Here is a 72,089-nt window from a genome sequence, read left to right as displayed (position 1 = left end):
AATGGCACTGGTGTACCCATCTTTAGTTCACATTATTTCCTTCAGAAAATCTGGTTTGAGATGGGTTCTTTGAGGCTTTCATTGTCTAAATGAAGTAGAAGAGACTGTATTGATTTTCTCTGCTATAGCTCGCTCTAATCATTAGTTCCTGGAGTAGCACTGACATCAACTTCAGAAAGGAGTGGGATGATAGATCCTAACCTCGGAGGAGAATCTATTGGCAAGATTGCAGTAGACACTGGCTGGTCCTGGTTCTACTGCAGTTTTAAGATAATATTACACTAATTGGATAGATTCTTAAGGAGCAGCAGTGTCTCTTTAGAATGACTTCAAGAAATAATCAGACTGTGTAAACTCTATTTGCTCAGAATTTTGTTGCACTAATCTAATATAGCCCTGGTCTACACTAGGACTTTAGGTCGAATTTAGCAGCATTAAATCGATGTAAACCTGCACCCGTCCACACGATGAAGCCCTTTATTTCGACTTAAAGGGCTCTTAAAATCGATTTCCTTACTCCACCCCTGACAAGTGGATTAGCGCTTAAATCAGCCTTGCCGGGTCGAATTTGGGGTACTGTGGACACAATTCGACGGTATTGGCCTCCGGGAGCTATCCCAGAGTGCTCCATTTTGACCGCTCTGGACAGCACTCTCAACTCAGATGCACTGGCCAGGTAGACAGGAAAAGAACCGCGAACTTTTGAATCTCATTTCCTGTTTGGCCAGCGTGGCAAGCTGCAGGTGACCATGCAGAGCTCATCAACAGAGGTGACCATGATGGAGTCTCAGAATCGCAAAAGAGCTCCAGCATGGACCGAACGGGAGGTACGGGATCTGATCGCTGTATGGGGAGAGGAATCCGTGCTATCAGAACTCCGTTCCAGTTTTCGAAATGCCAAAACCTTTGTCAAGATCTCCCAGGGCATGAAGGACAGAGGCCATAACAGGGACCCGAAGCAGTGCCGCGTGAAACTGAAGGAGCTGAGGCAAGCCTACCAGAGAGGCGAACGGCCGCTCCGGGTCAGAGCCCCAAACATGCCACTTCTATGATGAGCTGCATGCCATTTTAGGGGGTTCAGCCACCACTACCCCAGCCGTGTTGTTTGACTCCTTCAATGGAGATGGAGGCAATATGGAAGCAGGTTTTGGGGACGAAGATGATGATGAGGAGGAGGAGGTTGTAGATAGCTCACAGCAAGCAAGCGGAGAAACCGGTTTTCCTGACAGCCAGGAACTGTTTCTCACCCTGGACCTGGAGCCAGTACCCCCTGAACCCACCCAAGGCTGCCTCCTGGACCCAGCAGGCGGAGAAGGGACCTCCGGTGAGTGTACCTTTAAAAATACTATACATGGTTTAAAAGCAAGCATGTGAAAGGATTACTTTGCCCTGGCATTCGCGGCTCTCCTGGATATATTCCCAAAGCCTTTGCAAAAGGTTTCTGGGGAGGGCAGACTTATTGCGTCCTTCATGGTAGGACACTATACCACTCCAGGCCAGTAACACGTACTCGGGAATCATTGTACAACAAAGCATTGCAGTGTATGTTTGCTGGCGTTCAAGCAACATCCGTTCGTGTGTTATCCTCAGGAGGGTGAGATATAATCCATGGTCACCTGGTTGAAATAGGGTGCTTTTCTTCAGGGGACACTCAGAGGAGCCCATTCCTGCTGGGCTGTTTGCCTGCGGCTGAACAGAAATGTTCCCCGCTGTTAGCCACAGGGAGGGGGGAGGGTTGAGGGGGTAGCCACGCGGTGGGGGGAGGCAAAATGCGACCTTGTAACGAAAGCACATGTGCTATGTATGTAATGTTAACAGCAAGGTTTACCCTGAAAGAGTGTAGCCAGTGTTTTATAAAATGTGTCTTTTTAAATACCGCTGTCCCTTTTCTTTTCTCCACCAGCTGCATGTGTTTCAATGATCACAGGATCTTCTCCTTCCCAGAGGCTAGTGAAGATTAGAAAGAAAAAAAAACGCACTCGAGATGAAATGTTCTCCGAGCTCATGCTGTCCTCCCACACTGACAGAGCACAGACGAATGCGTGGAGGCAAATAATGTCAGACTGCAGGAAAGCACAAAATGACCAGGAGGAGAGGTGGCGGGCTGAAGAGAGGGCTGAAGCTCGAATGTGGCGACAGCGTGATGAGAGGAGGCAGGATTCAATGCTGAGGCTGCTGGAGGACCAAACCAGTATGCTCCAGTGTATGGTTGAGCTGCAGCAAAGGCAGCTGGAGCACAGACTTCCACTACAGCCCCTGTGTAACCAACCGCCCTCCTCCCCAAGTTCCATAGCCTCCACACCCAGACGCCCAAGAACGCGGTGGGGTGGCCACCGGCCAACCAGCCACTCCACCACAGAGGATTGCCCCAAAAAAAGAAGGCTGTCATTCAATAAATTTTAAAGTTGTAAACTTTTAAAGTGCTCTGTGGCATTTTCCTTCCCTCCTCCACCACCCCTCCTGGGCTACCTTGGTAGTCATCCCCCTATTTGTGTGATGAATGAATAAAGAATGCATGAATGTGAAGCAACAATGACTTTATTGCCTCTGCAAGAGGTGATCAAAGGGAGGAGGGGAGGGTGGTTAGCTTACAAGGAAGTAGAGTGAACCAAGGGGCAGGGGGTTTCATCAAGGAGAAACAAACAGAACTTTCACACCATAGCCTGGCCAGTCATGAAACTGGTTTTCAAAGCCTCTCTGATGCGTACCGCACCCTCCTGTGCTCTTCTAACCGCCCTGGTGTCTGGCTGCGCATAACCAGCAGCCAGGCGATTTGCCTCAACCTCCCACCCCGCCATAAACGTCTCCCCCTTACTCTCACAGATATTGTGGAGCACACAGCAAGCAGTAATAACAGTGGGAATATTGGTTTCGCTGAGGTCTAACCGAGTCAGTAAACTGCGCCAGCGCGCCTTTAAACGTCCAAATGCACATTCTACCACCATTCTGCACTTGCTCAGCCTGTAGTTGAACAGCTCCTGACTGCTGTCCAGGCTGCCTGTGTATGGCTTCATGAGCCATGGCATTAAGGGGTAGGCTGGGTCCCCAAGGATACATATAGGCATTTCAACATCCCCAACAGTTATTTTCTGGTCTGGGAATAAAGTCCCTTCCTGCAGCTTTTGAAACAGACCAGAGTTCCTGAAGATGCGAGCGTCATGTACCTTTCCCGGCCATCCCATGTTGATGTTGGTGAAACGTCCCTTGTGATCCACCAGAGCTTGCAGCACTATTGAAAAGTACCCCTTGCGGTTTATGTACTCGCCGGCTTGGTGCTCCGGTGCCAAGATAGGGATATGGGTTCCGTCTATGGCCCCACCACAGTTAGGGAATCCCATTGCAGCAAAGCCATCCACTCTGACCTGCACATTTCCCAAGGTCACTACCCTTGATATCAGCAGATCTTTGATTGCGTGGGCTACTTGCATCACAGCAGCCCCCACAGTAGATTTGCCCACTCCAAATTGATTCCCAACTGACCGGTAGCTGTCTGGCGTTGCAAGCTTCCACAGGGCTATCGCCACTCGCTTCTCAACTGTGAGGGCTGCTCTCATCTTGGTATTCATGCGCTTCAGGGCAGGGGAAAGCAAGTCACAAAGTTCCATGAAAGTGCCCTTACGCATGCGAAAGTTTCACAGCCACTGGGAATCGTCCCAGACCTGCAACACTATGCGGTCCCACCAGTCTGTGCTTGTTTCCCGAGCCCAGAATCGGCGTTCCACAGCATGAACCTGCCCCATTAGCACCATTATGCATGCATTGGCAGGGCCCATGCTTTCAGAGAAATCTGTGTCCATGTCCTGATCACTCACGTGACCGCGCTGACGTCGCCTCCTCGCCCGGTAGCGCTTTGCCAGGTTCTGGTGCTGCATATACTGCTGGATAATGCGTGTGGTGTTTAATGTGCTCCTAATTGCCAAAGTGAGCTGAGCGGACTCCATGCTTGCCTTGGTATGGCGTCCGCACAGAAAAAAGGCGCGGAATGATTGTCTGCCGTTGCTCTGACGGAGGGAGGGGCGACTGACGACACGGCTTACAGGGTTGGCTTCAGGAGGCTAAAATCCACAAAGGGGGTGGCTTTACATCAAGGAGTAGTTCAGGCAGGACTTCACGGAGGGTTCCAATAAGAAATGGTGCACCTAAATTATTGTTCTTATTGGAACAAGGAGGTTAGCCTGGCCTCTGATTGATACATGGCTAGATCTACCTCGCAGCACCTTCTCTGTGAGTGACTGCAGTGTGACCTAGAGGAATGAGTCCCCTAGACAGGGGAGGAGGCAAATCAGTACAAAACAAATCTGGTCTATTTCTTGTTTTGATCCACTCCATCTATCTTTTACATCTTTGGCTGGCAGCAGACGGTGCAGAAGGACTGCAAGCCATCCACATCTCATGGCTGCTCGGCAGAAGATGGCACAGTACGACTGCTAGCCATCCTCATCTCTTGCCTGCCTGGCAGAAGATGGCACAGTACGATTGCTAGCCATCGTCATCTCTTGCCTGCCCGGCAGAAGATGGTACAATACGATTGCTAGCCATCGTCATCTCTTGCCTGCCCAGCAGAAGATGGTACAATACGACTGCTAGCAATCCGTATTGCCTGCCTGCTCACCATTAGACGGTTCAATATGACTGACTGCAGGACTAAAGAGAATGACCTGGTCAAGTCACCAAAAATTTAGTCCCTGCGCCCATGTCTGCCCAGGCGCTCCCAGCCGACGTGGCCAGGAGCACCTCGGACATGATGAGGACGGCTACCAGTCATACTGCACCGTCTGCTGCCAGAAGGCAATGGGTTGCTGCTACTGTGTAGCAATGCCGTACCGCGTCTGCCAGCACCCAGGAGACATACGGTGACGGTTACCTGAGCGGGCTCCATGCTTGCGGCGGTATGGCGTCTGCACAGGTAACTCAGGAAAAAAGGCGCGAAACAATTGTCTGCCCTTGCCTTCACGGAGGGAGGGAGGGAACGGGGGCCGGACAATATGTACCCAGAACCACCCGCGACAATGTTTTAGCCCAATCAGAGTGCTCCATTGTGACTGCTCTGGACAGCACTCTCAACTCAGATGCACGATTGTTTGCCGTTGCTCTGACGCAGGGAGGGGCGACTGAGGACACGGCTTACAGGGTTGACTTCACGGAGGGTTCCAATAAGAAATGGTGCACCTAAGTTATTGTTCTTATTGGAACAAGGAGGTTAGCCTGGCCTCTGATTGATACATGGCTAGATCTACCTCGCTGCACCTTCTCTGTGAGTGACTGCAGTGTGACCTAGAGGAATGATTCCCCTAGACAGGGGAGGAGGCAAATGAGTACAAAACAAATCTGGTCTATTTCTTGTTTTGATCCACTCCATCTATCTTTTACATCTTTGGCTGGCAGCAGACGGTGCAGAAGGACATATTGCCTGCCTGCTCACCATAAGACGGTTCAATAGGACTGACTGCCGGACTAAAGAGAATGACCTGGTCAAGTCACTAAAAATTTAGTCCCTGCGCCCATGTCTGCCCAGGCGCTCCTGATCGACCTCACACAGGCGACCAGGAGTACCTCGGACATGACGAGGACGGCTACCAGTCGTATTGTACCGTCTGCTGCCACAAGGCAATGGGTTGCTGCTACTGTGTAGCAATGCCGTGCCGCGTCTGCCAGCACCCAGGAGACATACGGTGACGGTTACCTGAGCGGGCTCCATGCTTGCGGTGGTATGGCGTCCGCACAGGTAACTCAGGAAAAAAGGCGCGAAACAATTGTCTGCCCTTGCTTTCACGGAGGGAGGGAGGGAAGGGGGGGACTGACGATATGTACCCAGAACCACCCGCGACAATGTTTCAGCCCCATCAGGCATTGGGATCTCAACCCAGAATTCCAATGGGCAGCGGAGACTGCGGGAACTGTGGGATAGCTACCCACAGTGCAACGCTCCGGAAGTCGACTCTAGCCTCGGTACTGTGGAAGCACTCCGCCGAGTTAATGCACTTAATGCACTTCTGTGGGGACACACACACTCGAATATATAAAACCGATTTCTAAAAAACCGACTTCTATAAATTCGACCTTATTCCGTAGTGTAGACATACCCTTAGCCTGCCTCCCTACATGAGGAGCACCACAACAAACTATACATTGCTGTACCAGTGCATTGTTACATTGATGTAGAATTCTACAGGGAAATTGTAGGTAAGCAGAATGTAGATACTCCATTGGAAGTTAGAAGATTATCCTTGTGTCCTGTCTTACTCTTACAAAAAGTATTTTTCATTAGTAGTAGTGATCAGGACCTTGGATGCCTCCAGAAACAGTGTGTCCACAAAAATCAGGTATTGGCTCAGTATGGAAAAAGAAGGAAGAATGATAACTACTGAATCACCAACACCATTGAAGTTTCCCTTGGAAGTGTCCTATCCAAATTCCGAGCAGCCTTGAGCCTACTTAGCTTTCTTCTTTAGGTTCTTATGCCATGGTGATCACCAAAGTATCTGAGCATCTTCCAGTAGTGCATTAAGTGACATGACTAACCGCCATCACATGTTGTTTATTCCATCATCCTCTCCATTGGTGAGAAGCGAGTACAGTGTGTCTTATTTTGGTAGGGTTTATATTTATAAATGCACAAGCTGCTACATATGTGTTAGAGAAGGCAAGGTCAAAGAAAATGCACCTTGCACTTGGTGTGGAAGGTGGCGAGGTTTGTGATGGTCCATAGGTCCTGGGGGAATTCATTGGACCAGCCCCAGAGAAATTTCTGTCTCCCACACAGACAAGTTTTACCCATATGATTAAAAACTTTGACATGTAACAAATTGAGAGCCAAGGTGGCGTGGCTACTAAGTATCACTTATATTTTGTCCAACATGTAAAAAGATTCCTTGACTTTTTAATATAAACAGAAATACTTCAGTTATCAGACTCACTGAAGTGGATCTTTCATTAACAGTTGAGCATTTTCCATAAAACAGTAAAATCCTTTGCTAAATCAGAGTAAGGGGATTTTTCTATTTTATTGAAAATGCTCAACTGTTTGTGAAGCATCCATTTCAGTGAGTCTGTATATCTGTTGCATCAGAAACCAGTTGCTGAAAAACATCCCGGGTTTCCTGGGACACAAGTCTCCATGTAAAATGGATATAAACTTCATGAGAATATAAATCAAGGTAATGCTGTTCAATCTGCTTTTCCAAGCAAGTGGACAAACTATTTAACATGTCAAAACGCTGAAAAAGAAAACCTAGACTGACCATTTACTGATCAGAGTTGACATATCAGAGGGACCTGCTAGGGAATTAAATATTCTCTCATCCCTCGATTATCACTAAGAGCATAGTGAAAACAGTGAAGACTTTTGAGAGGTACTGGATCAAGAATGAAATGCCATGTCAGCACAGATAACATAACCAGACAATCAATATAAATTGACATAAGTAAGCAGACACTTTCAGTCTCACCAACATCTTTAAGACATTTGCAGAAAAGGAGTAAAGCCCAAGTTTTATCCATATATTAGGTATTTTAAATGTATCTACTCGTTGCCAGGTCTATAATAGTTGTTGACTCACATAACCCAAGCATTATGGCAGATTCCTTTACAAAATGTTGAGCTGTCAGTTGACATCTGTGTCAAAAGTTGGCCATTTTTAAAATTCACATTGAAGTTATCTATACGGTTTCAGTATTTGCCTGTCTCATTTTTGGATTTCCTCTGTCTTGTGGGGTCCTCTGATACTGCTTAAGTGTGTTTGACTGACAATTAAATGATGTTACCTAGTTGATGGCTGGTCTGTGTTTATAGAGTGCGCAGTCAATGCTTTCAGGGCGACATTTGATGTAGGGCCATTTTTAATTTGGCTGGTGTGTTTGTTCCAAACTCTCTGCTAGCAGATTCCTGTAATTCAATTGCCTCTCTCAATTATCCAAGCTTTCAAAAGCAGTCAGTGGTCCTGTAAGCTTGTGAATTGATTAAAAACCTGAGTTAGGCTATAGCAGTAGATTCATGCCTCTCTTGCGGCCATTACAAACCCTTGTTTTGACAGGTAACCCAAAAAGTCCTCTATTTAGCATCACAAACTTTGGAAGACACAGCTTGGATTAAAAGGCTGACAGTTAATTTGGGGTATGATTTCATAGTAGGTCATATAGCATCCTTTAATATATGGGAGCCCTGCATATATAGGTCCCTCTATAAATACACACTGTGTAGTGCACACATGTATATAATTTAAAAAGAAATCTATCAAACTAACACTAAGTGTTGGACATAAAATCACAAATGCCAGACAAGGTTAAGGCCACCTCATTAATGTTAAAGTGTATATCACAGCTCAGATTTTTATTCTAATTTCTATAGCACTGTAGATATACACACATTGCTTTACAGTAAATGAAATACACATATCTCCTTTCTCTCTGTCCACACTGCTAAAACTCTCATCCCGGCCTTCACCATCTTCCATCTTGATCACTCCCTTTTCTGTCCCACCCCCTTCACTCCACACATATGCAGCTGGTAAGATCCTCTTTCTTGCCTGTCATTCTAATACCTCACTTCACTCTTCAAATCTCTCCCCTGATTCCCCCTTCTCCTCAGCATTAAGTTCCAAGTCCTGCATACCTCTGCCACTTTCTACTCATCCACTTGTTATATCCCCTCTGCTCTGCCAACAATGCTGACATTGATGCCCCATTTGTCACACAACCCTCTTTGCCCATTTTTTGTACCATGCCCATTTGGGGCAGATCTATGGCCCCTTCGCCCTGCCAGAGAAGCATTACTGAGGTATAGTATTTGGCCCATAATTTCTAAGGTGCATATTCTGTGGTCCTTATTTGAGCAAGCCTCCCATTAACTTTGATGGGAGTCTTGCTCCAGTGAAGGTTGCTGAATTTAGCCTTAAAATTCTACAACCATACTAATCTGTAGTTTTATCTGTGTGCTGCAAGACAAAAATAACCCAGTGCACGTGGCCATTTATGTAACTGTAAAACAAAATACAATACCGCTGGCTTTCCCTTTGAATGGAGAAATTTGGCTTGATTCTGAACCCAATCCCACTGGTGTAACTGCAATGACTTCAATGGAGTTACTCCCGATTTATATGGTGTAACTGAGAACAGAATCAAGCACACAGAATGCATTTTAGTACTTCATTGGGCCCTTATATTTTATTCAAACTTAGTTAATTTCAAATGAGTGGTGTATATTTATTAAGTGAATAAATTCTTCAACAATCATATCTGTTGACTTCAACCTGATGTCCCCAGATTTTTTAATTATAACAATTTTTGTTTCTATCTTGAATCCAAACTTTCCTTTGGGAGGTCTGGTTTTTTTAAAGCTAGAGACTGCCATCTTGTGGATGAAGAGCAGTGATGTCATATATTCTATAGTACATTCCTAGAAGTCAGAGAAAAAAGTTACTAAGACTGAACTTATTAGAAGAATGTATTCACTGGTAAATCAGGAATAACTTCATTGAAGAGAATAAAGTTTACACCAGTACAAAACAAACAGTTAAGGGGTGACTTGATCACAGTTTGTAAGTACCTACATGGGGAACAAAAACTTAATAGTGGCCTCTTCAGTGTAGCAGACAAATGTATAATGGAATCCAATGGCTGGAAGTTGAAACTAGACTATTTCAGACTGAATAGAAGGCACCGTTTTTTTTTAAAAGGGTCCTGGTGGCAATCACTGGCAATTTTTAACTCACATTTGGATGTTTTTCTAAAACATATGCTCCAGTTCAAACAGAAATGCATTCAAGGAAGTCCTATGGCCTGTGCTATACAGGAGATCAGACTAGACGACCATAATGATCTCTTCTGACCTTAGAATCTATGAAAATTGGTGTAAATAAAGAAAAGCTGAGGCCAGATATCTGTAAAGTCTGCATCAACATTCTACATGTACCAGTAAAAAAAGGAACGGACATTCCATAACTAGTCATTAGCCCACCCCGGGCTTTGATAGCTGATGCACTTACAGTAAGGAAGGGGAAAAAACAAAGCAGTTGATCAATTGAACATTCTGCTATTATACAGGAAGGAAAATAATTTCCCATCTCCAGTTAGAAATTAGCTCCTTCTCTGAAGCACAAGGACTGCTGTCAGATGTCATTTTTAACGTACAGCTTCTTTACCTAAGTATTTGATAACGAACAGAAAATGCTAAAGGTTTCTGTTTGTTAAAATAAAAAAAAGCAAATACTACTGATGTGACCCTTTACTAAAGCCATACCTGACATGGCTATAACCTATATGAACAAGACTCACCATCCCAGAGCAGCCCCTTTGCAGCGAGATCCAGCCTTGTGGTACTTCTACCTCATCAGTTTCCCCCAAACTGGTTCTGCGTACTCCTCCCATAGAGGTGATGTGATATTCAATCCCTTCCAGAGAAACAGAGTGCCTTGGTCTATGTCCGAAATCAACATTAAAACAAAAGAGAGTCTTCAGCCCCGCTGGGCTCACCCTTCAGACCCCTTCCTTACCGGCAGGCTCCCAATGGCAACAGTCTGTTTCGCTGTCTAACCACCAGCTCCGGGTTCCAATCATCCATCTGGGTCAGAGCTACCCTCCTACAAGGCCTCTGGCAGGTGATAACCCTCAGCTAGTTCCTAGCTTGAGTCCAGCTTCTTGTCTCACATCAGAGCAGCCTACCCATTGTCATCCCCAGCATGCCCGCAACCACTAAATTTTCCGCCTTTAAGTCCTACCTCCTGCACAGGTGTAGCAGGGTGGGGCTAATTGAACTGGGTTGACCAGCCCTTAAAGGGGCAGGCCACCCTGTTACACTATATTTTAAATGACAAATCCCAAATGACAAGCTCTGGCGGGTGAGAGGGTTCTCAAAAATGTGCTCAGTTGTATCTCTGCCAGGGAGCCCAAGGAGATCTCAGGTTGTATTTAGGCAGGGAAATACATCCACGGAAAGCTGTGTGATCCGCTTTGAGCTTCGCAGCAGATGCAGAAGCAATAGGTGAAGAGATGCCTATATTCCTTCTATCTGCATCCTTTTAAAATAGAATAGCGGCTCCTGCCTTTCTATACAACTTGTGCTGGGTTTTAGGAAAACCGGATCTTCATAGTCTTAGATCCTATGGCTCCTCAAAAACTCCTTGCAGAGACCTCTCCGGGTATCATGTGGATTATAATGTAAGACATCTAGATTCTTAGATGTGCTGAAATCCATGGTGCTCTGCCCGTTTGCTTCGTTGAAATGGAAGAAAGACTCCTCTCTTAGCTACCTACAATTGGCCATTTATGTGACAGTAGCTGGCTCTACAATATACAATAGAAAACTTTTTTTTTTTTTAAGAGGACATCTACAGATTTGAGGCCCATTTACTCATGTTGAGGCATCCCATTGACTCCAGTGAGGCACCTCATGATTAAGGCTTGCAAGACTGAGCACTTAACAAGCTTAGGAAGTTATATTCTGTTCCGTAGTAAGGCAGATGATTCAAATTAAATAATTTTAATTGCAGTCAAGTTCCACAAGCAAGATCCCTCAACACTGCTGTCATCTTGTTAAAAGCAATAAAACATGCTGCTCTTATCCTTCAGACCACACCACTCTCTCACCCTAAATTCTGACATTCACACTTGGGCATCCTAGGAAATATTCACTGTTGCCATTCTTGACCAAGATGATTTGATATCAAGCAGGGTGAGAAGTAGCTTTGATGCCTAAATGCCATTCACTCATGTCTACCCTAAGCATGAATCTTTCTTTGAAATCAGATGCTTCTGACTCATTTTTAACCCGCCACTGCACAAAAACAAACACAGCATGCCTGTGCCACCAGAGCTGTTACAGAACTCAGGTGCTGCCTTTCAAAAAACCTGCCGATGACTGATCACATTTTGTGTGCTTTTCAATTGGCTTCAGGGTAATGCACAAGATATCCAGAGTGTGCTGTGCACCGCATAAGCACACTCTCGCTTCATAAGAATGAATTAATGTAGGGGACTGAAATGCTATGTGAGTACGAGTCTGCAGTGCCAGGGCAGCAGCAGGAAGCAGTGATGCAAAGAAGAAGATGGGCCTTTACAGCAGAATTGAATTTCAGATGAAGAAGTATATTTTCTCTTCCTGGAATATGAGTGTGATTATAGACTCTCTCTACTTCCAATTGCTATAATTATATTTATTCTGAATGACAACTTGGAACAGAAAACTGACTTGTGCTGTGGCTGTGAGAAATTGACAAGAGGCAAAGTAATGAGCGGAGAAGCAATGCCTCCTGCAATCTTCCTGATTCTGGAGAGATCATAATTAGACACTTGGGCTGAAGTTCTTCAAGTTTGCAGGTTGCGATACCCAGCTGTGAAGTGAGGTGCATTAACTCCCGGATTGTTGCATCACTAGGTTAATACTTTGAGTCTGGAAACTCATTATAAATCTGGGGGAAATTACCTTTCTAATGACCTATGGCAAGACCTTCAACTTCTCATAATCTAGGAAGATTTCAAGGCTGACTGCTTGGTTCAGATATTCACAGTTCCCAGACTATATTAAAGGATGTAGCAGCATCATATCTTCTGAGCAGCAGATTTTTCAGGTTCCTAGAAACATAAATGAATAGTGAATCAAACCTATCTTATCTGGGGTGAAATTTTCAAAAGCACCCCAGTGGCTTAGGAACCTAAATTCCATTTTCAAATGGGACTTAGGCACTTGGGAACCCAAGTCTCATTGAAAGTCAGTGGGATTTAGGAGATCAAGTGCTTAAGGGCCAGATTTTTAAAGGTATTAAGTCCATCAAGATGCAGCTAGGTGCCCAATAAGATTTTCAAAAGCACCTAGGCTCTATTTTAATGGTGTTGATCCCATTAAATACAAAAGCGGTCATGATTATCTAGTGAATGTTATCACTCTACAATGCTTTATTACCACACTTCATTGCATACTTATATTTATCACATTCCAAGACCTGTATGAGTTTTCAAAACCAGGAACTTAAGCACTTAATACAGAAAATGTCTTCTAATACAAAAAAGTTTGTGGGTGGGTTTTTTAGTTAGTTCATTCCTAGGCTGAATTCTGCCCTGACATGTCCATGTCCAATTCCACTGAAGAAAATGTGGTTGCACATGAGTCAACAAAAGTGAAATCTGGCCCACTGTTGTCAAGACAGGGCCATTAGCCTGTGGCACTGAAGTCCCATATACATTATGTACAATACAGAATATCAAGGAACATTAGGTGTTGTCTGACAAAACCAAAATGATATTTCTCTAGCTGCCTGGTAGGTTGTCACATGGCATTTTTCACAGGTACCCATGTTGCATTCTTATAATACTGATCAGGTGCCAGGTTTATTCTCCGAACATTAAGCTCTGTTGCAAAGGTTCTTGCTCTCTGATAGAAGAAAAGAGACATCTCCCGATCCATAAGGAAATTGTGGTAGATTATTGCGAGCCTTGTGTAAATCTTCAGCTGAGCCTTTTTGTTGCCCAAGTCCATGGCAGCTGCAAGTGCCAAATGATAATATCCTGCTGCATCAAAAGGATCCTGAAATAAAAAGGAATATATGTTATATTAAGAAGTATACAAACCTGGTTTATAAGATATCAAAGCAAGAGATAATTTGGGTCCCAATTCTAAATGCTGTACTCAGGCAAAATTCAGGATTAGACACTTACGGCCAGATTTTGGGGGGGTATTTAGACCCCCTAAAGATGCAGATAGGTGCCTAGTGAGGTTTTTAAAACATCTAAGCTTGTTAGGCCCTGAACTCCCACTCTATCCCTTAGATAGCTATCAACCATTCTCCTCTCTCCATATTTTTATTGACATATTGCTGTATGGTCCATCCTTTTTTCTAATGCTTTCGCAGATATTTTACCTTCCTTATCTATAGGTTATTCTACACAATATCATTCAATTTCAATATATCAGTATTACTTTTTTTCTCTGTCTAATGTATGTAGAATTTTTTTTTTTTAAATCTGGTTTGTGAATGTAGTGTTTGTGAAAAGTGCTGGATTGATGGCTGTGAAGACTGCAAACTTTGTTTATCCACAGAGCAGACAGTGGAACCACCTTCTCCATACTGCACCATGACTCTGCTTCAGACCAGAAGAAGAGGGACCACCTCTGGGGAGGAGATGGCAGTTCAGGTTCCATGCTTTTTTGGTCCCTGGTCTCTCTACCTAGAACACCAATAGGTATGAGAGTTCATAAACAGTATGCTAGAAATCTGTCCTTGAGGAACTTGGGATGAACTTGTACCAAGTACTAGAAAGCTCTATATTCCATTAAAAATGCACTGAGCTCTCTAATCCCCACAGCTCTGAACTATTCCACCCAAAATACATGGGTAGCAGGATTATCCAGGTGAAATGTCTGGGCTGACACATAAGCTGATGCAAACATATTTTCCACAGTTGTTATTTTAGTACCTCATTCCATTCCTTATTTCATGCTGCCCCTCACACTTGGGAGATGCTCCCTGTAAACATCCACAAAACTAATTCACTGTCTTCCTTCAGTCCTTCCTCAAAACTCTCTTTTTCCAGGATGCCTACAAAAAACTTGAGGATAGATAGGCTGCTGGCATGCTGAGACCACAGTCTATCGTGCTGACCAATATTATCTCATTGTGTCCCTGTATTCTCCCATCTCTGTCTGTCTCTATCCATTTGTTGCCTTTTCTCTCAAATGTAGTTTGTAAGATCTTTGGGGCAGGGACTTTGCTTTTGTTCTCTGTTTATATAGGACCTAACATAATGGGACCCTTGTCCACAACTACAGCTCCTAGGTGCTACAGCAATCAAATCAATCAATAAAAATATTTCTCACCTTTAGGTCATAGAATATAATGTCTCCTAGGATTAGATACACTTTCACATAATACATTGATTCCTCATCAAATTCCAGAGGAGAGGAGCAAAGGGACAACGCTTTTAAGTAAAAGTGTTCAGCAAGTTCGCACTGACCCAGGCGATGATGGATAGTAGCCAGTCTGTGATATGCTATTCGTTCATTTAGCTGATTTCCTAATGAAACAACAAGTGAATGAGGATACGATCTAAGAGACAATGAGGAGAAGATACATTCTCTCACACTGGGATATGTGAGATGTTTTGCTTTAAGTATTATTTCTGTTCTACCTTTCCTTTTATTTAGTTCTGGTAATTAAACTTTATTCAATATAAAATCACTTTGCCTGACTAAACCCAAGGCCAAATACTGCAGTTCTGATTTCTAAGTAAGAGTTGCTGAATTTAAGTAGTTAGACGTCTCTCCCCCCCAACACTGCAGTATGATTGCCTTTAAAATATTTGAAAATAAAAATGATAGCAATTGCTCTCTTTCCTCTTTTCCAGCCTATGGAAGATATATATTGATTAGTTTTTAGGTTTATGGTTAAATATTTGGGTGTGAGAGTAGGTGTGTCATATGCCTTTGTGAGGACTCTAGCATCAAACAATGATTTTCTTAGTACTGGTTGGATAATCTAATATTTTATGGTTGGTGGTACTTTACCCCATATCAAAGGAGATAATCTCTGTTAGTAGGATCTCAGGTCTTGACTACATTCTTATCACTTGATGTGACTGAAAGCCTTAATTTCAACAACATTTTCCATCAAAAATTTTTACCAATTCCCCCCCTTTCCCCCAAAAATTCTGATCAAAGATTTTGTCAAAATTTTCTGTTCTTTCAACCAGCTCTAGAGTTGATCAGCGACGTTTAACAGTAGAAAAATATTAACAAGTTTCAGTAAGTCTGACATTACCAACATTTGGGGGGAAAGTAACAAATTTTGAAAAATACAAATTCTTTATTGATTTTTTTATCAGCTCTATTCACCACTGAAGAAAGGAAGGAGTCAAAGTCAAAGTCACAGATAGCTCTTTAAGGCTACTTCTAATTAATTAGTATTAATCACTCCGTCTTATGTGAAAGGAGGAGAGGAAGGATGATCCAGTGGTTGCGGTATTAGCCTGGGATTTGGCAGACCTGGGGTCTACCTCTGCTCTACCACAAACTCCCTGTGCTTCCTTGGGCAAGTCATTTAATCTCTTTGTGCCTCAGTTCCCCACTTGTAAAATAGGGTAATAGCACTTCCCTACCTCATAGGTGTCTTTTGAGTATAAATACATTAAAGATTGTGAGGCACTCAGACAATGAGGAACAAGGGACTTGAAAATTCTCAAGGAGAAATTACCCATAAACACAAGAATCTGGCAGATTCAGGTACACACTAAGAACTATATCTTGTGTCTCATTATGTTAACAGACTGCTCCATATTCTCTGGTCGGCATGGAAGGTGCAGCATGTCAGATCAAGTCTCCATTCCTCACATTTCTCATGTACAGTAAGTGAGACCTGGAGAGGTTTAATGCTAACAATTGCTAGATTTCAGATGGACTCATCTGGAAATTGCCCCCTGAAACATGTAATCTCGATAACTACTTACAGTTCTGTGAACTAATTAAGAAAATGTTAGGTAGAACATTACCGGATTCAGCTAAGTTAAGAAATGTAACAAAAAACTAATAGAACTCAAGAACTGTCACCTGTTCCAGCTAGAGGGGATCCAAAAATAGAAGGGAAAATGGTCTTGGCTTCCTAGCACACAGAACCTTGGCAAAAAGCATCACGAAATGCAAAGGAGGAAGTGACAACTCTTCTCTAGAATTCTGTCAATGATAATAGAAGTCTGACAGTCAGTAGTCTGTGAATATTAGCTTTACCTAACTTCACACTAAGTGTGAGGGATACTTGTGCATATTCCAGACTGTCCTCAGAATCCTGTAGATTTACCAGCAATTGCACTAGTTTGTTGCATAATCGGAGTTCTGCCTTTTTGTTTCCAGTCTTAATGGCAAGTGGAAGAGCCCTGTCCTGAAATAAGCACATGCATAAAAAGATCAGTTTGGTTATTGCTGAAGCCCAGAAAACATGTGTACTCATAACTGCTATGGCCCATATTCGTCTCACATTTAGCAAATTCTGTACTTTGCTTTATGCACATAAAACCGGGATTTGGCCCTATCAAAGTCAAAAGGTTGCTTTGCAATTTACTTCAGTGAAACCAGGGATTTGAGAGAATTCAGAGTAGTAATATAGAACAGATTGTAAAGCTCTTTGGGGCGGGAACAGTCTGTTTGTACCGAGGAGAATGGCGTCCATGACTGGGGCTGCTATGAGCACCACAATACAAATAATAAGTAACAATCACTAACCCTGTAGAATGACACTGCTTTTTCCTTCTCCCAGGTACCATTGAAAAATATGTCTCCTGCAGCTTCAAACAATTCCATTCCTAAGTTTGGATCCCCATTACAAAGAGCAGCATCTTGAGCAACCTAGAAAGAAAAATGCACATTCTGTTACGAAGTAATTTTTATTCATTCAGAACTAAAACCCCATAATGAAATGCATTGTATATGGGTTTTGGTACCTGCTGTACAAAATTAGAAACCTTAGAGACAGCAATGTCTTCTTACGTCATCTTATCTCTCTCTTTTCACTGTAAGGCTGTTCAGTCCAATATACAGTATTCTTTAGTACTGTAGCATACATCTCAATAGCTACACCATATACACTTTAACAGCTAATCTAGATAGAAACAGGAGTTGAAAATTGGATATTTCACAGAGTGAGGGTTTATAGCTCAGGTTTAAGTCTGTGGCCAAATGCTCTAATTATGTAGCTGAGTGAGGTTCCCTTAAAGTGAGCAAAGAATTTGTCCCTCTGTCTTGCTGCTAGGAAATGAATTTATGCCATTTCAGACACAGTAAAATGTCACGACACACTCTATAAAATGAAGGAATTCTGCCATGTACAGGATACTCAGTTATTGATCCCGAAGGATATAATTTACAAGACATAGTGGGAAAAAGCATGTGAATAAAGAAAATTAAGTATTCCTACTTTATCAATATTACAGCCATGTATATCGCAATAGTACAGCAGAACCTTGCTAATTCATTCAGTGGCCATTGCAATGCAATGATTCTTGCAAATGATTAAATTGTGTGGACAGGCAAACAAGAGAACATACACTAAAAAGAGAATGCAACACCAACTGCACTTTGTTAATTTATTTGACAAGAGTAGCTTCATTTTAATTATGATCACAAAACTGTACAGTAAATCTAAGCAGTATGAGACTTTCACTCCAACACTCTGCTCAGATGAAATACAGTATAAAGTGTGTGGATTCGTTTAGCGAAAATTAATAAGACTAATGTATCTTTTCTAAAAAGTGTCAGTATTCTTGGTAACAGATTGTAAAGCTCTTTGGGAGATTCCAGAGAGGTGACTGAATGACTCACAGAGAATAGTATTCCATAAACACAGTCTCACTTTCTGCACATAGTGTGTCCATAGTCAAATTAGGGTTTCAAAGAAATCTCAGTCATATTTTAAAATTAATTCATTCCCAATGGGCTCATGCGCCTTGTTGTCCACTTTCTGCAAACTTTCTTAATAGAGTTTTACAACCCTTTTATTTAATTTTTATTTGTATTATGGTAGTTAGGGGCCTATTACATACCCATAGTAAAAGACAATCCCAGCCTCCAAACATTTTATAATCTAAATAGATAAGAGAAGGGCTACAAAAATGACCATGGAAGAGCTTCCATATGAGAAGAGATTAAAAACACTGGGACTGTTCAGATTAGAAATGAGATGACGAAGGGTGGATATGATAGAGGTCTATAAAATCATGAATGATGTGGAGAAAGTGAATAAGGAAGCGTTTTTTAATCCCTTCACATTATGTAAGAACCCAATGAAATGAATAAGCAGCAGATTTAAAACAAACAAAAGGAAGTACTTCTTCACATAATGCTCAATCAACCCGTGGAACTCGTTGCCAGGGGATGTTGTGAAGGACACACCTATAACTGGGTTCACAACAGAATTAGATAAGTTTATGGAGGATAGGTTCATCAAAGGTTATTAGTCAAGATGGTCAGGGACGCATCCCATGCTTTGCGTGTTCCTAATCCTCTGACTGTCAGATGCTGGGACTAGATGACAGGGATGGATCACTCAGTAATTGCCCTGTTCTGTCCATTCCCTCTGAAGCATCTGGCATTGTTAGGGTGACCAGACAGCAAGTGTGAAAAATCGGGATGGGGGTGGGGGGTAATAGGAGCCTATATAAGAAAAAGACCCCAAAATCGGGACTGTCCCTATAAAATCGGGACTTCTGGTCACCCTAGGCATTGTCCAGTGTCTGAAGACAGGATACTGGGCTAGATGGACTACGGTGTGACCCAGCATGATTATTCTTATGTTCTTATGAGCGGAGAAGTCATTCCCCAAATGATGTTTCATAGCCAAACAGCAAATCTAAAACAGAATTTTGCATAGACATGCTGATAGACCGGGGCGGGCAAACTTTTTGGCCTGAGGGCCGCAACGGGTTTCAGAAATTGTATGGAGGGCCAGTTAGGGGAGGGGGGCGTGTCCCAGCCCCTCCCCCCGGATTCTTGCCCCATCCAACCCCCCCGTTCCCTGATGGCCCCCCCGGGACCCCTGCCCCATCCACCCTCCCCCCGCTCCCTGTCCCCTGACCCTCCCTGCAACCCCCGCCCCTGACTGCCCCCCACCGCCCCATCCAACCCCCCCATCTCATTTCTGACTGACCCCTGCCCCCTCCAACCACCCCTTCTCCCTGTCCCCTCACTGCCCCCAGAACCCCTACCCTGACTGCCCCCTGCCGCCCCATCCAACCCCCGCCTCCTTCCTGACTGATCCCCCGGGACCCCTGTCTCCATTCAACCCCCCTGTTCCCCACCCTCTGACTGCCCCGCACCCTATCCACACCCACTACCCTGAACTCCCCTGCCCTCTATCCAACCCCTCCGCTCCCTGCCCCCTTACTGCGCTGCCTGGAGCACCGGTGGCTGGTGGTGCTACAGCCGCACCCCCGGCTGGAGCCGGCCGCGCCACTGCGCAGCACAGAGCACCGGGTCAGGACGGGCTGTGCAGCTGCACTGCCCCAGGAGCTCGCAGCCCTGCCGCCCAGAGCATTGTGCCAGCGGCGGAGTGAGCTGAGGCTGCAGGAGAAGGGGAAGAGCAGGGGAGGGGCCGGGGGCGAGCCTCCCGGGCCAGAAGCTCAGGGGTCGGGCAGGAGGGTCCCGTGGGCCGATGTGGCCCGTGGGCCGTAGTTTGTCCACCTCTGTGATAGACCTTTAACAAAGCAGCCCACATAATCAATTCAAAACAAGAGCTCTTTTGAGTCATTATATTAGGGACAGTTTCTCTTTTGCTACATCACCCATAATAATCCCATCTGTATCTCATTCATCATATTTTCACAGAGGTACAGTTATTTTAAAGCCTAGATAAAATTCAGCATACCTGAATATAAAGATCCACTAGCTCATTCTGCCTCAGAATGTAATAGATCTTTCCTGCCTGAAGCCAAGCATATGCCTCTTTCTCTTTCTTCTGAAGATCTATAAATATTCCAAGGCTTCTTTTGGTATATTCCAGAGCTGATCTGTAAGCCCTAGGAAAAAGTAGAAAGAAAGTAAATCCTAATAACTGAGTGCATATGTATAACTTTGTGATGCATATCTTCCTTGTGTAATAAAAAGTAGGTTAACTATTTTCTGTCAGATTTCAAAATGTCTTCTTTTTATGGTATAATTGGATAATATTTCCCAGATGTTTTTGGTAAATAACCAGCTTCTCACATTTTTCACCTCTTCCAGTTTGGTTTTGTTTGATTCCTTCATCTCTTTGCTTTGTTAAATTCCCAGTGTAATAAAGTAATATTTTAGGATAGTTTCTTCCAGATATGTCCTTTCTCATGAGCAGTATCAGAGACAGATTGAAATAACTTCTCCTAGGCCCTGAATCTGCTGTCATGATGGTTAGTTTCTACAATCCTTGTCGTAGAGCATTATGGTGCATAAACAAGTTATTTTCTTTCCAGACGGCACATTAAGTCACAAAAAATAAACCTGTTCTCACTATATCACCTTGAGCTGTAATCTAAGCAAGGTTAGGCCTGATCAGTACCTGTGTGAGAGACCTCTGAAGAAAACCCAGGTGCTTCTTAAGCTGATGTTACTAACTCAGTAGATGGCACTCTTCCCTTGGAGTCAGTGCTAGGACACTGCTCTTGAAAGAGATGTCTTTCTGATGAGAAGTATAACCTAGATTCTGATCATTTGTGCTCATAAATATCAACACTTACACATCTAGTGAAAAGTGTTATGATCTTTCTCAGGAAGTCACATGAGAATATGCTCAAATCACAGAAGCAGTCATCCAGTCATCCTGACCACATTCATTCCCAATATATCCTTTCCCTGAACATACAGCATAAGCATATCAAATAACACATTAAGAACTACATGGTATTACAATGAATCCTTAACACAAACTATTCAAACAGCAAAGAGGATCCCAAATATTAGCAATGCTTTAACAATACATATCCTGCTAATCAAATGTCTTTTCAAGGAGTATAAAGACATGCCATAAACTGCATAGGGCTCCAATCCTATGAAAAACCTTCTTGACCAAGCTCGGTTTAAAGCATTCTAGAGTCTCCAATAAATGACCTCCACTTAATCTGAGATGAAATAATCCTAATCAGAGGAATCAAAATGGAGGGGAAGAAACATCCAGACAATGCATCCAGCACAGATTTCAAAATCACTGAACAGTTGCTCAGCAAGTGACATGTGCACAGCCTACCTCTTCCTCCGAGCCCCTGGGTAAAACACTTTTAATTATTATAGCTGTAGATAGACTCTTGCAGTCAGCTCCTTTGTTTTTTCTTTAGTTAAGACAAATGAATATTACTCCTGGGGGAATTCAGCGCCACTACACAATGCAGAATTTTGCAGAAATTAACATTGTGTGCACAGAATTTCCTTCCTCCCACAGAAATGGGCTGCAATGCTGTTAGCCACCATGAGGGGCCACTGGACTCGGCTGGGGGGAAGGAGAGGGAGCTAGATCAGTGGTTTTCAAACTGCGCGTCGCGACCCAGTACTGGGTTGCGGAATGGAAGGCACTGGGTTGCAGCAGCTCTGGTCAGGACCACCAACTGGGCCGTTAAAAGTCCCGTCGGTGGTGCTGCCTGGCTAAGGCAAGCTAGTTCTCACCTGTTCTGACACCGCGCTGCACCCCGGAAGCGGCCAGCAGCAGGTCCAGCTCCAAGGCAGGGGGGCCACAGGGCTCCGCACTCTGCCCCCACCCCGAGCACTGGCTCCACACTCCCATTGGCTGGGAAACGGCCAATGGGAGCGGGGGGCGGTTCCTGTGGGCGAGAGCCGCATGGAGCTGCTTGCACACCTCCGCCTAGGAGCCAGACCTGCTGCTGGCCACTTCCGGGCACAGTTGGTCCACGGTGCCAGGACAGGCAGGAAGCCTGCCTTAGCACCCCTGCTGTGCCGTTGACCAGGAGCCGCCCGAGGTAAACCCGTATCACAATCCCCTGCCCCAGCCCTGAGCCCCCCCAAACCCGGAGCCCCTCCTGTACCCCAAACCCCTCATCCCCAGCCCAGAGCCCTGACCCCCTCCCACACCCCAACCCCCTGCCCCAGCCCAGAACCCCCTCCCACACCATGAACCCCTCATTCCCGGCCCCACCCCACAGCCCTCACCCCTGCATCCCAACCCTCTGCCCCATCCCTGAGCCCCTCCCACACTCCAAACCCCTCATCTCCAGCTCCGTTTTGTCACAGGCATCAACAATTTTCTTCAACTGGGTCACCAGAAAAAAAGTTTGAAAACCACTGAGTTAGAGGATTCCTAGCAGCTGCAGTTCCCAGCATGCCCTGAGGAAAGGACAGGGCGGTGCTTAGGAAACTCCATGCAAGCCTGGGACTGAGCATCAGGCTGTTTCTCCCTCTGGATCCCTGGGCTCGGGGGGGGGGGGGGGGGGGAAGGGGGGAGGGGACGAAGGAGGCAGAGAAACAGGAACTGGGTTGTCATAGGGGTTTCTTTAACTCTCTATTCCTGGGGAAATTTGTTGTGTGTGTCCATATTGTTACAGACATACTTGCTGATAGGTATTTTGAAATAAATTACCGCAATAATTGAAACTGGTGTGATTATGTAGTGTTATTTTAATAAATAAAATTTGCAGAATTTTAAAATATTGTGCACAGAATTTTTAATTTTTTGGCACAGACTGCCCCCAGGAGAAGAATGTGAAGCTCCTGGAAATGAAAGCTAGATGGCAGTGGCCAAAACCTGGCACTATACAAGTGTCCACATATTTTATCTATTCATGTCAGTTCTGACCAGCCATGCCTTCTAGGAATTGAGGCTTTCCTTGGTACAGACAGCTAATTGCACTATGTTTTGCTGTGGTTTTATTATGTGGACCCTTCACATATACTCAGGACCAAATACAGCTGGCCAGGTGCTGTGGAGATAAAGAGGGAGGTGGGGAAAGGAATCAGTCTCCACAGGCCACAGAGCAGCCATGTAGACACTCTGCAGTGGTTATTTTTTCACAGTGACTGATGTGGAGCACTTACATGGCTTCTCCCCCAGTGAGGGAATGGGAGGCTCCTCACATAGGCAGATCCTTAGCTCAGCCCCTGGCTTGCCCACACTCACCTCTCTCCTGGCTCCTCTGTGCTACTACCTAGGGGATATATGTGTAAGAGGACTATCCTTTGCCAGGGCTGCATGACTCACTTGGATCCAGCCTCCCACACTTGCGCAGTGGAACTATGCTGGTTCTGCTGCTCAAAGGCCATCAACAGCCACAGAGAAGGGGACAGGATTTGCCCCTAAATAAAATAGTTTTTCTAGATGTCCTCTCACAATTAGGCTTGTAACATTACACTCATTTCACTGGGGATGCAAGCCAGATACAAACCCAGGAAGTGTAATAACCCACTCTATCAGTGGCATCTGATTTCAAGTTTCAGGTAACTGGAGCACCATAATCACTAATGCAGACAATAAAGTGAGAAGTTTGATCCTGATGTCCTGCGGTCAACACTCAGGGTGATGTACTCTGAACGAAGAAGCACCAAGCATAGCTGCATCCAAAAAGTATTTGAATCACTTCTGACTGGCAATACAGAACTTTGCAGGTGTCCGCAGTATATATGTAAAACCACAGACAGGAAGAGTATTATAACAGAAGGATAGATAACCGTGGGGATATGCAGCCATTCAAGAGAGTCTCAGTTCAGTTTCTAGTGGAAAAGGTTTCCACATATTAATTGTGATGGTGACTTTTGTTAATATCGGTCATTGTCACAGCAGTGACACCAATGCGGCAAATTTTCAGAAGAGTTCAGCTTGTGGGGGTCTGCTGAGGATGGCCCCAACAGTGAGTGCTGAGCATTGGAAAATCTGGCCTGGAGGTCATTGGAAAAGCCGCACCAATTAAACTCTCGGCCGTGAAGGCAGAGTCTGCAATTCCAGGCTAAGGCATATTGGCAGAACAGTGTGGGAGAAGATTGTCCTGCCATTGCCAATACCCTGCCTGCTGACTTCAGCCTCCAGAGCTAAATCTTCTCATGAGTACAAAACAAAACAAAAAAATCAGTCGTTTAAATGGACCTCACCTTTCTGTGCCTAAAGAGAGATACAGCTGACTGATGGTTTCCAAAATTTGCCCCTCCAAAACTTTGTCTGACATTTTCCTAGCCAAGGATAGTTGATATTCATTGTAAATGACACACTGAGCTTCATCTGGAACAACTGTAGTGTAGAATTGACACAGCAACTGAACAGCTTGGAGCTGACCTGGGAAACCAGATTAGGAAATAGAAATGAACACTCAACATGAATCTTTAGTTTAAACAAAAATGAAACGAGGCTTAAGTGAACTCATTCGGATTGTTGTAACCCGGAATTGCTGGAACATAATATCTTTTTCAGACATAGCCCTATACCATGGCAGATGTACCCTCCACTGCCGCATCCCCCTCTGCCTTAACTAGTGAAGACTAGAGATGACCTCATGCTTAGTGTCTGGAATAAAAGGTGCTAAAAGCATTGTTCTTTCTGCATCTTCTGCCTGCCGATCAATGAAGTGTCATTCAGAAAGACCAACATTGTAGCTGGGTAGATCAAGTAAGTGAAAACTTTCCTTAATTTTTACAATTTAAAATTAAAATGGATGTGCTCCATGTTTACGACACTTCATTTCCACTCCAGATACTGCTGGGCACATAGGCATTTTTCATTTACTTTTATTATTGAACTAGTTTCTTTCTGTCAAGATTTTCATTTTCTACACCATTTCTGAAAGCCCTAAAAACTGTTCAAAGAGCAAGGACTCTGCCTCAGTTACTTCTCGTTGCCAGATAGCATGTGATCATATCATTAAAGATGGTCTCATAGAATCATAGAATATCAGGGTTGGAAGGGACCTCAGGAGGTCATCTAGTCCAACCCCCTGCTCAAAGCAGGACCAATCCCCAATTTTTGCCCCAGATCCCTAAATGGCCCCCTCAAGGATTGAACTCACAACCCTGGGTTTAGCAGGCCAATGATCAAACCACTGAGCTATCCCTCTCATAATGCATATGCACAAAGGGACCTGAATTGAAGTAACCTGTGAGGCCTTAATTCTGGCATTTCCTAACTTCTGAATGCCTGACTTTGCAACCTATCAATTGAAGGTACTTATACGATCCTCATTACCATAGCATCTGAGCTCCATGCAATCTTTAACGTCTTTATCCTCATAACACCCCTGCGAGGGAGGGTATTATGATCATGGCCTACAGAGAAGTTAGATAAAAACATATAGTACTCTGTCTGGAGGGTTGCAACATAACATTGCTTTATTTCTTAATTTCCAAAACTTTAAACACGCAAGAACTAAAACAACAGAGAGAGAGAGAGAGAAAGCAGACTGTTCCATAAGGTAGACAGGCACAACTCACCCAACCTTGCTCGAGGCTGGCTTTCTGCAGACGGATAGCTGAAAGACACAGATTGCATGCTTTCCTACAGAGACCCCTAGCCTGCAAGCAAGACTAGGAAAACTCCTAAGATTTAAAGTGATATCTTAGCATTTTAACACAGTTTTCAATATGCCACATAGGGAAATACTATTTCCCACTATTTTCTCCCCATTTCACAGATGGCAAACTGAGACACAGAGAGGCTAAGTGACTTCTCCAAGGTCACACAGGAAGTCTGTGACAGGGCAGGGAACTGAAATCATATCTTCTGAGTCAGCCTAGTGCCTAACAACTGGACCATCCTCCCTCTTTCCTCTCCTCTCTCACATGCATGCTTTCAGTGTAAACACAAGATTTCTGGGTTTAGAGTCACTCATATAACTGTCACATCAACTGAAAATAAAAAATATGCTTAAGGAGGAGCTGGAATGTATATAGATAGCAAACATTCCCAAACTCCCAGGGTACAGTAAAATTTATTTGAAAAACAAATGTACTTACTTTCCAAATGATTTGTTTCCATTGCCACCAATAATGCCCATTCATAATAAAATTGTCCTCTTTTCTTATGAGTTCCATTAGCATAATAGCGTCCCAGTTGGAGGAGGACTTGAGTAAAATTGTGACCACCATCCAAGCTTGGAAGTCCAGAGAATAGCTTTACTGCTTTGACATAGTAGTGCTCTGCCAAACAATTGGCTGCTAAATGCAGGCAGAGAGTTCCAAAATTAGCCAGAACCACAGCATGGTTGTGTACCATATCAGCCTCTTCTGAAACGTGCAGAGCTTTGTAGTAACTCGCAGCAGCTTGCTTTATGTTGTTGGTTCGTTTCAAAGCAATGGCAGTCATATTATAAATAACACCTAACTGCTGAGGACTACTCAATGAAGAGTCTACAATGGTATTTAGGATGGCCAAAGCGACAGTATTTTGCCTGTGAAGAATATATAACCAAGCAAGTGAAACTAAATGGTTAATAGTTTCTCCCACGTGGGCAGAAGTATTGAAGTCCAGTACTTTCTCCATATAAACAATGGCTTCTCCATACCGTCTGTGATGACTGTAGAGTTCGGATAAGCTAAGATAAATTGTGCTGCATAGTTTTTGCTGCTCATTGGTAAATGCTGAGGAAAGTGCCTGTCTGAGATAAGGTGCAATTTGGGATGGGAGCATTTGCCCAGCTTTCCTCAGCCTATGGAGTTTGGGAGCATTTTTGGTGACTAAATCAATGCTTCTCAAAGAGTCCATTAGAGTATATGATCCCTGGGAAGAAGCAACCTTTATGCAACTTAGCACAATGTGTGGCAAGCATTTTTGATTGTAGGACTCACCTAGTTTAAAATAGCAGTTGGCTGACAGCGAGCTCTTCTGTAAATCCAAGTCATTATTCAAAAGCTGCAGCCTTTCTAGGAATGGTAGTGCCTCTTCATACTGTTTAAGTTTTGTGTAATGTTTTGCCAAGAGGAAGCATGCTCTGGCTTCTGCATGCTTGCTCTGACTCAGTACTGTCCTCTTTAAAGCGTACCTTAGAATGTCTGACTCCATGTCAGTGCTACAGATGTAGTTGGGAATTCCCATGAGCAGGGAAGTAACCTTGTCAAAAATCTGAGCACATTTTCCTTTGTTCTTCTGTTTCAAGTAGATGACTGTTAGATTTGTATAAAGAGCAACTACAAGATACAGGTCACTAAAACCTCCTCTTATAGTTCCTAAGGCTTCTTCAAAATAAACGCGAGCTTGGGAAAATTTGAGCTTTCTAACACACAGTCTACCCAAAAGAAAGCATAGCCTTGTTAGGGCCCTAGGCAGATTTGCTTTCTTTGCTGCCTCCCTTGCCAGTCCAAAATAGTCAACCAGTTGTTCTTCACCAGTGTAGCCATAAAATGTAGTGTTAAGAAACGGGAAAGAGAAGTCGTACAGGTTTTTGAAGTGCACCTCATACTCTTTACTGTTTAAGAACAACAATAATGCCTGAAAGACCCCAGACCAGTGATCTTCTTCATCTTGTTGTATGCAGAAACGTGGCTCTTCAGCCAAGGCACAGGTCTGCTGATTTGAAGAGCTAGGAAAATCATTTCCTTGACTAGATGTCCCTTTCAAGTGGAGCTGGAAATCTTTACATTTCATAAGGGATTCTTTTACCATCTCCCTCATTCTATTGGAGTCTGTATTAGATGAGGGATGTGGCATTTCTGCAATTCAAAAGCAAGTTATGTGATCCAACTAAATACAAGATCCAACTAAATACGAGAATATAGACAGATTTATGGGGCAGGAAATTCAAGCAAAATTAATTGACAGACAATGGTGTAAAGAAACACAAATAGAGCTTTCGTTTTCCCTTGAGAAGACGTTTAATGTTTATACTCTTCAATGAAACAGAATACTTGTGTGAGGGTTATAAATACAGCTAGTGGGAAAGTGGGTGTTTTTCCCCCATTGAAAATTTTGACTTTTTTTTAAAAGCCCAAAAAGCTCCCCCCCTCCCCGCAAGTTTTGGTTGCTGAAAACTGCCATAAATTGAAATAAATTTCAGGTGGAAACTGCCAAAAACTCTCTCTCTCTCAAAATAAAATAAACTGAAATCAGTTTGGGCCTTTTGTTTTCTGACAAAAATATATAATGTTCAAGAAAAGAAAACACTCTACAAAAATTTTCATTTAGTTGAAAACCCAATTTTTCAACTAAAAAAATTAATAGAAATTTTCCAACCAACTCCAGTCATCAAAAGCCATCCTAACAACTGTGATGATATTGTGTTCTCTCTTTGTTTCTCTGAGCGTAGGAGTATGCTGGGAAGATTAAAGATGTAGCAGGCCTATAGCTTCTGTGATGAGCCTTTTTCAATTAATGGAAAATGAGTCTAGAATGAGTCAGATTTGTGCTGTGTTTGGTGCAATTGCAAATAAGAAGCAAATCCTGCTTCCTTCCACCCTTCAGCAATGGAACTAGCATGGTTCGGGGGGTGGGCAGAGGGGGGACCTATGTGGAGGATTTGGTAGGCCACTCAGGATATGGAAGTCCCCTGGTCAGAGTAGTTGGGGTTAGCACAGGGGAGAGGAATTGCCCATAGACTTTGTCAGTTAGAAAAAGAACAATTGAGTATCAATAAGAGTTTATTGGGGCTGCACATATAGAAAGTTCTGTGAACTCCCAGAGAACTCCATCCCCAAAACTATCCAGTAGGATTCTCATTTTATATTTAGAATATAAGCTTGCAAGACCATCTCATTGTTATGTGTGTGTTCAGTGCTTTGCACAACTGAACCCTGATCCAAGATGTAGGACCCAGATGTGACAGCAATACAAATAATAATATTAAATGACACAACAAAACATCATCAGGAAAAATGCTCATTAGATGATCACACCCTAAGAGTATGAAAGTGTTTGTAGCAGATTCTGAACCTTCATGGGTGTCACATAACACATTCTGCCTTCCTAGCCAGAGAAATTTACAGCAGGACTGCATGGCAAGGGAAAAGGGAGATCTGAAAAGGAGCATATAACAACAATAGGGATCCACAAAACCTTTCCATGAACAGGCACAGAAGGTGGGGGGGGGGGAAAATCATACCAAACAGAAACAATTTTAAAATGTGAAATCCTGTTAATTTTTCCCACAATAGGATCAGAAACAAAGACCTAAGATGATCAAAAATAATATAAAATATATTATACATTTTACCTTGTTCTTGAGGGTTCTGAAATTCTAATTCTTCTAATCTGTCTGAAAGAAAACAAAAATAGCACCAGTAATTATACCCTGTCTTTTCTCCAGCAGGATTATTTAAGCCTTTCTACCTACAGTATTTCAGGTGCGTTATGGACGTTAAAATGAATGGATCATTTATATAAACTTGTAAAAATTAACAAAAAGCTTAGTTCACTGGTGAGCTACTCCTATGCTTACGATTCCCTTCTTCTACACTATTACAGTCGTTCATATTCTCTGCACAACAACCTGTAATATTTAAGAGTAATGGTACCTCTGCCTGAGCATATGACAATGTACAGCTATACATGTAAAACTGACCTGGAATTATAGTAGGTGGCTGTTGCATTACACAATATCTATATAATCTAATGGTAATATTAGAATATATTTTTGGTTTCTATGATGGGACAGTGTAAAAATATAAAGCTCTCCCCTTGAATGCAGCATAACCCAAAAAAACAGCATGTTATACCATTGACACATTGTAAAAAGAAAAAAGAAAAGGAGTACTTGTGGCACCTTAGAGACTAACCAGTTTATTTGAGCATGAGCTTTCGTGAGCTACAGCTCACTTCATCGGATGCATAGCATATCGTGGAAACTGAAGAAGACATTATATACACACAGAGACCATGAAACAAAACTTCCTCCCACCCCACTCTCCTGCTGGTAACAGTTTATCTAAAGTGATCATCAAGTAGGGCCATTTCCAGCACAAATCCAGGTTTTCTCACCCTTCCCCCCCCCCACACACACACACATACAAACTCACTCTCCTGCTGGTAATAGCCCATCCCTCTTTGAAACCTCTCTTTATAATGCGCATGATAATCAAGGTGGGTCATTTCCAGCACTAATCCAGGTTTTCTCACCCCCCCACACACACCCCCCTCCAAAAACCACACACACAAACTCACTCTCCTGCTGGCAATAGCTCATCTTACAATGTGCACAGCAATAATCCAAGTTTAACCAGAACGTCTTGGGGGGGGTTTGTAGGAAAAAAAAAACAGATTTTCTAAGCGCTATATTCACGATCCAGATTTAAATGCTGTGTGTGTTTAACAAAGCACATCTAAAGAAGAGCTAAGAATGGTCATATTATGTAGAACAGACCATCAAATCTTCCACAAAGGATTTCCAATCAATTGCAGACAACCTCCATAACTGGTAATGGTATCTCGTTCCTTAATAAGTTCTGGCTTATGTCAATTGCTGTAGGATAATTTGTTTGATTGCATATTCTTTTATTGATGTTTCTGATAAAATTCAGTTACTCACATTATAATGAATGAGTTCACTGTCCTTCACATGCTAAATGCCAGCTAAAGCTGGGAAGAGTGTGAAGGATATGGCAGAAAGTCTAAAATATAGACTCATGGAGCTAAGTCATGTTAAAGCAGGTTTGAAACATTTTTGTTTTAGAAGGCATTTAGAATGACATGTGGAGTTATTAATGGTTTTATGCTGGTACTTGCAGTATTTGCTTTGTTGTACATCCCTTCTGATTCTTTTGTGCATAAATGCCATAATATTTTGCGTGTGTGTGTGCATAAATGCAATAATATTTCGTGTGGGTGTGTAAGTAATTCTATACCATGGTCATGGACTCTGTAATAACAACAGTGTCAGATCTTCAGCTGGTGTATATTGATGTAGCTCCACTGACTTCAGTGAAGTTACGTTGATTTATACTAGCTGAGGACCTGAGCCACAGATTAAATAGGATATTATTTTCAGATTCTTATGTCATGCAAATCCTGTCATGTTCAGTAAATGGTACTCCTAGTAAAAGTCAAGGAGAGATATTTTTCTTTAGACAAATGTTGTGTTTGACAAACACAGCAAGGGACAATTTCAAAAACACCATAAGAAGCTGTTCTTAGGGAACGGGAGCCTAATCCTATTTCCACGAAAGTCAGTGAGAGCTGTGGCATTGAGTTTAAGAGACTGATTCCAAGGCCAGAATTGACCATTGTGATCATCTAGTCTGACCTCGTGTTTAACACAAGCCATAGGACTTCTCCAAGAAAAATTCCGAAAGCATATCGTTTAGAAAAACATCCAATCTTGATTTTAAATTTGCCAGGGATAGAAAATCCAGCACCACCCTTGGTAAGTTGTTCCAGTGGTTAAATACTCTTAGCATTAAAGATTTATGCCGTATTTCCAGTCTGAATTTATCTAGCTTCAACCTCGTGTTATACCTTATTCTACTAGATTGAAGAGCCCTTTATTAAATATTTGTTCCCCATCTAGGCCTAGGTGCTGAGTATTTTTTCTTCCTGGGGGTGCTCTACCCACCCAGAGGCCCCACCTCCTCCTTCAAAGCTCCGCCCTCACTCTGCCTCTTCCCAGCCCCGCTCTTCCCCCTCCCTCAAGGTCTGACCCTCACTCTGCCCCCTCCTTCAAGGCCCCACCCTGGCTCCGCCTCTTCCTGCCTTCCTCCACCCCCCTCCACTCACTGCTCTCTGCCCTTCCCCAAGCCCCTCCCCCAGCCACCAAACAGCTGTTTGGCGGCACCGAAAAGCAGCTGTGACTGGTGGGCACTGAGCACCGGCTATTTTTTTTCCCCATGGATGCTCTGGGGTTGGAGCACCCATGGAGTCAGTGCCTATGCATTTAGGTACTTATAGACTAATCAAGTCACACCTTTAACGTCTCTTTGTTATGCTAAATATATTGAGCTCCTTGAGTCTATCACTATGTGATGGGATGTATAAGCCCCACCCTGTGGAACTAAGTGTTAATGAGCAGTTTTGGGCCTAGAAGGCCCCATCCAGCCACACCTGCTGGGCATGCTCACAATGGAGGCAGTGCTCAGTCAAGGTGGAGAGAGTAAGGGAACAGTCCTATGCTATTAGCTCCTGCAGGAGGTACCACACTACCCAAACCAGGCCCCACTGCTGAAGGCTTCATGAAGACCAGGAATGGCAGGCCGCCATTGAAGAAAAGCCTCTGGATCACTGTCAGGGAGAACCTCTCCTTCCCCTGTACCCTATGAGTCCATAAACAGGCCCTGTTTTGACTTTGGAAGGACAGGTTGAGGTACGAAGTGACCCAGGGAACAGACTTGATGGCGTCCGCCCCAGGCTGTATATCCAACCTGCCAGTCACAGGGTCCAGTGGAGTAGGGAGGGCCCAGGTTCCCCTACACCAGCTCCACAGACTCCCACCACCTGATAATACCACTGGACTCAGATGCAACAAGCCTCCCCCTTCCCCAACACACTATAAGATGTGTTCTCATGGCTCTTCTCTGAAGCTTCTCCAATTTCCTTTCAGGACTGGACACAGTATTCCAGCATTGGTTGCACCAGTGACAAATGCAGAGGTAAAATAACCTCTCTACTCCTACTTGAGATTCCCCTGTTTATGTATCTAAGGACTGCATTAGCCCTTTTGGCCACCGCAACGCATCAGGAGCTCATGTTCAGCCGATTATCCACCACCACCTCCAAATCTTTTCCAAAGTCACTGCTTCCCAGGATAGAGCCCCCCGTCTTGTAGTATGGCCTACAATTTTTGTTCATAGCAAAGTGGGGGGAGAATGGCTCCCTGTTGTTTCTATGTGTGTATGGAAAAGTGAGAGGGCTTTTATAATGATAATGACTTTACATCAAAAATGCCACTGCTATGAGAAAGAGAATGTTATTTCTTTGAACTGACATATTATAGCTATTTTTCTACACTTTGAAAGCTCATTCAAGCATAAAGGTGTGTGTTTACATTAGTATTCAACCTTAACTGAAAACAATACAATACAGTATTTGGCTGTATGCATTGCATCTTTTATAATGCAGCAACCTGTAACATTTTAAAGCTGCAAGATCTATTCAACTGTGAAACAGTTTCTTGGAGGCATGTTGGAGCCACATTGTTTGAGTCATTCAAAAGTGGACAAAAAAGTCTGGGTGAATACCCTGCAGTGACAGTCTTTTGTCAGCAGGAGATTCGTGTAGATGATCTAAAAGGACTTTCCACATGCAATTTCTGTGATATAAATGCACCTGCCAATAACATTCAAAATGCCTATAAATAGGGAAAACGTCTCATTGAGATACAGAAAGAAATCAAAAATAACTGAGGAGTAATGGGAGCTATGCATGCATCCGGAGGAGAGAATCCATCCCTCAAAGAATAGAACCTATCCTTACCTACTCTATACACAGTGCAAACTTCTGTATTTGATCTCTGCTTCAATAAATGCACCACATCCTCTTCCACAACATTTCTTTCTTTTGCGAAAAAAGATTTCTCTTCCTTATCAAGAAAATCCAGATTTTGTTGTCTACAAAAGGGAATAGTAAGTTTGAATAACAGCTATCATATTTCTTATATCTTATTCCTTTGCATTATTAGTATATTTGGCTTATGCAGCACACGAACATAACATGCACTTTGTCCCCCTTTATTAGCTTGCCCACTAGAGGATATCAGCCTACTACTGCTGCCAGCTAAATGACTAACTCTTTTAGTTCAAGTGTCATAGGTCTCAGCTGCAGAGCTGAAGATCCAAGGTTTAAACCCTGCTAACAAACCACACACGGGTTTATTATACTTTGTGCTTGTTACAGGAAATGGTGAAAATCTTTGCATTATCATAGAATCAATTGTGGTGTGTTCAAAATTGATAATGGTAACTGTGCATGCAAATGTATATTGATAATGCCAATTGTGCATGCTGGTAATCCTTTTTCAAGCACATCAAAGGAAGTTTTATCAATATTCGTGTATCATGGTAGCATTTTATTACAATAGTCATTCACTGTGCTAAGATTGCATGTATCACAATATTCCTTTTCCAATAATCTTTAGGGCCAAATTTTCAAATGGGCCTCAAAAATTGCACCTGCAAGTTTTATAAGCATACTGTTTCCATGTGCAAACCCTCCATATGCTTGAATCAATGAGCTCCACTCAGTTCAAGATGATACAGCCTGCAGTGCCCACAGACTGCATGCACCTCAGAATAGAAGTGTTTGCAATCTATCCTAGGAAAGTTAGGAGTTACCCTCAGGCCACTGGCAGGTTACCAGTGTGATCCTTGGTTGAGGCTTGGGTGCCTCTGTCTAACATGGATCACTGGAGGTCACGGAGGGTGGAGACTATTGAAATGGAAAGACCCAAGGCAAGAAAAAAATAGACTCAACCAAGTGGGTACGGTGCCTTCTGGGACAACAGGAACTGCTCACATTTGGATCTGGGTTACTAATGGAGGAGAAGCAGCTTATGCTACAGTTTTCTTTGTTCCATGTCACACCATGGAAACTCTCTCCATAAAGAGATGTAAGAGTTTTACAAACAAAAGGTATATTAAAAGACTTTAAAAAAATTTTTGACTGTGCCCCTTTAAATTCATTGGTTAAAATATAATGCATAGTACTTACTCAGTTCCAGAGGTGTCAGGTTTAACGTGGCTGGTTTTTACAAAACCAATTTGTCCCGTCAACATATGTCTTCCAACAAACCACTCCAAACATTCTATGAAGTAGCCAATGATTTCAATTTTGTCTCCACTCTGGAAGCTAATCTCTTCAGGCACAGCACTTGTATAACTAGTCACTGCTTCAGAAGATCCCGTAGCTGCATAATAAGGTTTTGGAGATACATTAATTTGAAAATATGACTACATAAGCATTTAACATCATGGTGACTCAGCATAACGAGGGAAGTCATATTCTACAGGACAGGCCTAACAAAGGAAGTAACAGAACGCCACTAGCCATCACCTTCAGCCCCCAACTAAAACCTCTCCAGCACATCAAGGATCTACAACCTATCCTGAAGGACGACCCATCACTCTCTCAGATCTTGGGAGACAGGCCAGTCATTGCTTACAGACAGCCCCCCAACCTGAACCAAATACTCACCAGCAACCACACACCACATAACAAAAACACTAACCCAGGAACCTATCCTTGTAGCAAAGACCATTGCCAACTCTATCCACATATCTATTCAGGGGACACCATCATAGGGCCTAATCACATCAGCCACACTGTCAGAGGCTTGTTCACCTGCACATCTACCAACATGTGCCAGCAATGTCCCTCTGCCATGTACACTGGCCAAACCGGACAGCCTCTACACAAAAGAATAAATGGACACAAATCAGACATCAAGAATTATAACATTCAAAAACCAGTTGGAGAACACTGCAACCTCCCTGGACGCTCAATTACAGACCTAAAAGTCGCAATTATTCAACAAAAAAACTTCAAAAACAGACTCCAATGAAAAAAGGCAGAACTGGAATTAAACTGCAAACTGGACACCATTAAATTAGGCTTGAATAAAGACTGGGAGTGAATGAGTCATTACACTAACTAAAAACTATTTCCCCATGCTAATTTTCCCCCCTACTGTTACTCACACCTTCTTGTCAACTGTTTGAAATGGGCCATCCTAATTATCAACACACAAGTTTTTTTCTCCTGCTGATAATAGCCCACCTTAATCGATTGGTCTCGTTAGAGCTGGTATGGCAACCCCCATTTTTTCATCTTCTCTGTATGTATATATATATGTATGTATGTTCCTACTGTATTTTCCACTACATGCATCTAATGAAGTGGGCTTTAGCTCACGAAAGCTTATGCTCAAATAAATAGGTTAGTCTCTAAGGTGCCACAAGTACTCCTCGTTCTTTCTGCTGATACAGACTAACACGGCTACCACTCTGAAACAGGTCTTTTGGTGATACTGATACTTTAGCTAAGGGTAGCAGGATTTGTTCTATAGTAAATAAATGTGAATACATGCACAGTGTACCTGTTAAATAGATCTATGACTTTATGTTAGTCTAGAAGTATAATGATTGGAATAAGTCAAAGAATGGAAAACAAAATAAACCATAGTCAGAAAATAACTGATCATCTGGTACATGGGCTGCTGTGGCTGTTTCAGACAAAAATATATGTGAACCTGTGTGTGTGTGTGTACGTGTGTGTGTGTGTGTGTGTGTGTGTGTGTGTGTACGTGCGCGTACACACATGTGTTCATTATGTGTAAATGCTTTCAATTTCCAATTTTCCTTCTTTTCTTTACAAACTTTAAATGTCAGACCTATGGAATAGTTTATTAATGTATTTCTTTTGACTGGATTATATTACATATCTACTTGATATATGTGCCTTGAAGTATGAATGAATATTTATGAGCAAAACAATAAAATAAAATTGAAAAGTCAAGAAAATAGACCTTCAGAGTTTAGACACATGCTAGACATCATATTGCTAGACATTAATTAGACACATGGCTATTGCCTGTAAAGCACTTCTGGATGAAAGACACTCAGTAGATATGCTATGCTTAAATATAGTTGTAGGCAGAAATTTATGCCAGCCATCCTATATTACAGCACCATAATTGCTATGGCAATTTTGCTATTCTAGTACAGCTAAATGAGAAGGTGCGAACATTACCAAACCCTGTAAAATCTAGCTCTGGGAATTTATATAATGCCTTTAAATATCTATAAAATTAGATGCAAAAGTTTAGATGGAGTTTCTTACCTATTTGCTTGCTGCATTTAGACTCCATTTTGCTAGCAAAATGAACAGGATCAGAGTATACTTTAAGAAACCATCTAGAGGAAGGAAAAAAAGACACTGGAATAAGTATCTGAAACACCTCCAGAAGGTTTTAATAGAGGCAGGGATATTCTAAATTCCTATTTCTTCAAACTTTTATTGATTTCAGTGCTTCTGCCTGTCCATTTTAAATACATATATGACATTTATCAGTATGGTAACTGAGCACCATAGAATCTGAAGGAGACTGGAAATATAATGGAATGATATTCTGTCCATTTCTTGATTATGCAAACCATGTAATTGTTGAACACTCATTACAGGTACAGCTAGCTGGAAGAAGAAAGGGAACAGGGGGCAGGGGGGAATCACAACATTTTTCACTATTTTTTCCTAATTCTTGGTTGAAATTTTGTTTTGATGCATATTTGCTTGCCAGCTCCACCTCAAAAAGGTATTGATGACCACAGAATTAAATTATTCAATATGGCAAGTTAACAAAGCAGCAATAACTGACTAATTTAGTCATATAATAGAGCTGTGATAAGACATTCAACATGAAATTTAACACTTTGTGCATTTCCCTGTTTTAAAGTTTGCAGAGCTTTAGTAAAAATGCTGTCAAGTATCAGGAGGTAGCCGTGTTAGTCTATATCCACAAAAACAACAAGGAGTATAAGCTTCCATGGGTAAAACACCACTTCTTCAGATGCATGGGTGTTTTACCCACGAAAGCTTATGCCCAAATAAATCTGTTAGTCTTTAAGGTGCCACCGGACTCCTAGTAAAAATGCTGTGGTTCATGTAAAACTCTTTAGCCTTGAGGGGCAGGGACTGTTGTTTTGTTCTGTGTTTGTACAGAGCCTAGCACAATGCGGCCTAGTCCATGGCAAATTAGTAATAGTAATAATAATAAGCCCTTTTTTGTCAAAGGGAAAGATAGGCTCAATTATCTGTGAAAGTTTCAAGTATCTTTTACTAATACATTTCATATTGTGAGTATCAGCTGGGATGGGTTATATGAATGAAGTCAAATGGTATTTGGTTTGCTTTGCTGTTTGGTTCAGCTAACCCATTCACTCAGGAGGGTCAGCAGAAGCCATTTTGATTTAATTGGACTTGTTTTTCTAGATAAAGCGGCTGTATTTTAAGCGTGCTCCGTCAGCCAGTCAGAAAAACAAAACACAGAATTTCTGCTTTTCTTCTAGGGGTCAGGTATATTTCCTGGGATCTCTTAGTAACCACTCACACTAACTTATGGGCCCTGCTTCAGACTCAGATTTCTATGGGCCAGCAGCACCACTAGAGTGGTTCTCTGCTGATCAGGGCTTAATTTGTAATGAAAGAGGTGCCGGGGCTCAAGCAATTTTTTTACATTCATAACTGATGCAGCAAGCCCAGAGGTGCCAGGGCCATACATTGCCAAATCTAGAGGTGCTGCAGCTCAGCATTGGCACAAATTAAGCACCAAGGCTGATCCCACTCACCTGGATTTAGGGATTAGTGACCCTGGGCTGATCCCAAAGGAGACTGCAAAAAGGAGCCTGACTGCCACCTGCCAAAGAAGCTGGAGTGATGTAAGAGGCCAGCAATCCTTCCCCACTAAGATGATGTAAGTGAAAACTATTTTTTCCATGTTTTGGATTTTGAAAGTGAAAATCTTTGACACCACTATAGAGCTTTTCAAAACCTAGGTCATTTCCGTTGCATCCTTAAACATCCAAGTGGATAGCCACCAGAGTCAGGAAGAAGGGACATTGGTTTAATATCTAATACAAAAGATAGTAAACCATCTCCCTTAATACTGCACTATGGCATCAGCACTTATTTATCTGACTTGGTGTGGAACTTAAGAAGGAAATGAGTGAGAGATCTGTAGACCTCCTGAATAAAGGAGGGAGCCCTCCAAAGCCAGCTACAAAATGCTGTCAGTTTAAAGTTGTCTGTATATAAATACACATTCTTATACATATGAAATAGGAAATTGAAGTCAGGTGCCTACTGATGAAAAGGGATCAAAGTCTCTGCAGCAGCTTTAGACACTGAGGTCAGATCTTCACCCAGTGATCCACCAGAGATGTCTTCAGTAACTCTTCTGTTCTCTTGATAAACTTTCACTGCCATGTCTGCAGCCGTTGTCTCTCTTATGAGGTTGTCAGGACATAATACAAAGAAAGTTCCTTAAAAAGAAATAAAATATATTTCATATTTTACAGAGATTGAATTGTTTTAATGTCACATGTGGCTTTTAAACACAAGCATCTAGAATGATCATTTTAATTGATATTAATTCAGAAGACTATTTTTAATCACAATTTTAACACATATTTTTAAATTCTAAACTTTTATTAGCCAGAGTGAATTTAATGCAAACTAAAATGACATTTATAGTGCAAAATGTGGAGCAGAGTCAACAACTACTAGTAACTGTAGAAGTCTTTTAAATTGTAACATTAGAAGGTATCAAAGGACTTAAGACACACTCGGTGATATAGTGCCCCAGGGCCTGATTTTGCAGTCCTTGCTAACTCATTGGTGTCAATGAAAGTACTCGTGTGAATAAGGGTTGCAGAATCTGGGTCACTGTATATTTTTAAAGTCTGGAAGTTTTTAACGTTCCTAGGTAGGTTTGTTTACTGGGCTTGTAGAAGAAAAACATTTTAAAAAATGATCTGCAGCTATTTATATAGGATAAATATTTATATATATTTATATAGCTATTTACTGCCAATACTTCTAAAAAGATTCAAGATTCTTCTAACTTTGTACAATACTATGGTTTTTGTTCCAACTCTCTTTCTGTCTACTTTCTGACGCAGTTAGTGTCGGATTCAAACCCAGTGAAATCAGTGGAAAGGCTTCCATTGATTTCACTGGAGATAGATTAAACCCCAACTTTTCACTCTTACATTTTCAAAAACAAAATCTTTAAGGGGCAGTGGGGACTATACTTGTTTCTATATAGTTATCCTTTTACAAATACAATCTTCCTTACCTTCCTGTATTAAGAGACCTCTGTACATCAAATTTAGAGACTCTTCATTTATATAGACTTCAATTCCAGCTTCTTCTTGTTTATCCTCATTCTCTTCTTGGGAACAGAGCCAGAAAGACTGATCTAGCAACAAATTCTCCATGCAGTGATTTATAAAACCTAGTAAAAAATTAAGGTGGCCTCTTTAATTAAATTAACACAGAGACTTCTCCAAAAGGCAATAAATGGTGGTTACCAGTCAGACAATCCAAATTATTGCTTAAAATACAATGTCCAACTGCTGTTGGATTGCAGTATTGGCAAAATGCACATGCACAACTCTCATTGACATCGAGAGGAATCTATGACAGACTCAAGGATATACACATAAGAGACATGAAGGGATCGATGCTGATTTATTCATCGGAGTATCTGGCCCAGTAGGAGTAGCAATGAATTTTAAGATTTTCATTTATTTCTACTGCCAACAAATAGCAATTTGCAAATAGCAGCAAATATGTAAGGGATGCATTTAAGAAAAGGCCATGAAGCCCAAATATTGATGGGGGAAATGTCAGAGTTCTAATCAAGGAGTATTTTGCATAATCAGCTGCTCAGTGCCTCATGATACGTGCTGTTCACAAAGGTCTTGCCAGCCCATTAGCCAGCAGTGCCTACTCTTCTTGTCTTTCTTCATCTTACTAGACTTTTACTACCACTGCAACAAGTCCTGTCATCAGTTCCCTACTTCTTCCTAACATTTTTCATCCCTAACTGTGTGGAATTCAAGACTCAAGAGCAAAAACATTGGCATCAGGATCATGAATAAACTGAGCAAAATTATATGTCTACAAATGAAGTTCTCTAGATGGAAAACATCATGGGATTTTCCATCTCTGACATATTTCCATGCAGGATTCTCTCACCACTTACTTAGTCCCAAACTGTCAAAATTGTCCTCCAATATTGGATGCTCAACTTCAGACACCTAAGAGGTGCTGAGCTCCCAAAACTCCAGTTAAAGTCAATGGAAGCAACCTGTGTTCAGCAACTCTCAGAATCAGGCCTAAGGCCCATATTTTCAAGGGTCAAAATTTGAGATAGCTAGAGCCTGATTCCAGAGGTGCCGAACACCTTTCAGCCGGATTTGGTGGTGGTCAACATCTCTTAAAAGTTTGGTTCTAAATTACTGAAGTTGAGCACCCAAAAATGTAGGCAATGAAAAAACATGGACATGTTTGAAAAATTGCCCTTAATTTCCTATATAAAACTCTCCATGGTGTGGTCAGAGATTAATCTGGCAGACACAAATAGCTCATCATTTCTGTATTCTGAACCTTGTATGCCTTACATCTCAAAACTCTCACTCAGTGCAATAGGACATAGAGATGATACCATTTTACAGAGTTTAGAACATGCAAGGCCTATATTAGAATGTCTGCTTTGGAAGATAGCTGAATAATTATGCATGCATGTGAACTAGAATATCATCCCTAGAATCATACTATCTATGTGACAAGAATGAGTTTTATTTTTTCTTTAAGATGCCACTGTTAATAGGATAATTAATTCTCCTTGGGAAAGACAGTATTAGGAAGATGGAGGCTTGGTCCAGTGTTTAGGGTTCTAGTTTGGGCCATGGGATACCTGCGTTTAATTCCTGGTTCTGCCACAGATCTCTTGGGTAAGTCATTTCATTTATCTGTTCCTCATCTGCAAAATGAGGATAATCGTACTTCCCTACCTCAAAGGGTGTTGTGAAGATATAAAAGACTGAGGTGCTCAGATGGGGGGCAGATAGATAGTATTGCTTTAAAACAATCAAAATTATACGTTAAGAACCAGTGCTTTTATCTTGCTAATCCCTTTCAACAATTGTTTCCAGCTAATCAAAAAGTTATGTCTACAATAAAAATACAACAAAAATATTGAACAGTCCTGCAGATGAAATTGCTTTACCAAGGGAATAGTAGGTTAAAAACTTCCATATTTCTTCAAATGTTTTAAATGTCACCACTATTAGGTCTTGGTCACTGTGAATAGACAACAATCTGGCAGACAGCTCCTAACAAAGCAAACAAACACATTATTTCATTATACTCTTACAGATAATAATAGATTAATTAAGTTATATTAGTAATTAAATTCAAGAAAAATGTTTCTATAAACACACACACAAAATCTGAAAATTAAAAAGCTGAGGTTCTTCATAGTGTCAAAAAGAAAAGGAGTACTTGTGGCACCTTAGAGACTAACCAATTTATCTGAGCATGAGCTTTCGTGAGCTACAGCTCACTTCATCGGATGCATACTGTGGAAAGGAAGATGATGTCTGTCTGTATCTGTACAAGTTTTTTCATGCAGTTGATAGATTTCCACTCCATACGGCTAAATGCAGTGCCTTGCATAATGACAGGTGTCAGAGTAACAGCCGTGTTAGTCTGTATTCGCAAAAAGAAAAGGAGTACTTGTGGCACCTTAGAGACTAACCAATTTATTTGAGCATGAAAAAACTTGTACAGATACAGACAGACATCATCTTCCTTTCCACAGTATGCATCCGATGAAGTGAGCTGTAGCTCACGAAAGCTCATACTCAAATAAATTGGTTAGTCTCCAAGGTGCCACAAGTACTCCTTTTCTTTTTGCGAATACAGACTAACACGGCTGTTACTCTGAAACCTTTCATAGTGTCAGTTATTCATCCACATTGCACATACAGAATAGATGAAAAAATACACACTCCACTAACATCAATGGCAAAACTTCCATTGGCTTCACTGGGGCCAGGATTTCACCCAATACCTTTAGCTACCTGTTTGGGTCATAAACATTCACCTAAATGTATACTGTGGACAGATTTCTCATCTCATTTATACTCTAAAGCTACATTGGCCACTATAAAATTCCATTACAGTAAAATTCAGAAGAAGAGTGTTTTCGTTTGCTGTTTTCCCGCAGAAAATTTAGCTAAGCTCCCTTTGCCGACAGAAATGAACAGTTACTACAATTTACACCAGTGTAACTGAAACCGGAATGTGATCCTGTGTGCGTGTGAGTGAGTGAGAGAGTGTGTGTGCATGAGACAGAACATTTAAAAGCTTAACTAATAATATTACACCTGTGCCTTTTAGGGGAGTTAATGTTACTGTGAAAGCCCACAATAAAAGGTGCACTATGAATAAGACAAGGCATGAACGAGGCTGGGGTCTCTTTCTCATAAGCTGTGTTGGAGCAGTATGTAAACCATGTCTGCAGTTATAAAGGTAAGAGCTACACAGCCCGGCAGGAGACCCCCTCATAAGCTAATGGAGATACAGTATTCCAGCAATTTCTAGCCAGCAGTCTTATTATAGAGAATGATTACCTTTCAACTACGAGATGTTTTAAAACTGTGGGCTAGAGCCTCAGCAGAGGAAGTGACCTTTTATCACAGTGCATGCACAAGAATGAGAATTAAGGTTGAGTTTACTGTGTTGCTTCCCAACTGTGGCACGCTCATCCTTAATGTTCTAATAAGGCAGGATTTTAATGGAACATGTGTCAGAATATGGAGAGCACAATAAATCGCCTACTCTTCAAAGTAACCTATGGCTTTGTCTGGTCACAAATTTGCGGTAAGTTTTATGGAAAAAAAAGTTTTAAAATGATATAATTAATTATGAAAGTGGTTTAGGTTGGACATTAGGAAAAATTGCCTGACTGTCAGGGTGCTTAAGCACTTGAACAAATTACCTAGGGAGGTTGTGGAATCTCCATCACTGGAGGTTTTTATGAACAGGTTAGACAAACACCTGTCAGGAATGGTCTAGTTATTACTTAGTCCTTCCTTGAGTGCAGGGGACTGGACTAGATGACCTATTGAGGACCCTTCCAGTCCTACATGTCTGTGATTCAAAGATTATTAATTCTGTAAAGAAACTGCCACACAAAGGTATGTTTAACACAACCTATGCCAGATAACATTTCACCCACTGTTCCTTAATAAAAGAGTACTGACCTCCTTTGAAAAGCGCTTTGAAGTCTTCCAATGAAAAGTGCTATATGAGAACTAAAAAAAAAAAAAAAAGGAGTACTTGTGGCACCTTAGAGACTAACAAATTTATCTGAGCAGAAACTTTCGTGAGCTACAGCTCACTTCATTGGATGCATTAAGTGGAAAATACAGTGGGGAAATTTGTATACATAGAGAACATGAAACAATGGGTGTTACCATACACACTGTAATGACAGTGATCACTTAAGGTGAGCTATTACCAGCAGGAGAGTGGCGGGGGGGGAATTGCAACTTTTAGGTCTGTAATCGAGTGACCAAAGAGATTACAGACTTAAGTTGCAGTTCTTCAACAACAAAAAAAACTTCAAAAACAGACTCCAACGAGAGACTGCTGAATTGGAATTCATTTGCAAACTGGATACAATTAATTTAGGTTTGAATAAAGACTGGGAGTGGATGGGTCATTACACAAAGTAAAACTATTTCCCCATGTCTATTCCCACCCCCCCTCCCACATCCCACTGTTCCTCAGACGTTCTTGTCAACTGCTGGAAATGGCCCACCTTGATTATCACTACAAAAGATTCCCCCCACCCCCGCTCTCCTGCTGGTAATAGCTCACCTTAAGTGATCACTCTCATTACAGTGTGTATGGTAACACCCATTGTTTCATGTTCTCTATGTATGTAAATCTTCCCACTGTATTTTCCACTGCATGCATCCGATGAAGTGAGCTGTAGCTCACGGAAGCTTATGCTCAAATAAATTTGTTAGTCTCTAAGGTGCCACAAGTACTCCTTTTCTTTTTGCGGATACAGACTGACACGGCTGCTACTCTGAAATATGAGAACTAGGTATTATAGTAGTATTTTACTCATTTCAATATCTTGGGCAATATTCCATCAATTTACACACAATTTATGTTATTTTTCATTTACATACCATAAATGGATTACAAAAAAATACTGCTGTCTCTTTAAAAAACTGAAGCGTCATATTCCCAGATGGTCCCCCTCATCTGCACATAGATCTATGTATTCCAGTCTCTACACCTGATTAAATATTAATACAAGAACAGAATTACAGTCTTCTGCGACCAAAATCTATTAATAAATTGCCTCCAAAGGCTGAAATATCACAACCTCTAGGCATCCTGCATTACTCAATATCAAAACAAATTCACCATTTTATAAGTAAATTTGGCATTATAAATCTTGCTTTTCTGACAGTCCTTTTCCTAAATCTGTTCTTAAACACTAGCAGAGCCTTAAAATCCAGTCATTTGTGCACAGTCGTTTCCCCCGCCCCGCCCCCAAGAACCATGCATCAAAACAGACTAGCAAGAAAACAGGTTATAAAGTCTGTAGAAATAACAATAGCAGATTGGTAATAAGAGATCTTGCACAGGAAAGAGACAACATGTAGAAATGGATACTATTAACTCAATGCTAAGTAATGAAGATTTCAGTGTTTGACTTGTTAGTGAGAGAGACGGGGAATCCATATTAAAATGGATAATGCAAACATGAACCATGCAGAAGACAACCACAGAAGATCAAATAGTTATCATTCCACCAACATGAAATGATGATGATTCAAATCATTTTTGAAACTGATGCTATTGAGTAAAAATGTTTGGACTCAAATCTATAGCATCCCAATACTTGGGGGCAATCCTCTCCAGGTTTGGTGAGGAGCAGTGGTGAGCTGGAGCCGGTTCGCAGTGGTTCGTTGGAACCAGTTGTTAAATTTAGAAGCCCTTTTAGAACCGGTTGTTCCACGAGGGACAACCTGTTCTAAAAGGGCTCCTAAATTTAACAACCGGCCAAATGTGGCGTCTTAGGCGCCGACTCCATAGGTGCTCCAGGGCTGGAGCACCCAAGGGGAAAATTTGGTGCACCCACCGGCAGCTCCCTGCCCCGCCTCCGGCCCCAGCTCACCTCTGCTCCGCCTCCACCTCCTCCCCTGAATGCGCCTCCCCGCTCTGCTTTTCCACCCCCCACCCCAGGCTTCCCACAAATCAGCTGTTCACATGGGAAGCCGAGGAGGGCTGAGAAGCAGGCAGTGGCTTTGCACTCAGGCCCAGGGAGGCGGAGCGGAGGTGAGCTGGGCCGGGGGGGGGGAGAGGGGGGGGCGCGAGGCGAGCCTCCTGTGCCCCAGCCAGTAACACGGGGGGTGGGGGCGCGCCGGGGAACCGCTCCCCGCCCCAGTTCACCTCCGCCTCCCTGGGCCTGAGCGCGAAGCCGCCGCCTGCTTCTCAGCCATCCCAGGCTTCCCGTCGAACAGCTGATTCGTGAGAAGCTGGGGGGGCAGAGAAGCAGAGGAGGGCAGCGCATTCAGGGGCGAGGCGGAAAGGCGGTGAGCTGGGGCTGGGGAGCTGCTGGTGGGTGCTCTGCACCCACCAAATTTTCCCCGTGGGTGCTCCAGCCCCGGAGCACCCACAGAGTCGGTGCCTAAGGCGCCACTTTTGATGTGATCAGTGGGGAAGCAGCCGCTCCGCCTGCTAACCCCCTAGCTACGCTCCCCCGCCCCTAGGAGGCAGAGGGACCTGCCAGATGCTTCCTGGGAGCCGCCCCAGGTAAGCACCGCCGGGACTCCCCACCTTGCCCCCCAGCAGGTCCCTCTGGCTCTTAGGGGAGGGGTGGGCACCCACTACGGTGGCCCATGAGACCGTCCTGCCCAGTTCTGAGGGCAGTCAGGGGACAGGGGTGGATGGGGCAAGGGTCCCGGGGGGGGGGGATGTGAAGGAATGCGGGGGGTTGGATGGGGCAGGAGTCCCGGGGGGCGGGAGTGGGCAACGACCCCCTTGGGGGGTGAGGAGGGACCGGTTGTTAAGATTTTGGCAGCTTATCACTGGTGAGGAGCTCATCCGTAACGCAAACCCGTATTACAGGAGAATTAAAAAAAAAAAAAAAAATGAAACCATGCCACTGATATGTAATTTAAAACTACAAATAGCCAGCCCTGATAAATCCAATATTTATGCCTCTCTTCTTTACCCCTCCTCTTTTGCTTAGGAGCAAGCAATCTAGGCAACTTTGGTAACAGAGAATGGTTTCAAATGGGCATGAGAGTTAAGTATTACAAGCAGAGTGTCAGTTTAAGGCAAAATTAACAAAACTGCTTGGAAAAATGTGACTTTTTTTCCTTCCACTTTTTTACAAAAACACAAACAGCTAAAACTAGCTAGTTATGCTTTACATGCAATGCATTCAGCAGTTTTATTTAAAATGCCTTCTGCTTTGTTCTCCAGTATTTCTAGTTCCATTGCTATGGTAATAATTTTATTGTTTTGGGTTTTTTCTAAATCTAGAACATAATGTCTTATTCCTTTCTTTACAGACATCTGCTATACACTTAATGTAACGTATAGTAACAATCACACTAATAAATAATTGATCCTATTCTTGTCCATTTCAATATCCCAAATACTGTGGCTTATTTCACTTCCTCCAGTTGGGTTCATTTGTTCTATCAGTTGGTATTTGAGCTAAGACAGGAAGGAGTGCATAACAAGTCTAGTCTTGATTTTCACTGAGAGTCAGAAGATACAAAGGTGTCCACATGATTGCGTGTATCAATTCTGTGATCATTTATAGTTTGTCCCTTTTCATGTTTCTTCTTTTTCTGTAGACAGATTCTGCTTTCATTAAGTCAAGAAACTACTACTTCATGCCTATAGAGTTGTTTTCTGCATCCAGGTCAGAGACAAAGATACAAAGGATCTTACTTCCAAACATTCTTAATTGAATATTTTCAGTACACACAGTTTAGTGATATGGATAGCATTTCAGGTCCCTGTTACATTTGTATAAATTGTACAGTACCTGCAATTTGGAACTTACACACGTTATCTTATTAAATGAGTTGGTCTGGCACCTCTCACAATAGTTAGAATTTTTCTCTCTCTCTCTCTCTTTCTGTTTTTCTCCCACTTTTGTTGGCCAGTTTCACTGGTAGGATGTGTTCTAGGCACATCCTTTTATACCTCCATTATGTGCATTAAAAGTGTGTATGAGGAAACTCAAGAGCTGTACCAATTTTCCATTTCTATATCCTGAATTCCATTTGCTTTTCATTGGGATGTTAAACTCCGTACTTGGTTTAACTGGTATTTTCTATTATTGTGGCGCTGTCTCCAGTGCATTACTCTAATCCGGTCCATTAATGAAGTGAAGTAGCCAGACTTTTAGAAGTGCTTACCTTGCAACACAGCCCATTTTTCTTAAATGGAGTTACTGAGTCCTGACTTCTTTTTAATACCTGGCCACTCTGAGTGCCTAAACAGGAGCTGAGCCCTTTTGAAAGTTTGGCCATTATTGTCTATATTAATATTCATTCATTTTACTATATTTTGGATTTGTATGTATCTGAATATTTGGTAAACCTGCATGTTTTCTCTCTCATTTTACTTCATCAAACAGATGTTGTAATAGTGTGATCTGTCTGATCCTTTGAGCACTGGAAGTAAATTTCTGATATAAATAAGATCAAGGTTATCCCAGAGTGCCACTGTCTCCATTATTATACCTTCTGTTCCTAAATACGTAACAGCTTCATGCCATATAACGAATGGGCAAAATTCATCTGGGTTCCTAGTGTCGGCGCAAAGCCCTACACATCACTTAAGCCCTGGTTGCCTATGCAAACCTATCAGGCCAGGTTGCCTATGCAAACCATGTGTGTAATAGGAATAGTTTCCTCATTGGTCCTGCATAAGCCAATATAGAGGGTCCTCTTGTGAGAGCCTGTGGGCCCTTGAAGGGGGGGGAGGGGACACAGGTTGCTACCACCTTCACATTTCCAAACTCAGGAGCACCCATTTTTGCTCCCCTGTGCCAGATGAGGTGAAGGAAAATCAGTCCTTTAATTTACATTAAATGGAGTAGATTGAAGCCAATGTCAACTCCTGCAAGCAAGTATGGCCCAGAGACATGTAGAGATCCCATTTTGATCTGAGCAGTTTTGGTCACCTCCAAGTCAAAAATGACAGTGTCTGTGGACTGCATTTGACCACCTTCAATTTATACACACACATATACAAATGGGAGAACAGACCCTTGCATGTTTCAGAGGTTAGTTTGATGATGCTGAAATGTTTTGGTAGACTCTGTTATTGATAACACCCCAAACTGTTCTGTAAATATACCAGAGCTGACTTACACTAAAAACTGCCATGACCTCCCTGCTGTCATTCTCCAGAAGACGGAGTCGTCCTCTCAGTTCTCCCTGCAGTCGGGGGTCAGGAAGTCCGCTCTTTCGTTTTACCATGATTAGCTTCAGGGAGATATCTGAGAAGAATATTGGTTTATAGTCACACAAGTTCTTTGGAATGGGAGAGCCAGTTCTGCCGCATTTCATTTATCAAGAAAAGGCTACTCTGCTGATCAAGAGAAATATAGAATAGAATACCACCACTAGCATGACATCCATGGACATTTGCTAATTCTGAATCTACAAAAATACAAGGTTGTAAAAAAATAGTGAAACTCACCAGAATACAATGAATAATATTGTGCACTTTAACCTATTCCCATTACTCGGAGCAGCAATTTTAATAGGAATGACAATGAACTTTCACTTGAATGGGCCCCAAAGCACTTTACAAACCAATATGCTATAGAAACAATACACGAGGATCACTTCACCTACCACTCACATGCTAACATCTGTGGTGAGATGTGGCTGCTATTTAATAGCAGCTGGCAACATCACAAAAAAGTTTGAAAGAAATGAAAAATAACTTTTTCCAGCAGAAGCTGTGGGTGGGAGAAGGAAATTAGGGTAGATAGAATGTAGGTAGTTACCCTGCCTGAGTTAGAATTGAGCCAGGATACAAATTATTACTAGAACTGGTCATGTTTCCTCTGACCCCCCACTCCACCCCCATGGAAGACTTTGACTTTTTGTTGAAAAATCCACAACCAAAAATTTTTGGCTGAAACACAGACATTTTCAGTTTTCAGATGAAAAGTTTTCAACAAAATCTCAAAATTATCCATATAAAGCAAAAAAAAAAACCCCAAAAACCAGTCCTACTTATTATTCCCACTCATAGAATCTTTGAGGCCAAAATGAGCAAGACCTTGATTTTACATGTCTTTAGAAGTAGGGCACCAATAAAACACAATGCCCTCTAACAACAGTCTGAGGAACTGTTTCATTCCTAATGCAGAGGGAAGAGAGCAACCTATTGAAAAATGTGTTCTCGCTAAGCCTTACCTAAGTGATTGTAATACCTTCCCCAAAATTGTATCTTCACACATTGTCCTAAACTGTTATGCACTGTTAGGAGTCACTTCTCCGAGTACCATTAACATTCTGACAGGCTCAGTTAATATTAAAGCTAATGTAACAACTTGTAAAATCTCTTTAAGGTTGGGTTGAAGGGTGTTATGGAAGGGCAAAGCATTATTAAGAAAATTGTTATTTAGCTGCGCATCAGTAAACTTAGACACAGTCATGAACATGATAAACTGTAAATGCTCTGAATACTATTGCTGAGATAAGTATTAATTTGTACCACTGACTCATTCACTTCCTTTGCAGCTATTAAACAGTACTTCAACCACAATAAATCCTAAAAACCATTATCAAATTTTCAACCAAATACACACACACGCCCCTAATAAATAAGCAATTTCTGTACTTAAATACTAGATTCTTTTTATGTTTTTTCTTCAAATTATTCCAAGAAATTAACCAATAATCCTGATAAATCACCCCCTTAATCAGCTAAAGAGTTAATATTGACTGATGTGAAACACTTCTCTCTGTAGAGGTTGAGCATGCTGCCCCCTTGGCCAATTTAGAACACACTTCAGGACTCATTAATATCAATTGGAGTCTACCTATTTATGTTACTAGGCTCTGAGTCAGATCTTTAAGAAGTAAGGGCTCAATTCTGCAAGGCGCTGAGCACTCCAGCCTGATTCAGTGAAAGACTTAAGCAGTTGTTATTCATTAAGGTTATTCCCTTAAAATTAATTACTTATGTATTTTGCTGGATCAAGCTAGAGTGCTCAGCATATGTGAATCTCTCCATTAACTTCAATGGGCTTTGGATCAGGCTCTAATCAATTGGGACCAATTGGAATTCACGGAGTTGCATTTGCTTACAGTATGTTCAAGTTGGTCTATGTTCAAGTTCTGGACCAAATGTCTAACTCACCAGAGCACAGCACTGCCTTTAGGACACCAAACCATCTTGAGGTATCGTGCAAGTCATTTACCTATGCATATATGTAGTTACTCTATTTGCTTGAAAACAAGGAAAAATCAGCATGAACTACAGTGGTTGCCTCTGAAAATTTTATCCAATGGACTATTTATATTCCCCACAGGTGAGGGGGGGAAACCTAAACAAACAGAACAGAAACATGAGATTTTCAAGTCATTGAGCAGAACATGAGCTGCTCAACAACCATAAGTACTAGGGCTCAACTCCCATAAATAATAGGACTGCAACCCTGCTGCACCTCCGTACCCAGAAAGTATTCCTACATCTTTGCTAACAGATACAGCACGGCCAAACCTAAGGGTTCACAAAACATAGAGAGGGCACTAAAGATCACGAGATTGACTTGAAAATCATGATATATAATAAATATTAAGTTATTCTTATGGTGCCTTCTGGCTTGAGACCATTGAAGGTACAATCTGTAAACATTTTCAGGCTTTTATCCATGAAGACTTCGAATTTTGTTTTTTAAATAAAAGCTGAGATTCTCAACATATCACATGCCTCCAGGAGCTAAGGTTTTAAAAAAAAACATTAAACATTGTGAGACTTGTGATAAAATTGCAAGAGTTGGCAACCCTGGAAATATCACTTATCTAGTAGCTCAGCTGAAGAGCAAAGGTTAGTGGAAAAAAGCGAATACTCAAATGATGTGTAACAGAGAAAAAGGTCCTTCCTACCTGTTGGAAAACTCTCTGCTGGACTGGGTGGTATCCTTGAACTGGCCTTCAAGCAGTTATTCTGAGAAAAGTCTATAACAAATAAAATGGCTAGTAAGAGGCATTTTCATAATCAGACTGAGTTAACAAAGCATAAACATATTTTTAAAGTTCTGATCCTTTGCAGTGAACAGTAAAGAAAAAGGTTGTTTATGCACAAAGAAAGTCCCAAAGACTTCTTAAGGGAATTTAAGGGTTTTTTAAGTCACCCCGCTCCAGAAGGAGAGATGGCAGCTCAGTAAACTGAGTGGCCATGCTATAAGGCACTGGCAAAATCTCCTCACGCTGCCTCTTTCACTTCTGGGCCTGCTCTGGAAGAAGAGATGGAGGCTCAGTAACCCTCTGCCATCTCTCTTTTCAGAGCAAGGAGCCAGTTTTAGTGGTTCCCCATGAGGGATGGGGAACCCCTCCCTCCAGAGTCCAAACCCAGCTCAACTGCCATCTTTCCTTCCACTCACATCAGGCACCTTCCACCCGAGCTGAGCCCACCACACTGGGATCTACATCTCCAGGGACAGGAAACTCTAAATGGCAAGGGTTGTACCACAGAGCCCAACCCAGAGGAGCAACCTGCAACTGAGCTCTCCAGGGCCGCTGGACAGGAATTGCCCAGCGTGGTCTTCCCAGCAATGGAGCGGGGACTCTCCAGCTGCGCCACATGCCCCTGTCCAAGCCCCTTCCACTCCCCCTTCTCTGGCTGACCATGATTCTTTTAATCCTCTCCTTACCAGTCACAGAGCCACCTACTCTCCCCTGATCAACAATATCCTTCTGCCTTCAGTCGCAATATCGCCATGCCCTGAGCCCCAATATCTCCCCTTTTCTGCCTTCTGCTCTCAGCCCCAATATCATCCCTGTCCTGCCTCTAGCCCCCAATATCTCCCCTGCTCTCCCTCTGCTTAACCCCCGGCCCCTTGACATACTCAGTGCTACGCCAGTCACCCCCATTCCTGCCCCCCATGGATCTCAGCTCCTCAGGTCTGCCTTCTGTCCAGTGTCACCAATTAAGTGATTCTATCATTAGATCTAGCAAAAGTCACCAGAATGTCACCAGATGCCATTAAAAGTTTAGTTCGGTGACTTGTCACAGCGAAGCTTGAAAAAATCTGTAGCAGACCTAAAAAAAAAATAAATAAAATAATCACCAGATCTAGTGACAAACTTGCTCAATTGGCAACACTGTGGAGGCTGCAGTGTGAAGAGACGGCGCCCCTGCCTCCCGGTACGCATGCCTCTGCGAGTTCCAGCCCTTCTTTCCCCCCGCAGGACTTCAGCAGTGTAAACCGGCATATTCTGTGATTCTATTTCCACTCAGTGTTTTCAACACAGTCCTACGGCATTGCATGAATACACCTCATGTTGAGGGGAGCCAGTAATGTTTGCCTCCTTGCAGAGTAGGCTGGGGTGGGGTCCCAGACCCATTGCAGAGGCAGCAGCAGTTTAGCACTTGCTCAATGCCAACCACCGGTTTTAACTCATGCTCTGGAGCTAGACAAACTCACGTACCCGGCAGGTTGGGTGGAGGTGAGAAAGGGAGAAGTCTGCCTCACAAGCCTCCACAACTCCCATTGCAGCAGGATTCTCGGGAACTAGGTAGCCATGGGAACCCCCTGCTGCAGTCCAGCACACCCCAGGGGCTCATGTTATGAATTGTGACTCTGCACAAGGTAACACTGACCACATGAGTATTATCTAGCACAGGGGTTCTCAACCTTTTTCTTTCTGAGGCCCCCCCAACACGCTATAAAAACCTCCACAGCCCACCTGTGCCCCAAACAACTGTTTTTCTGCATATCCGATAGATTAAAAGTCAGGGCCAGCATTAGGGGGTAGCAAGCAGGGCACTGCCTATGGCCCCACGCTACATTGCTCGGGCTTTGGCTTCAGTCCTGTGCAGCTCAGGCTTCGGCTTTCTGCCCTGAGCACCAGATAATCTAATGCTGGCCCTGCCCTCTGGTTTATTCTGGCGAACCCCCTGAAACCTGCTTGTGGCCCCCCAGAGGGCCTTGGGCCTCTGGCTGAAAACCACTGATCTAGCACAAGGAAACCTCATTAGGATGAGAAGGGGACGATATAAGACACTTGTCACCATTGTAAGTATTATAGATTATATAAGTGATACCCATGAGTAGATCTTTTCTGGCCTCTCTCAGTATTGAGATGGTTTCCATGAGTTTCAGAGGGATGGGATAACAATATATTTACATTTATCTTCCTCCTTTCAGGCATACCGGCCGGTGTTTGTGTGGGGTCCCATGGCTGCATCCTTATGGGATGGTTTGACATTGAGCAAATACTCAGTAAGTTTGTCCCCTCAATATCTACTTCTTATCTAGTCAACTAATTCAAATGTACAGTTTAAAAAAACCCTCCAATCTAATCTCTATCAGTCTTTGAATAACAAAGGCTCCATGTAAAAGGACTAAAAGGCTTCATCCTTCTCTCTATATTGCTGACCTGGATGGAAGAGGGAAGAGAAAATAGATGCAAAACATTTAACATACCTTTCAGTTTGAGTTAAATCTGGCAATATGGCAGCTGCGGAAGAGGCCTAACTGGATTTAATGAGTATTATTATCATAAGTATAAATCATTTCCCATCCAGACTGTCAGCTCTGATTCTGTGCTTAGTCACAAGCCCAAAAGAAGCCACTTTTTGGAACTACAATGACACGCTACTGCTTTGAGCATGAATAGAAGTCTAGAGTGCCGCTTAATTAGGAACTGTTTTTGATATGTGGACTTGTCACTATTGCTATTGATACAGCAACAGGGACGATCTTTTTCAAAAGTTTATTTATGACTCACTAAGTGCTTCAATGGATAATAACCATTTTCACATATATCAGTTTCAGGGGGGAAAAAACCAACAAGTTTTTCTGTAACCTTATGCAAGTACCGGGGACCATGAGCAATCATTTGTGTGAATTAAATATAGATACAAGTTCTGATTCTGATCTCATTTTCACTAGAGTAGCCTAGGAGTAAATCCACTCAGATTTACTGGAGTTACACCCATATCAAACCAATCTAAGTGATATCATAATCAAGCCCAGGGACCTAACGTTAAGGCTAAGGCATACCTAACTTTAAGCATGTGAGTAGTCCCACTGAAGTCAATGGCGCTCTTTGCATGTTTAAAGATAGTCACATGCTTAGTTATCTAGCTAAACTGGAGATTCAATTCTGCCCTTGGAGATTGCACCTGGCTCCTGGACTGCAATGGGAGTTGCATTTGTGCATCACAGGATACAATTTCTCCCTAAGCCATTTGAGATACAATTTGTAAAAAGTAGCAGTTCTTGATGATTGGGAGAAATAGTCTACAGAAACAGTACTCATAAAATTTAGGGGAGGATTTGAAAAAGTTTACTCAATCAGCTAAAACTGCTAGGGGAATTTCAGTAAGGAGAATATAATTATCGGAGTTGGTATTTGTTTCAGGACATTTGGATTAACAACCCTCCTCCTAAGAAATGTGGGGTCCATGGAATATTTAACAAACACAAATGATCAGTAATTCTAAAGACAGAGGCCCTAGATGCGCAGTGCCTTCTAAGACTATAGTTGGATATTAGTTCAATTCTGAGTCAGAGGGAAAAATGTCACTTACTGAATCTCCAACACCAACCCTAAAGCAACTAGGTGTTCATAGGAGTCCAAACCAATCAACCCTGTTTGTGAAGTCTGATGGATTTTTGCAAAAAGCGAGTCTTTCACAAAGTACTTATATTCTACTATTCCCTTGGCCCTGGAATATTGATACAATGTAATCCTAAACCTTATTTTACCTCTGATTTAAGATATTCTGGAAAAAAAACCTGAAAAGGAACCATTAATATGGTCATTTAGCCCTTTTGGAAAGGAAAGATATAGTTGTTTGTATTGCTCAGTTTAACAGTTGTAGAAGTTCTTTAGGAGGGAAAAAAATGTACAACTGAAAACACACCCGACAGTTCTCAGCTTTGTGCAGCACAAACGAGTGAAGAGCAAAAATGACCAGACGATATAACAATGAAGGACTTACCCATGGCCATTTGTCCTTGCAAAGAGATCTCCTCTTCCATGTTAATCGATGTGGAAATGGCAGTATTAGCTGCCACATGCGTACAATCAGACACACTCCTCCCCAGCTGCTGTTTATTTCCTTCCCAAGAGCTATGTTGTTTCCTTTCCAGATAGGGAGCAGAGCTGCAGAATCCTTCTTCCTCCATCAGGGTGTGGAGCCCAAAAACAGAAACATTGCATTCCACTGCTGCTGCTGCTGGAGCTCCATTACTTGCAATTCCAACCAGTGCTATAGAATTTGCATCGTCCGAATTCTAAAGAGAATCAACATATTATATAAAAACTCACTATTAGGACTCTGCTTTTAATATGCATTCAACAACTTTCAGCACTGTGTGTGTGCAAGCAAAACATTTCAATCACATTCAGCTCAGTAGAGAAACCGTATACAAATTGAATTCTCCTTGATTGAATACTGAAAAAATAAAAAATAAAACATGTCAACCAACTAAGGATTCTTTGTAGCAAGAAAAACTATACTGTGCTCACCAGTTCAACAGTAAGTTGAATTCTGTGCTTCTTCCTTAAAACCTTCCATCATCAGATTTTTTTCTCCAACAAGATCTCACGCTCCCCCAGTACTCTGATCTGGAGGTGTAAAGAAGCAGTGTTGTCACATGGACTAACCAAGAGGCCGGGGATCAAGAACATGTGAATTCTGGTCCCAGCTCTGCCACTGATTCACTGTACTGTTTTTGTAATGGGAGCTATTAGAGTAGTCCCTTTCCCTTTGATATTAATAATAATAATAATCATCATGTTTATTACTACAGCGCCTAGGGACCAACCCAGATCAGGGCCCTTTTGTGATAGGCATTGTTCACAGAGAATAACAGATGATCCCTGCTCCAAAGAGCTAACAATTTCATAAACAGAAAAGAGACAGAGGGTAGGGGAAAGAGTTATAACACACAAGCAGAGCCACTGACATGATGGCAGCAAATATCACGTTAGTTCCATGTTTGGGGGGGGTTGGGGGAGGAGTTTGGAAGGGGTTTTTGGGGGGGTTAATTAAGAAGAGATTAAAGTGAAAGAGAAGGGAAGAGAGAGGGATGAAAAGGGACACAAGCAGTTGAGAAGAGGGAGGGGTTGAAGATATGAGGGCAGGGTGGAGTGAGGCTCAGGTGAAGATACTGTGAGGAAGGGGGCAGGAGAAGGTTGAAGCAAACAGCCAATCAACAGAGGGCAGGAAAAGTCCAGTTAAAAGTCTCCAGCAGCCCCTGCTTAGGCTGATTCTGCCGATGCTGTGTGGGCTTCAGTCTCTGGCTCGCGCCTTCCCGCAGTTTCTTTCCCAAATCCCGCATGGCAGGGGGGATGCTGCACAGTAGGAAATAACTTTCTGTAATCCAGATGAAGAACATGTAATAGGGACCAGAAATTGAAGAGCAGCCTCTTTTCAGCACTTGTATGTCACACCTTTACTAAAGCCCCAGCACTTAACTTCTCTGACTCAGTTTTCCCAACTTTAAAATGGGGAAAGTAATATTAATGTATCTACCTTATTAGTATGTTGTGAGGATTAATAACTGATGGTTTATAAAGGCTTTGAAAACGGTAACTGCTGTTACAACGGTTAGTTCTGATTGCTTCCTTCCTGCATGGCACTTTGAGCTTATTACACCCCAGGAAAAGGCTTTGGCAAATCTGGATTCATTAATGTCTGGATAAGCAGGGAGAGGGGTAGGTATGACTAACAATGAAAGACAGAATGAAGTTTACTTATGCCCATTGCCGATTGTTCACGCCCTGCTAGCTTTAACACACAGCCTCCCAGGAATAGCATTCATCCACATCACGGTGGCAATGCAGTGAAAAATGTCAGTAACATTTTGAAGAGGACAAGATTGGTGGTATAGGTACTGCATTCTTAAAGAACGCAAGAAAGGGGGCTGATTTTTGTGGATTCAGTTAATGATCCACCCTCAGTGCTGGAACCTTCAGGGTAGATGGGCTAAGTCAGAGGTGGATAATTAGTTATTAGCTCCCTGCAGCACTCTAGGAGAGGTATGTGGTGCAGGAAATTATGGGCTGAGTCTGGAAGCAAGAGTCAAGGAGGAATGATCTCTAAGAGTACCCGCGGCTGGCCCGTGCCAGCTGACTTGGGCTCACGCGGCTTGGGCTGCAGGGCTGTTTCACAGTGCTACCCCATTGCGGGCTCTAAATGGGAATATTTGGGGGCCCCTCCTACACAACATTAATAAAAAGCAAATTGAGGGCCCCTTTGAGCTATTGTTTAGTCCGCTTACGCCTAGTGCCGACTCTGCTGTTTTATTGCTGTGTAGACTTCTGGGCTTGGGCTGGAGCCTGGGCTTTAGGGCCTTGCAGGGTTGGAAGATCCCAGAGCTCGGACTCTGTCCCAAGCCCGGAAGTCTGCACAGCAATGAAACAACCCCACAGTCTGCGCCACGCAAGCCCGAGATGGCTGGCACGGGCCAGCTGCATGTTTTTCTTTGCTGTATAAGACATACCCAGAGAAAAGGGATAGAGCTGAAAGGAAATTATCAGGAGCAAAAGCAGAGGCATGGCCTCACCCCTCTACAGAACCAGGCTTAAGTGAGCCATACTTTAGCTAATGCTTTTGATCATTGCTTGACTTTGGTTGCAGGAAGCCCTGTTGCATTCGTGTAAACTCCACTTAGGCATGTGGAATCCTTTCCTGCTTTGACAAGCCTTTCACAGTAAAAGATTAAGTACAATTATACCAGGTTTCAAACCTGTTGGTGTCATTTATGTCTCTAAACATGGTTAAAACTTGGTGAGTAACCATGGCAGTTGATTGTTTACCACTCCAGTTCAGGGCAAGAGTAAACTATCACCTTCACCACCCTGGTTGCTCTATGGACAAGCCCCCCTAACCATGCCTGCATAATCAGTCTAGTCATTTCTCTGTCCTCCCAGCTCCCTGTCTGAAAGGATATTCCATAGTGCATTGTCCTCCATGTTGCTTGTGCTCCTCTAAGTGCGTGCCTTCTGATTAGAGCTGGATGGGAAATGGTGTTCCTGTTTCAGGCAAATTTTCAAGATTTTGAAAAAAAAACCCATTCTGAACTGGGACAAAAAGTGAAAATCTTGAAAATTTTCACAAACTGACAATCTGACAAAGCATTCAGTTCAGGTCAATCCAACCCTTTTGTTTCCATAATTTCAAAATGTTTTGTTTTGAATTGAACTTTTTAATTGATTTTTTAATTTATAATAACCTTACATTTTGAAAGGAAATGTGTTGAACCAAAAAATTGAATTAAAAAGGTCAAAACATTCTGTTTTGACAATTTCAAAACTTTTCCCAAATTTGTTTCAAAACAACAAATTTGTAGAAACCTTCATATTTTATATGTACAGATATATATCCCACAAACAGTTCAAGTTTTGACAAATGAGCATTTTCCAATGAAAAAATATTGTTCATCAGAACATCCTGATGTAATTTTTCATGGGAAAGCATTATTTTTGAAGAATTTCTCAACTAAGGAAAAGTTTTGGAATTGTCAAAACTAGAAATATAAAATTCCAGTTTTCCAGTTCAAAACAATGGTTTGTTTAGAAATTTAAGCTAAATACAGAGGAAATTTTTTTTAAAATGGTCAAAATGAAAATTAAAGGTTTAAAAATTATTGAAATGAAATGTTTTGATTGACCCAAACTGATTTGGGGGGGGGGGGTGCGGAGAGGGCATTTCATGAAAATGTGCAAGATTGACTTTTTGTCCCAAGGGAAAAATTTTCAAAATCTTTGTCGTCCCATCCTGTGAAATTTCATTTCCCATCCAGCTCTAAATCTATCGTCACTTAGAACCTATATGTCACCAATAAATCAGGATAAAGCGGTTTCTTTCTTTCTTTCTAATTATCTCTATATCTGTCTATCTTAGGCCTTGTCTACACTACAGGGGAAATTTGATCTAAGCTATGCAATTTGGGTTACCCGAATAGCATAACTCAAATCAACGTAGCTTAGATCTACTTACCGCGGGGTCCACACTACACGATGTTGATAGGAGACACTCTCCCATCGACTCCCCCTACTCTTCTCTATCCGGTGGAGTACAGGAGTGGATGGGAGAGCAATCTGTGGTCAATTTTAGTGGGTTTTCACTAGACCTGCTAAAATCTATCACCGCTCATCGATCCCCCAGTAAGTGTAGACAAGCCCTTAGGGACCACAGTGACAGGTACTATATCAAAACCTAAGCGCAATATTTAAAATGCACAAAAGTGCAAAACAAAAAGTTCCGTAAGTAATTGCACATCTGGAACCGTTTGCACAATGGGATTCTGGTCCATGACTGGGGCATCTGGGTACTGCCAAAATATAAATAAATAAATGAATAATATTTTACCTTTTTGACCCATTTAAGTCAATGCAACTGCTCACATGAGTGAAGAATCACACAGGCAATAAAGGTTTACATGCTCAGAGCCAACTTTTGGAAGTAGGATGTATAAATAAAAATCTGAATGATAGAACCCATGCACATCAATTCAGATTGGTGATTGTTGGACCATTATTCCATAATTAAACTTCAGAAGTAGTATTTCAAATTCTATTACTCAAGGCACCTCCAAAGTCCTGTACATTTGCAGATGTTAAGGGTAATCTTGGTTGAAAAGCAGAGCTGAATGTATAGCAAAATATATCATACACATTCAGCAATGCTCAGAATATCTGTATATACATTACTTTATATCTGTAAATGGAAACAAATTCTCATTAAAATTTAGCAAATGCATATAACATGAAAGGAGCAGCCTGTACAAAGGACTAGAATTCCAGGAATTTGGATAATGACTGATGGAAAAGATACTAATTAACTTTTGCTATCTCCTTCGTGCACGTGTGTGAGTGTGTGCGCGCGCACGTGCGTGTTTTAAGAGTTACACATATAATGGGGTTGTGCACTAGCCTGAAGGAATGCATTGAGAAGAATGCTGAAAGGTATCAGAACAAAGTCTGAATTCTCAGAATGTTAAGATAGATATCAGCACTTTAAGGAGAATGAGACACAGAATTTCTCAGAGCACAAGCCAAGGGACAAATCAAAGGGGGAAAGAACAGGAGAAGCTATGTCTGTACCAATGATAGTTTTCTCCCTTTGCTCTTCTGAGGGTAACAGAGCAAGAGCAAATGTCTCATTCAAGCACCTGACAACCTGATTCTCCTCTCTGCAGTATCCCTTCCCATCTTTTAATGTTTATGGGTGAGATACAGTAGCTCTCTGTCAATTCTAATATTTATATTTTTACCTTTTTTTAATCCATTGGGTTACATATAAGCACCAGGGACCCGATTTTCAATTATTTCAATGGGCATTAGGCACCTAACCTTCTTAGGTACTTTTAAAAATCCTGATAGGTAGATAAGTGCATCTGTATGCACCTAAATACGTTTGACAAGCTGGCCCCAAGCAACTGATGGGTTTCCACAGGACTTATTAAACATTGTTTTAGTCACCATGTTTCTCTTCTTCTCACTGAAAGTTCAGGTGCCCAGTTAAATAATCCAACAAGGAGCAAAACCATACTAAACAATCCATACTTTGGTACATCACCTTGTCTATTGTGCTAATGCCAGTTATCTTTTGCTTACGAGTTGTTTTTTTAATACTGAAGTCAGCACAACTCAAAGAGGGAATGGACATTTAGAGGGAGAACAAGAATATCCAGAGCTATAGTAATTAATGCCAAGACAACTTTAGAAGGGACATTAAACCTCATAATTCAGGGCTTAATCAATCTCTCACTACTAGGGGTTAGGATGAAGCTTGCATGTGGGATACAACTGCTTACTGTGGGGTACTACTTACACCTTCATCTGAAACAGCTGGTTCTGGCCTCTGTCAAACATGAGATGCTGTACTGGATGGGTCATGGGTTTGGTGCTACATGGCAATTCCTATGCTGAATGAATTTGTTTCTTTATAATCAGCGATTGTCAGTGCATTTGAATTTTTTAAAATGAAGTTAGACAGATTTTTTTGAAATAAACCAACAGTTACTTTAGCAGGATTCCATATTCTTTGAACCTTGATCTGGAAGCCAATAGGTATCACAGCATGCTGGCCCACGGAAGCTGCATGGGCTTTCTGAATCTCTCCGAATAGGAGCCTATTCCTCATTCAGTGAGTGCATGTGGGGAGAACAGGAGATATCCTTCCTTAAAAGCTGTGGCACCCTGGCCTGGGGATGCTCTTTGGGGCAGGGACTTGCTGTTCTGTTTGTACAGTGCCTAGCATACCAGAGTTCTGATCTGACTGGAGCTCCTAAGCACTACAATAATACAAATAAATAAGAATAACAATGCTCATTTCGTAGCTGCAGAGCCTATCATGAGTATCAGTACTAACAGAGCAGAGATAGCAGCTGGACTGCTTGACACATCCTAATGTAGAGCTAGAGGTTGGGTTTTGTTATCAGCTTTCTCAGCAAGATACATCAGTCTCTCATCTGAACAGGTTGGCCTGCCTGAGAGCCACTAGCAACAGCCTATTTTGGCATGTGTGGCTCAGAAGGCCATAGATATTTTCCTGCGCATTAAGTACAGCTTGTTAACATGGCTCTCAACCATGTTGATTTGAGAGTTGTTCAGTGTGGACAGGCAGGGAAAGGAAGGCATTATTTTTCCTTTTGGAAGGAAGATAAATGGAACAATACTGTTTTCCCGCAATTTTTGTCCCCCTTGCCACTTCCTTTTAAAAGTATCTGGAAAGCAACTTTAAAACACCACAGAGTGGAACAAAACAGATAAGGGAATGGAAAATATCAGGCTAACTCTGTCTGCAACTTTTTTTAAAAAATGCTTAAGAAAATAGTAAAGAGTTACAGCGTAGACTTACTGTTTTCCATCACCACCATTTTGATTTAGTGAATTTACTCCTTACGTAAAGTGGTGGATGGAGGAGCAAGAAAATTAAAACCTTCTGATTGTACCTACAAATCAGGTACAGCATAGAACATTGCAATGCAAGATGCTGTCTACTGCCCTGTGCATCAAACGTGACTTGTAAGGTACACCTCGGAGGTGAGAAAGTTGAGAAGACTTATGTTTTTAGGTCAGAAAGGTGGCCATTACTGGACCCTTCGCTGAGGCTAACATATTGCTTACTGCAGTGGTGTGTCTTCCAATGTGGAACTAGAACTAAGATCTGCATTGGGAGGGACTCCCATTTATTTTGAATAGGACACCAGGAAGCCATTTCTAATCTGGGCCAGGTTTGAACTGGTGGCCTAGAAAGCTACATGCAATCTATGACCATTGTACTTAGCACTTATATAGCACCTTCCACCTGAGGATTCCAACACACTTTACAAACATTCATTAATTTTGCTTCAATATTCCTGTGTGGTGATCAGTATTATAATTTATTATCCCAGTTTTACACAGGAGGAGTGAGAGAGAAGTGAGTTTCTCCAACTCACACAGGAAATCGGTACCAGAGCCAAGAACATAACCCAAGCCACCTGACACCAAGAACCAGTTCTTCAGCCACTCAGTGGTTCAAAGCAGCCCTAAGGCTGGCATAACTTGCCCCTGAAGGATTCCTCACACCTAGGGGAATGCTTGGATGGTGCAGAATCACCTTTGTAGCTCCTACGCACACCTCTTTCCAGCCACATCCCCATACAGGGGGCATGGTCTGAGGGAAAGGGATTGTAGCTGGAATTTCTCTATGCCCCAGCTATCTCAGAGGAGCTTCTTGGGGCCCATGGACAGCTCTTGTAAATTACAAGTCTTTAGACTGGTCTAACTGGTGCCAGGATTGGGACAGCAAAACTAATCCACACTACAGATTCTGACCCACACACAGCAAGGCTATGCTTCCTTCCCATTATCCCATTCTAAAGCCCCAGCCATTCGGTTCCTGCTATCTGTCCTGCTAAGTGAGCAATATAGTAACATAGCCCTACATAGGAACTGCTCTTCTGGATCAGACCCGTGGTCCATCTAGTCCTGTATCCTGTTTCCAACAGTGGCCAGCAAAAGGTGCTTCAGAAGAAAGTGCAAGAAACTCCACAGTAGATGATGAGGTATAATCTGCCCCTCATCCTAATTATTAATAATGAGAGATTTGTTTAAAACATGAAACACAGTGTCTCTCCCCTCAAATACTTTTTGTTGGCATTAACTGTTAGTTTTGTTATCCATATTAGTGTCCAATCCCTCTTTGAACCCTGCTAAATTCCCTTACAAGTTGCATCATTTTCAAGACATCCTATACTTTGGTTAGACAAGGTGGGTGAGGTGATATCTTTCATTGGACCAACTTCTGTTGGTGAAAGAGGCAAGCTTTTGAGCTACACACAGCGCTTCTTCATGTCCAGTATTCAGGTCCAGGTTCCAGTCCTGAAGTCCAATAAAAGATATTACTTCACCCACCTTGTCTCTCTAATATCCTGGGACCTACAGGGCTACAGCAACACTGCAACATAAATTGGTTTACGTTATGAAAGCTGCTACTTCACCCTTCCTTCTCACCCACTTCTCTCCAAATTTGTTTGTTTCACTACCTGTTTCATCTTGTCTTTTAGACTGCAAACTCCTCATAGCAGAGACTCATATGGCAAAAGACTGACATTAATTAGGTGCTTGTACAGACTCAAGCACAATGGGGTCCTGATCTGCTGGAGTCCCCTAGGGGCTACCGCAATTGTAAATCAAAATAATAATATTCCACCCAACGTATTATACTCTCAGTACTTAGATATAGTAAAAATGTAACATATAATTTCAGTGTATTACCCTACTACACAGAAACAGCACCTTGTGAAACTCGGTGCTCGAGTTAAGGGGAGGTAAAATGGAAAACTTGCGGTCCTTCATAAAAGCTCATTAGGGCTTTTATTCATTGACAGCTTAAACAGAGACAACGCTACTGTTTGCAGCATAGTTAACATTTTCAAAAGCACCTAATTGCCTACACCCCTTTCTGAAAATGGGACTTCGGTGTTTTTGAAAAATGTACCCTATGTTCAAAATTCTCAAACTTTGGCACCTAAAAATTATGGATTCAGATCCTCATTTAGGCACCTAACTTAAAGTGAACATTTGTGAACATTTGTGCACTGCAGGTCTTCTGAAAACCAGGTGATTTTTAAAGTGTCTAAAGATGGATCAAAGTCCTTCCTTTTGGGTGCTCAGGTTTAAAAAAGTTTGGCCTATTCTGAATATACTGTAGAAGAGAAGAGAAAACAAAAAGCAAAGAACAGAAACATCTTGGCTCTTAACAAAAGCAACAAAAACATCACATAAAAATGTCCATAAATGTCACTGCTGAAATTTATTACTACAACCCATTACCATTACACTTATTCTTAAATCTATCCCTGTAACCAAGCACTAAGCTACTCTAGTACTAAAATCATTCCCCTCAGTTGCTCACATTTTTTTCAGACATAGTAGAGTCCAACAATCAAATATTACAACACAAACAGCCTAAATACAGCTAGATACTCAGGTATGAAGCATAATATTTCTCCTACCTTTTCCGAATCTGATTTGTTCTATTCTAACATTCTGGTGAACTGCAGACAGATCTCAGCCTTCCACAGCTCTGGTTGGAACTGGCTCCCGATCCATCCCTTCCTGTTTGACCTTTTTACTTTCCTGTTGGTTGAACAGCCCAGCTTGGATATATGAACTAACTGAAAGTTGACCATTAACTGATACCGTCCATCCAAGAATCTCCTTTTCTAAAATGCTCACAATTGCAAGCTCAGTGCATTGGACTACTAACAATTTGCCATGCAGGAAAATATGTCAGAAATATACTGAAAGCCTCAGTCAGATACATTTGCTCTTAAGAGCTGAAAATTATTATTATCTATATCTGGAAGCCCCAACCCATTGTGCTAAGCACTACACAAACAGAGTAATAAGTAGTCCTTAAGGCAGAGAATACATGACTTTGTTTAATTTGTTTGGTTTTGGTCAAAGTATTAGTAGGCCTGTTGATTAATTACAGTTAACTCATGCAATTAACTCAAAAAAATTAATTGTGATTAAAAAAATTAATCGCGATTCATCACAGTTTTCATTGCACTGTTAAACAATAGAATACCAATTGAAATGTATTAAATATTTTGGATGTTTTTCTACATTTTAAAATATATTGATTTCAATTTTAACACAGAATACAAAGTGTAGAGTGCTCATATTATTTTTATTACAAATATTTACACTGTAAAAATGACAAACAAAAGAAATAGTATTTTTCAATTCACCTCATACAAGTACCATAGCGCAATCTTTTTATGGTGAAAGTGCAACTTACAAAAGTAGATTTTTTTTTTGCATAACTGCACTCAAAAACAAAACAATGTAAAACTTCAGCGCCTCCAAGTCCACTCAGTCCTACTTTTTGTTCAGCCAATCGCTAAGAGGAACAAGTTTGTTTACATTTACGGGAGATAATGCGGCCCACTTCTTATTTACAATGTCACCTGAAAGTGAGAACAGGCATTGGCATGGCACTTTTGTAGCCGGCATTGCAAGATATTTACATGCCAGATATGCTAAACAATCGTATGCCTCTTCATGCTTTGACCACCATTCCAGAGGACATACTTCCAAGCTGATGATGCTTGTTAAAAAATAATGTGTTAATTAGATTTGTGACTCGACTCCTTGGGGGGAAATTGTATGTCTCCTGATCTGTGTTTTACCTGCATGATGCCATATATTTCACATTATAGCAGTCTTGGATGATGACCCAGCACATGTTGTTCGTTTTAAGAACACTTTCACTGCAGATGTGACAAAAAGCAAATAAGGTACCAATGTGAGATTTCTAAAGATAGCTACAGCACTCGACCCAGGGTTTAAGAATCTGAAGTGCCTTCCAAAATCTGAGAGGGACGAGTTGTGGAGCATGCTTTCAGAAGTCTTAAAAGAGCAACACTCCCATGCGGAAACTACAGAACTGGAACCACCAAAAAACAAAATAAACCTTCTGCTGGTGGCATGATGAAAATGAAGATGCGTTGGTCTGCACTGCTTTGGATTGTTATCGAGCAGAACCTGTCATCATCATGTCCTCTGGAATGATGGTTGAAGCATGAAGGGACATATGAATCTTTAGCTCATCTGGCACGTAAATATCGTGCAACACTGGCTACAACTGTGCCATGTGAACACCTGTTCTCACTTTCAGGTGACATTGTAAACAAGAAGTGGGCAGCGTTATCTCCTGCAAATGTAAACAAACTTGTATGTCTGAGCAATTGGCTGAACAAGAAGTAGGACTGAATGGACTTGTAGGTGCTAAAGTTTTACATTTTTTACATTTTTGAATGCAGTTATTTTTTGTACATAATTCTACATTTGGAAGTTCAACTTTCATGATAAAGAGATTGCACTATGGTACTTGTATTAAGTGAATTGAAAAATACTATTTCTTTTATTTTTACAGTGCAAATATTTATAATAAAAAATATAAAGTGAGCACTGTACACTTTGTAATCTGTGTTGTAGTTGAAATCAATATATTTGAAAATGTGAAAAACATCCAAAAATATTTATATAAATAGTATTCTATTATTGTTTAACAGCACATTAATTGCACAATTAATCATGATTAATTATTTTAATCGCTTGACTGCCCTAAGTATTAGCCTACTTGAAATTCTTCCAGTTACAAAATGGCTCAAAATCAGACCTTGTGTATTTCCACATTTTCCTTTTAGCTCCAGTGGTTTTAAAATGTAAAAGTAGAGACTCAAGTTCATTTAATACCCATTATTTATTTATTTATTTGTAGTGTTCACACCCTAGACATGGACCATTGCATACCCCATTGTGCTAGGTGGTATACCCGGGGGGAAAAAACCCCAAAATACTAAACCATCTTTGTTATGATACTTACTAATATCTGTTATTAAGAAGCTAACATTTTCTTCAGAACTTTGTAACCTAGTTACAGCAGCAACATATAAATGAGTTATTTTTATTGTTATATACTGTGATAGTGTGCATTATAAACATTGTTATAATATGATAACAATAGGCATCTATATTCTGACCTTGCAATATGCTGAATATCCTCCATTCCCAGTGAAATCAGTGGAACTGGAAGCGACTTAAATCCTTGCACAGTCAAGACTACCATTCACCTAATAGTCTTTTCCATCAATAACGTCACTGACTGTATGATATTGCATAATAATATATGAGATTGCATAACACACGTTGTGCTAAAGGCATTACATTTTAAATTTAACTTGTAGCACTGTTGTGCTCTTTAGCAGGAAATAATATATTTTAAACTAACCATTTTCCCTTCAATTTTGTAAATATTTAAGCTTGTTGGCACATTTTTGTTTTCTTTGAAGATTTGGGAGCAGTTTCTCCCCTAATTTCAAGTCACATTATTGGGGATTCTAGGAAAGGACTGAGGAGATAATTGGTTCCTTTATTTGGATTAAATGTATCGTTTTCTTTTGTAACTGTGCAAATCTAATCCAAATTCAAATTTGTGACTGTTCTGTGAGTAACAGCAAAGTCTCTCACTCTCTCTCTAGGTTTCTTTTATGGCTCCAATCACCGTAGTATCTGAGCATCTCGTAAATGTTAATTTATCCTCACAACACCATTGTGAAGTAGGCAACTATTATTATCCCTATTTCACAGACAGGGAAACTAAGGCAGGGATTAAATTACTTGCCAGATTTCACACAGAAAGTCTATGACAGAACCAGGAATTGAACCCAAATCACCTTAGTCCCAGTCCAGCATCAGAATCACCATTTTCTTCAGCCTTTCTTGTGGTTTATAGCCTAGAAGATAGTACCATTATAGTTCATGTACATGCCTGTAATTGTTCTTAGATTCCGTTGGGTGGACACCCTACATTGTGGTATTCTCAATGGAATTTAACCAGTGCCTTTTCACTCAAGATGCGCATCTGGAGGGACGTGGGGAAATGGAAAGGTTTGTGCCTAGGGAATAAACACATCTCAAACCGGCCCTGGCCCTTGACCTTCTGTAGCCTTTTTAAAACACCACTACACAGAGACAATTCAATACCTCTACACTGTGGACACCTGCCCTCATTAAATAACCCCAGAGACCAATGCACTGTAACAAACAGGAAAAAGCACAACCCGGGTACATTGTGGATACCACATTAGGAATTCCATATTCCCTTATGTTCCAGCTTGAAAGTCCTAGGAATTTGGTGCTGCATGACTTGCAGAAACAATTCAGATTCCTTCACATTGGGGCATAGGTTCTGTTGGTGCTTTGATCTCTCTCATAACTATGAAAATAATTAGACGCAAATGAGATGCCCCTGTTTTTGTCTAGCTGTCCTGGATCTTTTCAGGATGATTGAAAGAAGCTGCCAGGAAGTTGAAAGACATCTCATATGAAAACAAGATATTTCCTTTAATTTCCATTGTGTCTCTCTGGCATTGCTATTCAGCATCCTGTTTGCATGCTTCAGTGCAGCTGTGCGTTTGGCTGAAGGCTTTAGGGTTTTCTTCAGCAGTGCCTCTCAAATATTATATAACGTGTTAATATTTAAAGAGCAAGTTCTACCCCAAATTACACCCAGGCAGTCCCACTGAAGTTGGTGAGATATATATAGGAGGGCAGGTTTTGGCCTTAAGAGCCCAATTTAAACCGCGAGAAGAAAGGATATTTTGAGTTAAGGACACCATGTGATATATAACAGCTGAGAACCTTTAACGCAAGTGCCAATACTGGAGCTTCAGAACTGTGGCTAAGTGGGCTTCTCCTGCCTGCCTTGTGTATGTTCTAACTTGCAGGGAAATTTGTGCGGTTCTAAACACCAATCTCACGGTATCTGCAGTCTCCAGACTGAACTTTGTCTGCCCCCAATGCACTGTGTAGTTAAATGAGATATGTCATTTTAACGTGGCAGTCATGCTCGTTCTTTATATATATATATATATATGCTGGACACGGTAGGTTTTGAAATGGGCTTAAGACGGTTTTGTCTTCTTGCACAGTTTTGGTCTGATTAGTCCTTCATTTCCTCCCAGTGGCAGATGCGTAATTCCCCAAAATAATGTCATCTGGATTGTAAACATTCATTAGCTAATATGCGTATAGTGCTTTGAAGATGTGACATACTGCACAACTGCTAAAGACGTGTCTATATAACAACAGCTGCGCATGGGCTAACCTCTCTGAACAAGCCTGAATCCAGCTAACACGGATAACAACAGAAGCGGGGGCTTCAGTACAGGCTAGTGAGCAGAGTACATACCCAAGGTCTGTGCCAGGCTTAAACTACTTGTACTGAAGCCCTCATTGCACTGTCTTTACTACTGTCATTATGTGCACTAGCTAGAGTCAAGCTATCTCAGGTAGCCTGGCCTGTGCACAGCTTTTGCTGTGTAGACATACCCTAAGCTTGCACCTGATCCTGCAACCTTTTATTCAGTGACTCACGTAAATAATTGCATTGATTTCAGTAGGATTCCTGGCACGCAGAAAGGTCTGCAGGATCATGGTCCTAGATTATCATTTTCACACTAGGATTACTCTAAATTTAAATTCCACTTTTTAAGAAGATTAGATTCCAGACTGTGCTTCACTCTAATAAGCACGTTACACCTGAACAGAAACTCCCAGTAAAATCAGCTCAGGGGTTAAAATCTTTTGGCATCAAATTGTGTCAGCATTTCCTCTTCCTTGTCGGAATCAAGATAGCCTCGCTTCCCCCAGCTCTTACAAAATGAAAAGCTGGCTCTGCAATCTGGGTCAGAATGTAAAAACAGAAAACACCAAGAGAAAAATATTCTCTGGTCCAGTTCTAAGGAAATGCAGTCGCCCTGTAGTCTGCAGGGAAACGCTGACTCAAAGCACCCAGCTGTGACAATACATTGCTGTTGCTCTGAAGATGTTTACCTAGCTTTATCAATAATAGTTACATTTACTTGAGATTACCAGTGTTACTGATGTATGTTGTTAGGCAGCTTGTTATTTCTCAGCAGGAAAGGCAACATGCTGTATGTCTCACAAAGCTTCCTGCTAACTATTATGGACCCCTACGGCTCACTTTTAGCCCTTTAGCCCCAAGAAGGCAATGAGTTCAAGTTGAATGCTAGGATTCAGGATCAGAGTCCAATTCTAACAAAGCAACACAGTACTAATAGAAGCCTGCATTGTTAGAGGTCCTAACATTCAGCTGACATTAAAATAGGGTTACAACCCCACCCAGGGTTTCTATTGTATTAGAATGGGTGAAGCCAGCTAAAGTAGCCTCAACCGACAAAGCTCAGGATGAAAATGAATGGTAGAGACTTACCTGTTGGAAGATGTAATGTCTTTTTTCCCCCTTTTGCTGCTCAGCAAAATTGTGTTGTCTGCTTGCTTTCTGGTATACTCCTTTCCTTTCCAAGGGGGATAACCTCCTTCTTTAAATAAACATGAATTCTTGGGTGGTACAAATAGAGAAAAATCTTTTATCTTTGGATTTCAGTGGAAAAGGAGGGAGGCTCAGTGTACTTGGGGGTTTTAATCTACAAAAAATAGTTGAGACATTCAGTTTTCCCCAGCTCCTGTAAAGCTGGAAACCACTGGGAGGAAGCTAAACCCCTTGTATCTTCTGGAAACTGGGATTATAAAGCCACCCGATGAAGCAGGAGTTTGGATTTATAGCATAGAGGGATGAAGCACAGTAAAACATTGGGCCAGTACTTCTCTGTTTAGAATAACAGAGCTCGTATAAATGGCTTTGGTGAAATAACAAAGGCCTTTCAAGAGAGGGCCAAACCATTCAGTACGGGAGGGGAGATACTACGAAATGTCTAAACACAGTTTGGTAGAAGTTTAAATGCTGCCATAATGACTGGTGGAACAATTTAAATACTTTTCCCCCAGTAGGAATCACTGTGTAGTTTGTCATTATGTTTTATGTGGTTTAGGAAATGTAAGAGTCCATGGGGGTGAGGTAGTCATGTGACTTAGCTCTCCATTTAAAAGCTCAGCTTCTCAG

The 72,089-nt window shown here is 41.9% G+C and overlaps 1 protein-coding gene across 6 annotated transcripts; it reads right to left on the bottom strand.

Moving 5' to 3' along the window:
* Window positions 1-12,884: 12,884 nt before the first annotated feature.
* SH3TC1 (SH3 domain and tetratricopeptide repeats 1) lies at window positions 12,885-71,825 on the bottom strand. 6 transcript variants are annotated; one of them, XM_074951758.1, is made up of 21 exons: window positions 65,608-65,733; window positions 56,621-56,719; window positions 56,091-56,385; window positions 52,025-52,096; window positions 49,268-49,395; window positions 44,108-44,158; window positions 42,067-42,172; window positions 40,129-40,287; window positions 39,136-39,313; window positions 37,116-37,189; window positions 34,989-35,184; window positions 33,756-33,889; window positions 29,569-29,610; window positions 26,381-28,072; window positions 24,530-24,710; window positions 20,337-20,487; window positions 17,201-17,323; window positions 16,709-16,859; window positions 14,807-15,003; window positions 14,048-14,157; window positions 13,291-13,516 (listed from the first exon to the last, which is right to left on the bottom strand). In XM_074951758.1, the coding sequence occupies exons 3-21, from the start codon at window positions 56,275-56,277 to the stop codon at window positions 13,438-13,440; spliced, it is 4,011 nt and encodes a 1,336-aa protein (XP_074807859.1). In that variant the 5' UTR covers window positions 56,278-56,385; window positions 56,621-56,719; window positions 65,608-65,733; the 3' UTR covers window positions 13,291-13,437. The 6 variants fall into 6 exon arrangements, with proteins under 6 accessions (XP_074807856.1, XP_074807855.1, XP_074807858.1 ...); XM_074951755.1 differs by lacking the exons at window positions 14,048-14,157; window positions 65,608-65,733 and adding an exon at window positions 71,400-71,825 and having other exon boundaries at window positions 12,885-13,516; XM_074951754.1 differs by lacking the exon at window positions 14,048-14,157 and having other exon boundaries at window positions 12,885-13,516.
* Between the last annotated feature and the right edge of the window lie 264 nt (window positions 71,826-72,089).

Source organism: Natator depressus, chromosome 4 (assembly GCF_965152275.1).
Source record: "Natator depressus isolate rNatDep1 chromosome 4, rNatDep2.hap1, whole genome shotgun sequence".
In the NCBI taxonomy this organism is placed as follows: domain Eukaryota; kingdom Metazoa; phylum Chordata; order Testudines; family Cheloniidae; genus Natator; species Natator depressus.
Note: the sequence above shows the minus strand (reverse complement) of the source record. Positions and strands in the feature narration are given on the sequence as shown.

Coding starts and splice junctions, on each gene's coding strand:
- SH3TC1 (XM_074951755.1), bottom strand. CDS start 56,277: ATGGAGGAAGAAGGATTCTGCAGCTCTGCTCCCTATCTGGAAAGGAAA. Junction 44,159..49,267: donor AGGTCATGGCAGTTTTTAGT/GTAAGTCAGCTC, acceptor TTTTTTTTTTAG/TTCTCATATAGCACTTTTCA. Junction 33,890..34,988: donor CCTGACACCTCTGGAACTGA/GTAAGTACTATG, acceptor TCCCTTTTGTAG/ACAACAAAATCTGGATTTTC.